This window comes from Primulina tabacum, chromosome 16, assembly GCF_025594145.1.
Source record: "Primulina tabacum isolate GXHZ01 chromosome 16, ASM2559414v2, whole genome shotgun sequence".
In the NCBI taxonomy this organism is placed as follows: domain Eukaryota; kingdom Viridiplantae; phylum Streptophyta; class Magnoliopsida; order Lamiales; family Gesneriaceae; genus Primulina; species Primulina tabacum.
In genome coordinates this window covers 34,024,372-34,079,226 of record NC_134565.1, presented here as the reverse complement: position 1 = coordinate 34,079,226, position 54,855 = coordinate 34,024,372, and the positions used below count along the sequence as shown (strand labels likewise).

Genomic DNA, 54,855 nt, shown 5'->3' with positions numbered 1-54,855 from the left:
ACCCGTGAAACCGTCTCACACAAATTTTTACTTATATTATATAAACAAAAATAAAAATGAAGGAACAAAAAGTTGTGACTTGTCTTTGAAATGATCCACGACTATTAACTTTACTATCAATCATAATCGTCAAATAGCTGGACTGAGTTTTGTACTTAGACAATACAAAAAAATTTAATATTTTCATTTATACAACTGATCGAATGGGCTTTAATAAATAATATTTTATTTTTATGTGTAATATTAATATATTACATAAATAAATAAATATTCATATTATTATGTTAGAAAACTTTTAATACTAAATTTTTTGCTAACAAATTGGAAATTTAATAATACTGTTTATCACGAAAATTGCGGCCGTGTCAGGCACGTGTTCGTGCCAAATTTGTGAAATAATCTGACTTCGTTTACCAAGCGTTGCGAATCTCGATTCGACCGTTAGTTATAATTCCTTCGAAATGGCTCCAAACTAAAACGCATAAACTGGGGAAATAAAGAAATTATACAGGAAATCCATAAACAACATCAAACTTAAATATGTTGTTATGAAATTTGATCAACATTCTTACAAGAAAGTCGGAGGAATACATAAAAATTCAAATACTTGACTACTGGAAATCGAAATAAATGAACATAGAATTGATGAAATTATGCAGAAATTATGATGTAGATTTTTGTGAATTGATTTTGTCGGTCTTTTTTCTGATTACTCCTTCTGCCTTTGTCACACTCCACGGGAAGTTTCAATCGCATTCCACGATTACTCCATGTCTTCCATATTGGGTAATGGATGTAACCGGCCGCAACTTTCTTTCACTGGGCCAACTGCAACTCCGATAGGCTTTATCTCTTGGGCTTCTCTTTTGGGCTTCTCTAAAAAAAATTAATTTTTGGCACAACAATTGCCCCCCTAGCCAATTTGTTTTCATGTATTTGTATTTCTTGGATGTCACGTTTACAGGGGAAACTCTGCCCGGATTTCTGTAAAATAAATCAAGAACAACGGCTAAATAGCCTGTTTTCTTCAATATTATCACAACATGTTATCACCATTGCTCATTATCACCCATACTTTCCAAACACCATCAAAGTATCGAAATATGTAATAAACGTACTCTACACGTCATCAATTCGGCTATCAAGACAACACATTATTCTCTTAAAAACACATCAGCTGCAAAGGATTCCACGAGCAAATTTTCTTTTTATTTATTCACAGATGGTCCATCACTATTTGCAAACAAGTTCAGCGGGGAATGGCTTAAAAGCCTATTCCTCGCATATTACAGAAACTTTCTACGAGTCAATATCTCAACATTAGCCAAAGTGGCTATCCAGCCTACTTTGTACAATACTTCTCATCTATTCCATCTTTATAAAACATCCGTCTCCGGCTGTCGATCTTTAATCTGAGCCGGAACTAAGATTAAATCCTTCATTTGTAACTCTTTCTCCTTGCTACCTTCATACTCCTCCTCAAATATTTTCTTTTCTTTGAATGATTCCTCCACCTTAGATCTGCGCTCAACAGCTTTTTCTCTCAACAAACGTCGTTTTCGGGTCCGAGAAAGCGGTTTTGGGAACTTTGGATGCTCCACCCGTTTCCATACACCATTGGGGATTGCTCTGGGAGGAATAACAAAACGAGATTTTCTTTCATATCTATTATCGGTATCTAGAGGTGGTGGCCTCTGTATTAGCTTATGGAATGACTGTCGGTCACTCCTTCTCTCGCCATTCATTGACCCATGAAATGAAACCTTTCCGAGGTGCTGGTTCTCCGGCCTTTTGGCCATGGATCCCCTACTGTACCTCATATCCTCCCACTATAATACATATCATCTCCACTGTGACAGCGGCCTTTTCCATGAAAAGTTTCTGTCTTGTTCTCCTTTACATCAAACATCATTTTCCGAGGCAGCGTGGCATACCAAATAAAAGCAGTACTAGTCAATGAATTGGGAAACAAACGTAAATTGTAGTTGGAAAAATTATCCAAATTTGCTAATTCCCCACACTGTATTGTAAACCTCGCCATATGTTCCACGTTAGATTGACAGTCTTCCCCCGAGTACAAAGTAAAGTCTGGAATGTGATATCCTCGTGGGTAAGGATTTTCACGATCAACAACATCGGGGTATGGCTTATGAAACTCTGGTCTGTTGATTGGCCTCACTCCCAGGCCATACAACTCTTGAATCACATCACGTACCATCTCAAAATCCAACGCTGGAGTTTGTCTCAAATGGTGAGGAGGATAGATTGCCCCCCGAGTGTTATTCCCCGAACCTGGCGCTGAATATCCACGCATTCCCCCATCAACATACACCCCTGGATGTAAGTTAGGAGACGTCACAGAGAACACGTTACTAGCCATTTGTTTGCTGTTGCTGCAGTTTTGGAATTTCAACCCCAACTCCTCATCCCTTTTGTGCGAAGGAGTGTATCTCCCTCCCCTGGCAGATTCAGGAATTCGTGTTTCCCCCAAGCGGCGATTTTCACCTGCTTGAGAAACTCCTGATCCTTGGCCTTGATCTTTCAGCAACTTGACGTCATTCTCTTGAAGTTTATCACTCTCGGTATAACCACTTCGCCTTTTGCAGACTTTCTCCATTCCTTCATTTCTGCCACAAATTCCATCATGACAGTAGTGAAAGTTTGAGTCATTTCCTTGAGATCGCTGGGGATATTTTTCTCCATGGCCAACATGAAGTTCGGCGAAGACCCATCACCACCAGAAACAGCAATTCCTTCCTTTATAGTCTCTTCCTCGAACTGGTGTACGAGCCTTTCAACCGTTCTTCCTTCTGCATCAGTTTCCTGAAACTCTTCTTGTGAGCGATGACCTTTCCCCAGTGATGGAGGAATTCCTTCACTCTTCTCAGTACGCTTTGGAGGCATTGGGTCCCACCGGGCGTGCCAACTTGTTTATCACAAAAATTGCGAGCGTGCCAGACACGTGTTCGTGCCAAATTTGTGAAATAATCTAACTTCGTTTACCAAGCGTTGCGAATCTCGATTCGACCGTTAGTTATAATTCCTTCGAAATGGCTCCAAACTAAAACGCATAAACTGGGGAAATAAAGAAATTATACAGGAAATCCATAAACAACATCAAACTTAAATGTGTTGTTATGAAATTTGATCAACATTTTTACAAGAAAGTCGGAGGAATACATAAAAATTCAAATACTTGACTACTGGAAATCGAAATAAATGAACATAGAATTGATGAAATTATGCAGAAATTATGCTGTAGATTTTTGTGAATTGATTTTGTCGGTCCTTTTTTCTGATTACTCCTTCTGCCTTTGTCACACTCCACGGGAAGTTTCAACCGCATTCCACGATTACTCCACGTCTTCCATATTGGGTAATGGATGTAACCGGCCGCAACTTTCTTTCACTGGGCCAACTGCAATTCCGATAGGCTTTATCTCTTGGGCTTCTCTAAAAAAAATTAATTTTTGGCACAACAAATACATATTTGATTATCATTAAATAAAAAATATAAAATACGCGAATAGATTTTTGTAATAATCAAAATGTTATATATATATACTTTAATTGTTTGTTCTAATACTTAGAATATGTTTGCACCAGATGTTTTAGAATGTATTTGGGATCCTACACAAAAACAGATGTGTTATAGGACCCAATCTCAGTCTAGAACTCTAGACCCCAAACACTTGTCTGTAGCAAGTATACTTTAATTTATAAGGCTTCCATATAGTTTTTTTTTTTTAGAAAAAAAAAGGGCGAAACCTCATTTAAAATAAAGGAGAAAATGCATATAAGATGAAAATGTTGTATTCAGTAAGATTAATACTGGGGAAAAGATTGCTTGCAAAATATTAATATTCCCTCAGGCAGACAGGCACCTTTGCTTTTTTCTCTCAAATTGGAATCAATCTTTGTGACAAAAGTTTCATTTCATGACTTTATAAACCTCAAATGCTAAAATCCTACAACGTCAAGAAAAGATTTTTTTCCACAACAAAATTTTCAAGAATGAACTTGATCAATCCCCTACAGGCACACCACAACCTAGCCTCCGCCCCTCCACCGCCCGGGGCCGCCGCTCACATCCACCACAAGGCATATTTCTATTGGGGAAAAGAATCCGAATTCCTGTTCCAGGGTTGGCCCGATAACAACTCGGGTATGTACGCACTAGCACTTGTATCCACCACAGCCTTGGCCATTCTAATCGAGTTTCTCTCAAATCTCAATTTGGTCAGACCCGGTTCGAGCCGGGTGGCTACGGTTTTCTTCCAGTCCGGCATCCACGCTATTCGGGCCGGTTTCGGGTATCTCGTTATTTTGGCTGTGGTGTCTTATAATGGTGGTGTTTTTATAGCTGCAGTTTTGGGCCATGCAGTCGGGCATGCAATTTTCAGGGGACGATTCGCTAAAAAAGAAATGGCATAGGTCCGATTGATTCGGGTTTTGATGCTAAACTTTGGGCTTGAAGTCTTGAGGCCTGCTTATAAATGTATTTGCAGTTGAAACTTATATAATTTTGCTTTTTACGCATTAATAAAAGCTCCCAGTCCCGAAAACATGCATGCCACGTCCAGTTTTTGGACAATGTGGATAAAATGATGTGGCTTATATGTTTAATTTAAAAGGAGTTAGTGGACCGCACGATATCTATGTTTACGGATTATGGTTTGTCTAAATCAAATATTTTTCATAAATAATGGAACATGGACATCGCCAAGGGCAAAATAGTAAAACAACCTACTCTACAATCGAGGTATTTTATAAGATTTATTTATATGAATCTTTTTATGAACTGCAATTAAAAAAAATTGAACTTTTGTTCTTGAATCCATCTCCTTCATCGAGTTTAGCCTCCTATATTTTAACAAAAATTTATATATTTTTATGTGACAGATAACCTATTTTATATTTTTAAAAAAAGAATAATTTATGAGTGATTTAAATAAAATATCTGTCTCACAAAATTTAAAATTAAAAGTTCATGATGCGCCCGAAATCAAAACATACTCATGACCGATGAATGCATTGACGCTTTTCATGTTAACAAATTAGACATGACCGAATCATGTAAATGACAAGGACGAGATGTTACGTTCAGGTCAAGCAAAGCAACATGCCCTAAACAACTCTTCACCTCCGACAAATCAATCCTTTAAATAAATTCATACCCTATCTAATAAATTTAAACTTGAAATTTTCAAATAAACATAAACCCTCTAAATATATGTTAATAAATCGACTAAAATATGAATTCTAGGAAGTTACAATCTCATAAAAATCAAGGAAGGCACCATACTCGAGTCATGTAAAGATTATAAACATCTTGGAGCGCAAAATGCGTGAGGTGGGGCATTTTTCTTTGAAATTTAACATATAATAAATAATAACCAAACCCATTATTTCTTCCACCTACAGAGCTCATCAAACCCAATACCCTCGCAAATCTTCCCCACACACCCACTCTTCTACTCTACCTCGGTTCATGAAAGGAAAATATATAGATTTAATTATAAATTTAAACAACTTAAAGAAATATAATTCATTAAATAGAAAATCTTGGAATATGTAAAAGAACTTGGGCGAAAGATTTAAAATGACTAAAATTCAAGAAACTCCTTGATTTTTCTAATAGATTTATCCTATCAACGGAAGGCGACACAACGAAGCATGCCCCAAAAGGAAACTAAAGGAGACACAGTGGTCAAAAGACAGCACCAAAGCAAGTGGCAGATCATGCACTTGCTTTTACTCTTCCCCATGTAATCCACCATTATATATCAAATTAGTGATTAAAATACAAATAAATGTGTACTTAAATAAAGTATTAAATTGGCAACCAACACTGAACTTCTCTTTATTGATAATAAGATAAGATATTCAATACAAACCAACTGTAGTTCACACAACTAAATATAAATTAAAAAGAACAGGTTGGGAGCATCAACCAAAAAGAGACCCCAACTCGTTGGTTAAAACCCACCAACTTGGCGGGATTGCAACTATGATACTAACCCGTCTAAACAAGCTTAAAATATAATATAAGACCCTATATGTTCCTATATAATAAATTATTATATAATAAAATAATATATATCATTAAAAATTTCCAAATGGGACCAAAAGACTTAACTGTGATCCAGCACTTTCTTGAACTTCCAAGCCAAACAGAGCGAGTGGGCGTCGTCCCTTTCAAAGTGAAGATTTCATGAAAGATTTATTCTTTCTGAATGCAATATTAGTTATTATTATAACCTACTTAATTCCGATTAATTCTATGATACTACACCTAATCACTTGACACCAAAAAACTTGGTCCTAAACGAACCAAAAGAAATCCTCGACACTTTCCCACCATTAAGCAAAATACCATCTTGAGTTTGTTAATAACTCCACTCCTGGGGAAGCCATACTTCTCGATTCATCACTGGCTGTGGGTAAAAATCTGTCTGTTGAGCCATTCTGATTCGAGACATAGGTTTCAAAGTGGCACCTGCGAGAAATAAGAACTGGTTCAGACATTGACAATCTACTCAGGTTAAATGAAATGGCTAATTACTAATCAAATTTTACCACATTCAGGTTTGATATTTGAAATGCCTCTGAAATGGGCTTGAGGCCGGATGTCAATAGTTTCAAGATTCAAATTCAGGGCATGGACCCCTCTCTCTGCAGCAAAATCCCCAAAAAATCCAGACTATTATCAGCACAAATGAACGGAGAATCAAATCCAACAAATCACAAACATCAATAATTGTGCAAGCAGGAAGTTACCTGGTTTCTTGCGAGTTTCAGGAGGGGTGGTGTCGTATCTTCGGGGCAAAAAGACTCCAGTTCCGGATCTTTCCCTCGTGGCTCCGTTTTCCCCGGAATAAACAGCCCTCATCCCTGAACGTGGTACCAGCGGCGGTTGCTGGTTAGACTGCTGTAAAGTAGGCCAAGCAGCGGCGGATAGCCCGTTTCTTCTTTCCCCCACATTCCTTCCATACTGAAACTGGTTCCCTAGTTTCTCCTGGGCACAAATCCCACTCGTTATCTTCTGAAACGGAACAAAGACATCTCAATTATGAATATTTTGAGATCTATATACAGGGAAAAAATAACAGGTGGAGACAGTTTTTACTAACTTTGGCTGCCTGCATATGCTTCTGGGAGATTTGGACCTGTCTTTTATGATTCGCGTAAATACAAGGCATGGTGCTAGGGTTCTTTTGGGGAACAGCAAAAGGGATTGCTTTGGGTGAATAAAACGATTTCTTCTCTTGGCTCGCCCGCATCCTCGCAACCTCCCCGGCAGCAGCGTACAGCAAATCCCACCCGGCGGGGTATTTAACTTCCGTCGGCGAAGGAACCTGAGAAACGCATTTGGGGTTTCCTCGACTGTAACCTGGTTTACACCCGCATAGAGTTGACTGCGGTGAGCCATATAAATTCAACCCCTGAAAAGAAAAGAAACCGAATGACTTAAAAATTTCTTCATCTTCAAAGATGAAACGTAGGTAAAAGAGAGAAATAATATTTACCTGTTCATGGTACTCAGACGAGATATTGGAGTCTTTAAGAGCACAAAAAGCTATCTTCCGAGTAAGGAAGGCAATGAAGTCATCTTCGTCGCTCTCGGTTTCCGTGGAACCCATGAATGACTCAACGGGCGAACTCAGATCTGAGCTAAATCCCGAAGAACACCAAAACCCACGTGAAAAATCATCACCCGGTTTCGTTCTGAAGCGATCAGCTCTAAAATCAGTCAGCAGTTCATCGTCAGTCAGGAACCCCGAAGGCAGCCAGAACTCCCCGTCAACCAACTCTTTCTCCATAGCAACTGAGAAAAGATACACAGCAAAAGAATCTCTTTCTTCTTCAAGAAAGGGAATACCAGACACAGAAACTATGTATGGCGGGAACAGAAATGGGAAGGAAATAATGGGAATCTTGCTGCTGTTCCTTGAATCACTTCGTAGCGCCACTAAAATGGTGGCTAAAATCTCAGGGCCCAAGCGGAGAGCGAGAGAGTGGCGGATGTGGGGGAATGAGAAGTTGAAGAAGAGTGGGTTTTATAGTGTACAATAGACAACACACTGGAAACATTGGGTTTCCGCAGAAACCCTAGGGATTTCGTATAACAAGCGCGTCGTTTGGAGGTGAGCAACACGCCCAAACCGTGGAGTAGTGTGCAACTCTTCGGGGAAAAAAAAAGAAGACTGTAAAGAGCTGTAGCCAGGTAAGAAGGCGAGTGGGGTCCGAAAGCTGACAATGGTCACTCGCTTCCCTGTGAGGCAGTGTACGGCTCAGTCTTAATTTACTTCACCTATTTTATTTGACCTTATATTTTATTATTAGAGTTTAATTAATTAATTTTTTATAAAAAAAATTTAAGACGCATCACACTTTGCGTAAATCAATTTAATTGTAAAAGTTTATTTTTATTGATCTAATACGTACATGTGTCTACAGCTACCCATTGATTTATTAGCACATATGGTATTAAATATTTATTACATTTAAATATATATATATTTAATTAACTATATAGATAGATATATCATCAAAAATATATATTAGATTTTAAAAAATATATAAGTTTTAATAGAAGTCAAATATCGAACCAAATTCGATGAAACTTGATGAAGATCGTATATATATATCATTGAAATCAAACAAGAAGTTAAATAACTCATTTACTGAACTATAATACGATATTCACTCGAACGTGCATTGTTGTGAAATTTATGCATCTGGTAATAAATTATATAAAAAATTTCCTTAATTTGCATGGATTAAACCGATATAATCGAATGAAGCCGTCCGGAGAACGTGTTGGCGCTTTTTACTGATGGGAGGATAGTGGAAGAAGCACAAAGTATAATTCTATACTCGCACGTCCCGAAATTACGCTTTCCTTTAAACAATAGCAATTAGTGGGAAATCGCAAGTTCAGATCTGGGTCCAACTTTTAATTATGTGCTAGAACTCAAGGTTTATTATCTAATCTAATTCAAACAAGGGTACGAAGAATTAAATTAAACGACAAAAACAAATTGAGTAGGAATCGAAGCTGGCCCAATCAGATCCATCGTCTGCTTTAGGTTTTCTCATGTTTATCATAGCCTATTAATTACTGAAAACTACTCAATTGATACATGTTTATTCTAAATTGAAACTGAAATCAATTCAAATGATATATAATTATCGAAACTGATACATGAAATCATAAAGTAGGCCGACTAGTTCCGATTCTCCGGCTATTTCTAGATCGACGTGAAAAAATATACTTCTCTGTTCTCCTAATCGTTGCAATCGATTATATCGTTAAATCATATAAATATTTTAAAATCAATGTAAATACCAAGATGGTAGGCCATTAGATGAGATGACAAATTGAGGTGTGAGATATAGTTAGAGAAATCTAAAGTGTTGGAAATATTCCAATCAAAAGGAATCCAACCATGCGGGATTTTAGTCATTGTTGTCTCATTACATGTTTAAAGTTATTTCCCCCATATTTTCTTGGACAATTCACTCTTTTTCTCTACTACTGGATGAATTTTATTCTTACAGTAGATCTCTGGTAAGAAAGTCTCACAAATATTTATCTGTGAGACGGGTCACCTCTACCGATATTCAGAATAAAAAGTAATACTCTTAGCATAAAAAGTAATATTTTTTCATGGATGACCCAAATAACATATATGTCTCACAAAATACGACAGCTGAGATTGTCTCGTACAATTGCCTTATTCTTGTTATATTAAAAAATAAACAATCAACGTATTTTCAATTTAATATCTCCGTGATATATCACCGTCTCACATTTATTTTGTATAATATAATATAATTATAATATATTAAACTTGAATATTTAAGGTAACTAGTTAATGCCTTCGAGAGTGAAGTGAATTTTTATTCCAGCTTACGTGGCATCAGTTTGGCACCTGCAAATCCCGCAGTTCACCTTCTCTCTATATCTGGTAAAACGCTTTTCCGTCTCTTTGAATTTTAGACCGTGAACTTTAACGGCTCCGTCGTTTTCAATGCCGGCGCTATCTTGCCCATCGTTTCTCGCGGACGCCAACTATCTGTTAATTGGATTTCACGAATTTATTACGTCGGATTTAATAAATATTATGGTTGAAATTTTAAGGAATCATAAATTTTGATTTAATTTAAAAATAATGAAAATTTATTAGATACAACTGAACGTCATATCACAGCTTTTAAAAAATTTCTGCATTCACCAAAGTATTTCACTTATTTTTACAAAATAAACCACAATCCTGTTCAAAAACATGTGAAATTATGCGAATTGTACATCTAATGGATGAGTGACACTTCATCGGTGCTCACATAAGTGTGCACGATAGGTGTGCAGCATATCAAAACTATATATATATATATATATATATATATATATATTGCAAGGTGAAAACAAATTTGGTAATAGAAGAAGAAAAACAATTGTACTCAATAATTGCCATCCGGTTCCATAATGATAACTAATTATTGTTACCTGTCTGAGACAAAGTATTTTCAACCTTTTTTGTTTAGTGTCGATCTAAAATAATATTATTAAGCAAAAATTTGTGTGAAACGATCACACGATATTTGGGTCATATATAAAGATTTGTGATATCGTTTTTACAAGAAACATAATCTACAATTAAAGGGGCAAATCATCCCCAAATCAGATAATTATTAATATTTTATTATATTTAAAATTAACACATCAAAGGGTAAAATTTGAGCTCGATTTGACTCGAGCTGAAAATAATATATTTTCCGGTCTTGAGTCAGCATACAAACTTTGATCTCGAATTGGGGTGCTATTTTAACAAGTGTTATTGATTTTCTATATAAAAAATGAATATATAATATAGGAACTAATACTTGTTTCCAATCAAAATATAGAATAATGAGATTTCATTTGTTTCTAACAGTTATTAATAATTGAATCATTTAATCAAGAATGATTTATGACATTTAAATGTTTGTGTAAATTTGGATGATCGATTTTGTGAGTGATATATTTGAAAAAACTTATGTTATACACATAATTTAAATCGAGATATTTACATATACATTTTATTCAAGGTCGGATATCAAAATAATTATGTTACACATATATGTAATTGAAATCATTAAATTTTTTTTAGAAATATTATTTTATAGTTTCAAGGCATTTAATCAACTTTGACTTGACTGCCTTCGACATGCATATGTTTTTATCGACAACGTCGACTCTAATATTTTGATATATTTTGATATAATTTTTGATGGGAAAACGTCGTATTTCTTATTTTGACATATGAATCACTCGTTAGTTTATTGAAATTTTTGATCTAAAATATTTTACATAAACTATCCTGAAATTTTTTTACACAATATTATTTGTAACTATGTTGTGGAGATCATTCCAGAAATTAATCACGTATACGAATTAAACCCGACGCGTTAATTTTTAACCCCTATACTGTATATTTTCCTTCAAAATATACAGTTCTCCACATGCTCAAGGTTTAAAATAAGCCCACATAACTGGCGCATGATTAAGTATTCATAATCAAGCTTTGACAAATATAATCAAATTAATATCAATTGAAATATTGATATTTTTTTCCCTAACTCAGAACGTTGAAATGACTATCGTAAAAATTTATCGTCCATTGTCTAGCTAGTGCACACTATATAATAACATATTCGGCTTGATTGACGGATTCTTTATTTTAGTGAACTACTAGATCTTTCGATAAAAACGTAGATAAAGTCTATCTTTTTCCTAGCGGTTCTCAATCAGTGTCATAAAAAAAATATATATAACATCACATATAAAAATACATAACCAAACTAATGTTGTGGGGATTGTTGTCGTTAAATTTCATAAAGCCATGATAGAAATAATGTCCTGTGAGTTGAAACGAAACCTAAATGCATCTTTTAAAGCAACGAAGAACGTGGTAGTTGTATCTGCCATGTATGGATACTAGGTGTGCTATTGAATGAATTATACAGTTATAGTTGATTAATAAATGCACCAGGTGTTGTATGTAGCCCAATGGGGATTGTGATATCAATGGTCATATTGCGATGTGGTATAAATCTGCAAAATGCTTTTTGTCTTGTGTCTGCTGAAACTACTTCCACCTTGATCCTTTGACCACTAGGGTTCTTTGAGGGTTTAGCTGTCTTAGCTGATTTACTTGTAATGTAGAGGGTGAGTCTATATTAGATCAGAAGAACTACTATCGGTTTTTGTTTTGTACAAGATGATCGGACCATCGTTTTACTTGAAAACAAAAAATATAGTGTTCGTCGATACATTTATTATTTTACAACGAGATGATTGACCGATCGTTTTATACCAATACACCGGAAGGTAGCATAGACTCACCCTAATGTAGAAACCTGTCAGCGAAGCGGTTCTTCTGCATGTTGATCCGTTAAGAAACTTCTTTTGAAAAACTTAGGTGAGCACCGGAAATATGTGTAATCATAGTAATTGGATGTGGTGGACCTTACATGGAGAGTTAGCATAGAATTTTCCATGAGCACGGACATTGCCGACGCCCCATACCGATATTTCATCTAGAAACTGAAGTAAAATTCTAATTTGAAGTAGTTTTTCATGATAATAGCCCATCTCAAAACCATTACAAGTATGATATATCTGTTTGAAGCCAGGATATTGTACAAGAGAATGAGAGATCAAAAGAGAACATTTTACCAGAAAAAAATGAAAAATCAAGGACTAGAATACATTCTCAACTCTCCAAATCTGGTATACAAAATTGATAAAATTATCCCTCCCACTGATCAAAACCATCCGCGCCTTGTTTCTTGTCTCATATAAATTCTTGCATCTTTCCTAAGATTCCAGCCTATTTTTATATAGCATACATAAACATTCTATTAGAGCTCTATCAGTATACGTGCCTTTGAAGAATTATTGTCACTGTTATCACCATTATCCTTCTCTCCACCAAATAAACGAATGCACTTTGAGACATTCCTTACCAAACATTTTAAACATTTGATTCAGTCAATGTATGATGGATCCCCCGATGACAAACAATCGTCTCTTCCAAAATACAGACTTTTCAAAACTACTGGTCTGTGGAAACATTCTCAGAGCTTAAAAATCCCATCTTTATTTTGCATTTCGGGTACATTAGGCAATCAGAACCCAATGATTTAGCTAAAGCAAGTTGAAGAAGACTCGGCAAGTAAAATAGTTTAATATTTAAAAAGTTTAAATAAAACTATTGCTTTGTTTGTCGAGATGATACGATTTTCAGCAGCTGGATTGAAGAGGTGTGCTTTCTTTGTCGCGTTTCTTTTAAAACTCTTGCCTTTTTTTCACACACAGATTGGATTAAAAAAGAAACACTTGGGAAGAGTTGGTTTTCAAAACGTCTTTATCAAGTAGTTATTTTTTTAGATGATTTTATTAATGTATGTTTGTGAAACGGATCGATCCGCTCTACACCTCGTATTCTCGGAGAATAAAGAAGTGTTTTTACAGAAATAAGAGATAAGGTGGACTCAACTGTCTGTTTATTAAAAAATATCTACTGGTGTAATATAATACAATTAAGTTTGAATAAATACTCACGAGTTTAAATTTAGCTAAAAAAAATATCAAATATGTTCGATTTTTAAATACGAATCAAATGTTTTTGTGACACAAATGATTTTATTTTATTCATATTCTAAATTATCGACACCAGTTGAAATTTGATGTCCTGTTTAATGTTTATTTTATATTATTATATTTACAGATTAAATGTTATTTTCACACACAACACTCCACCTTATCTTTGGCTTCGCAAACCATTCTTCCTTGCGCTTCTCAGCCTGGTGAATCGCTGATTATCGAAGGGGGTGATATAATCGTATGTATCTCCTTTCGCTCCTCAATCTCTTTATTTTTTTTCTCTCCTCGATGTCTTGGAAGTTGATGTGAATGAGAATGAATGGGCGATTGCTGCATTCACAGGTATCTATCGGGCGTGGTGGGATTCAAGGCATTACATCCGCACACTTCCGACTTTGGCAGTTTCTGGTGTGTTCCCGGTGGTTATAGTAATCTCTGTTGGTCTCGAAAAGTTTCTCCATAAACCTGGAACGGTTTGCAACTTACCTTGTTTTTGTTTCTATTTTTTCATTTGATTAATGTTTTTCAGTATGTAATTTTTTTGGGTTTGCCGAATCTTTTCGTTGTTTTGTTTGGAGACATGAATGTTTGGTTACCTCATTTTCTGTTCAAAGTTAAATTACAGTTTTTCCTCGGTTTTTTAGGTGTTTATTTTATCATCTTGGTTTTTCAATGGAATATGACTACACGGTATCATCGATTCTTTGTATTCGTGCACCAGTTTTGGACTCTCGCTATAAATTTTGAGATGAAAGTAGCCCAAAAGACCCGACCCATGTAACTTTTTCTTTGGGAATGGCCCTTTCTGTTAGTTTTCAAGTTATTATCTTTAGCATTGTGTCAAAGAATCCATATTTTTGTGATTCAAATATAATAAATCTTGTTGCAACATCATTCAAAGAACTTTCTTTATTTTCTGGATTTTTTTGTATGTTTTGTGTAATATGTAGCTCGACTTTGGAGTTAGCAAGAGATACGGCTCTCGCTCTACTTTGTCCAGACGCAGTTAGTTTTTGACCATTAGTCTGATATTGGCTCGAATTTTTGTGGGTTTCATATTTCAAGACATATAATCAGTTGGTGAACATTTATTTTTCTACTAAGATTTGCTTTGGATCCACCCTGTTATATCCTCCCACTTATGGATTTGTTGTAATTTTATTTTTAAAAAATTGTTGTTCTGTGTTGTTACATAACTCTGGTTCAAATATACTCAAATTAAGGTTCAAATAACTTGAATTTGCCTCATTTTTAGATATTGTTCGATTATGTTTATACCAAGTTTTGAACAACTCGAACTGAACTCGATCTTGAGCTAAAATAGTTGTATTTTCAAACTTTAAATCAAATTTGAATATCACATATTTTTGGAGGTTGAACTTAATAACAATATTTTTATATTATTCGGTTCATTACACTTTGAGTATGTTTATATGAATGTGTGTAGTTTTTTTCCTTATTTTTTTTAACTAATTGTGTATTTGGATGTTGAAAGGCATGAGTTTAAAAGAAACGTGACAAACCAAGCACACCTTTCTAATCCGATCTCACCCTACACTACTGAAAGTAGTATATCTCTGTAAAAGCTTGATAAAGACATGGCAATGGCTCCAATTGCAGCTTCAGTGGCTCAATTTCCCTCTTCGTTTGCGTCTTCCTTCTCTTCAAGTAAGCTATTTTCCCATCCTCTCTCTCTCTCTCTCTCTCTCTCTCTCTCTCTCTCTTGTGTTGGCTTGATATGTTTTCCGTAGAAGGATTTTTTGGGGTGATTGTATCCGTTCTGCTAAGCCTGGATGCTGATTCTGTTTGAGATTATGCAAACAAACTATTTGACTATGAGGGTTCTTCATAAACTTGCTTTAGCTAAATACTTGGCTTTTGATTGCCTAATGTACCCTTAATGTAATATAAAGATTGAATTTTTTTAGCTGCGAGAGTGTTTCCATGGACAGCTATTTTTAGAATTTATATTATATGTGCGGCAATTAGTCGTGGAAAATGGGAAATTAATTGAAATTGTGTAAATTGTTAAACTTTGGTACCAGAATTCCTTTTAACTCTGGCGCATCAGTTGAAAAGTCTGTATTTTGCAAGAGACACTTTTTGCTATTAGGAAAATGTTTCTTTTAGGTTGCTTTTGGATCAAACGATTTGCATTCTCAGAAGAGCATCTGTAGCTGTGACGTCAAATGATTGAGTTTAGGTGGCTATGGGATCCATATTGAATGAAACACATGTTTAAAATGTAGTAAATGATTTGAAACATCTAATGGAAAAGGAATCTAAATGCATAAGATGGATTTAAATCTTACGCATCCGAAGTGAAATAATTAATGCTTCTTTTGAATGATTGTGTTTTGCTTTTCGACTATTGGCTTGAGAAAATAAGTTAGCATGGGAGACAGATTCCAAAAAATGCCAAAGAATCAGGTAAATGACGGTTTAGAGTATGTTTTGTTTTTTAAGACATGGCTGCTGCTTATTTATTTATTTATTATACCCAGTAGGATGGGAAAAATGGATCTATATCCCAGCTGTGTTTGTGGGACTTGGGGTTTATGATATTTAGCACTAGTAGTATTATAAATTCAGCAAGGGTCCTAATGGTCTTTAACGCGCAATTTTCTTCAACTTGGGTACCTTATTGGAAGTATGTTGAAGGGATAAATTTTGGGCTTATCGCGTCTTTGATACCGTCAAATATTACAACCGAATAGAATTTAAATTTAAAGAGTAATAGCAGCTTATGAAGCACGAAAGGGGCCACACAGTTTGTATATGTTTAAACGATAGACAAGGAGAGCGAAAGGTGTTATGTAAATGTGCAAAATATATACATTAAGGAAATTATAGCCTATAAACTCAATGTGCGTTTTGTTTTTCTGACATCGACATGGTATTTTCCATTATCTTTTGTTTCAAGGTAAGTTCTATCACAATGCAAGCCATGTTGGAGGACCAAATTTGCCATTAGCCAGAAGCCTAAGTGGAATGGATAAGAAATCTCTCAGAATGCATTCATTATTTGGTGGAAAGAAGGATAATGATGATAACAGTGACAATATTTCGTCCAAGGTACTCGTAGAAAATTCTGTCTTTATATAAATAAGGGCTTGCTTGGTTTGTTTTCAGAATTTATTGGAAAGAGTTTTGTGAGATATCCCGGGGAAATGTTTTGGGTGAATAAATTGTGTGTTTGGTTTGTTTAATGAAATAATAATATTAATGTATGTGTCAAATCACGTTTGAAATTATTTAAAAATTTAAGAATAGTATATTTTGCGTTAGAATATAATATAATAATAGAATATCTTTTGAAATTGACGAAAAATTAAGTTAAAGACAACAATTGTGGAATGAAAACAAAAAATAAGGTAAATGTGATTTTGAAAAAGAAAAGAAAAGTTAAAAATAGTGTTTGTTTTCGTTTTGGGGGGATAATTAGTATTTCCTGAAAACCAAAATCAAGCAAGGTCTAAAGTCTTTGCACAATGACTTATTGTATTATATTTAGTTGAGACCATCCATGAAGAGCCATTCCTTTCGTTGCAAATGAAGGGAAAAATCAGTAAAGACATGTCTTCGGAGGAATTAATTGGGATATTGAAGTCAACTCAAGACTTGGATCAGGCTTTTTTCCTTTTTAAAGCTGTTGCAGAACTTCCTTGTGTTATACACACCACAGAAACATGCAACTATATGCTCGAGCATTTCAGGGTGCATGGAAGGATAACGAATATGGTTGTTGTGTTTGATATGATGCAAAAGCAAATTATTTACAGGAACTCAGATACTTACTTGATCATATTTAAGGGTCTAAGCATAAGAGGAGGCATCAGGCAGGCACCGTTTGGGCTTGAAAGAATGAGAAAAGCAGGGTTCAGAATGAATGCATATTCTTACAATGGATTGATACATTTGCTTCTTCAAGAAGGGTTTTGTAGGGAGGCGTTAATAATTTATAGAAGAATGATATCAGAAGAATTAAAGCCGAGTCTTAAGACTTATTCTGCACTAATGGTAGCCAGTGGTAAGAGAAAGGATACAGAAACAGTCATGGAATTGCTAGAAGAGATGGAGAATTTAGGATTGAGGCCAAATGTTTATACTTTTACCATCTGCATTCGAGTTCTTGGACGAGCTGGAAAAATTGATGAGGCTTATCATATATTAAAGAGGATGGATGACGAGGGATGTGCACCTGATGCTGTCACTTATACTGTTCTTATTGATGCACTTTGTAATGTAGGCAAACTTGACATTGCCAGAGAAGTGTTTAAGAAGATGAGATGCGGCAGCCATAAGCCAGACCGAGTTACTTATATCACTATGTTGGACAAGTTTGGTGACTCTGGAGATTTGGATGCAGTTAGAGAAATTTGGGTCCTGATGGAGGATGACGGTTATAAAGCAGATGTAGTTACTTTTACTGTACTGATTGGTGCGTTATGCAAAGTTGGGAAAGTCAATGAAGCATTTCAAGTAGTAGATGAGATGAAAGAAAAAGTGATATTACCAAATCTTCATACTTACAACACGTTGATTAGTGGGCTTTTGAGATTAAACAGGTTAGATGAAGCATTACAACTATGTGAAAATATGGAATTGTCTGGCATTAAACTAAATGCATATACATACATCCTGTTCATCGACTACTATGGGAAGCTAGGAGAAGCTGATAATGCTATTGAAACTTTTGAGAAAATGAAAGCTCGTGGCATTGCCCCCAGTGTTGTTGCCTGCAATGCATCTCTTTACAGCCTCGCCGAAGTTGGTAGGCTAAGAGAGGCAAAAATGATATTTGATGGAATCAAACATAGTGGACTTGTGCCAGATTCAATCTCCTATAATGTGATGATGAAATGCTATAGCGATTCCGGAAAAATTGATGAAGCTGTTCGATTACTTTCTGAGATGATAGACAGTGGTTGTCAGCCTGATGTGATTATTATCAATTCTTTGATAGACACACTTTACAAGGCTGATCGGTCTAGTGAGGCATGGGAGATGTTTTGCAAAATGAAGGACTTGAAGCTTGTTCCAACAGTTGTGACATACAACACACTGTTGGCTGGATTTGGGAAGGAGGGCAAAGTTCAAGAAAGCTTCAAATTATTTAAGAGCATGATGGACTGTGGATGTCCTCCAAATACGATTACTTTCAACACTTTTTTGGACTGTCTCTGTAAGAATTATGAGGTTGATTTGGCTGTGAAGAAGCTTTATGAAATGACTGAAATGGGTTGTCTCCCGGACCTTTTTACATACAACACGATGATCTATGGGTTAGCAAAGGATAATAGGATTACTGAAGCCTTTTGGTTTTACCATCAGATGAGAAAAACAATGTATCCTGATTATGTAACTCTGTATACTCTCCTCCCAGGTGTTGTAAAAGCTGGCATGGTAGAGAATGCTTTCAAAGTTGCCGAGGATTTTTTTCATCGTAGTAGGAATAATTTGTCGAACAGTTTCTTTTGGGAAAATCTGATGGATGGAATTTTGAACGAAGCCAAGTTAGATCATGCTATTTCTTTCACCGAAAGATTAGTCTCTGCAGGCCTTTGCAAAAATGGCTCAATAATGGTACCTGTTTTTAGAGTTTTGTCCAAGCAAAAGAAATCTCTTGATGCTCATAGGTTATTCGAGAAATTTAAGAAATGTTTTGGGATTCAACCAACTGTGAAAGCATATTATCATTTGATCGAGGGGCTTCTTGATATCCATCTAACACAACTGGCATGGGATGTTTATGAAGAGATGAAGAATTCTGGCTGTGTCGTTGACGTCTCCACCTACAATTTGTTACTCGATTATCTTGGGAAGTCTGGGAAGTTGGGTGCACTTTTCGATTTGTACCATGAGATGCTTCGTAGAGGAATTGAACCTAACACCATAACTTATAACATACTGATTTATGGTCTAGTCAAGTCCAGCAGCTTAGAGAAAGCCATAGATCTATACTATGAACTTATAAGTGGAGGCTTTTCTCCTACTCCTTGTACATATGGTCCTCTTATAGATGGCTTTTTGAAACTCAAGAGACTAGATGAGGCAAAGAATTTGTTCGAAGAGATGATCAAATATGGATGCAAACCTAATTGTGCTATCTACAATATCCTAATAAATGGATTTGGAAAAATAGGTGACATTGAATCTGCTCGTGGTTTTTTTTATAGAATGGTTAGGGAAGGGATTAGACCAGATTTGAAGTCCTACACCATTCTTGTTGACTGCTTTTGCTTGCTTGGAAGAGTCAATGAAGCCATGTACTACTTTGAGGAAATAAAGCTGGCTGGCCTGGATCCAGATTTGTTTTGTTACAATCTTATGATCAATGGCCTTGGTAAATCAGGGAAAAACGAGGAAGCTATGTCTCTTCTTTGTGAGATGAGAAACAAGGGGATGACCCCGAACCTTTATACCTTCAACTCCTTAATAATTAATCTTGGAATTGCTGGGATGATAGAGGAAGCAGGAAATATGTACAAAGAACTCCAAGTTACTGGTCTTAAACCTGACGTGTTTACATACAATGCTCTAATACGAGCATACAGCAAGTCAGGTCACCCTGATCGTGCATATGAAATGTACGAGCAGATGGTGGTTGGGGGATGTAGTCCAAATCCCGGGACGTTTGCTCAGCTTCCAAATCATAGTTAAATTCTTATCTCAAGTTTTAGTTATGATTGACACCAGATAGATACAGGTATCGTTTCCTATTTTAACATCTTCTCATAGCAAGTTTTTTTCATTTTGTATTTCTTTCAGTTAAAAAATTTAGGAGTAAACTCTTTCATCCAAACTTTGCTTTCAGTGAGAAAGGGCCCAGATTCAACCTGGTTTGGAGTAGGAACATACATTTGATGCATACAAAATGGCTAAAAAGTGAAGCATTTTTGCTGTGATTATGTCTCTGGTAACGTGGAGTTCAGGCAAGCCTGACGATGGTGTGCTGACAGAGATTAAGCACATTCATTAAATAATTGTCTTTGTACTTGTATAGATTTTTTATTGTAAAAAATATTCTTGAAATGTCATTATTGCAAACAAAAGAAGTTGGCTTATAGTGCCTTCAACCACAAAAACAGACCCTCACAAATCACACCACTTGCCATATTTATGGGGTTTTATTTTGCTTTATCACATTCAAAGATTAAAGAATAATCTTTCGAATTCTTTTCAAGATTGTGGACTTTTTACATCTCTTTTGTTGGAGTCTCTTGATATTTTTTCCCTGTTTTTTGGTGGTTTTGATGTGTTGAGGAAGATGATGAATAGAGATTCTGTTCGTTTTGACCAATCCCATGGGATTAATGATGAAAAAAGGCCAAATTGAAGTATCAAACACTTGGAGGAGAATTCTTGGAACTTAATAAGGTTGGTTTTTTATTGTTTCGTTTTTCTTGATTGACGCAGAAAGAAAATTTTTGTTACGTAAATTAGTTGCATTTTGGGTTCTTTAAATTTTATTTGAAACATTTATTTTTTCTATAGAAATTAACTTGGTTGAATAACTTGAATCCTTTTGAATACTTGGTGCATTTTGACTACTGGGATTAGTTGTTTGGAACTCCATAAAAGTGGAAATCTAAATCGAACCTACTTACTAGTGGGCTATAGTTTTCTAAATTTGATCCATGTCCTTTGACAATTGTCAAATGTATTTTTTATTACACTTCTTGATAACTCAATTAATACCTATGAGCTAGCAAGATAAAATGATACCCAACTTTAGCTGTTTTTGGGTAATTCTTTCAATATTCAGTATTCCTTTTGTTTATTTGCATCTAATTTTTATCGAGTTTCTTGCGATGAAGTTGTCATTTGCATGTTTTTGGCATATTTTGTTTATATTTCTTATATGTAGGTTTAATGTTGACCATTCAACTTGTCATTTCCTATTGATACAGCTCTAAAAGAAAGTTTATGCTCTATAAAAATTGGCTGGATTCTTTAGAAACTTGCAGAATTTATATATGACAGTAAAACAGGCTCAGATAGTCGTCAAAGTCGAGGCGGTGAAAATGCAAAAGGAACTCGCTGCACATGTGACCATGATTTATATTCTACACTTGTTTCTTGGATTTTCAATTTTGTGTTTCGATGTATTGTATATAGGAATATTCTTTTTCCTACTTTTCGGGGCTGAATTCGATGGTTACTGCGAAGGCTAACTAATGAAGGTTCTTGCTCAGTTTGCTTCGTGAAATCTTTTACGAGCAACCCTTTCTGGGAACCAACAACCAGTACGCATCCAAAGAACCGAGCTGCCATTGAATGTGAAGATGTCACATGTTTTTCAAGTAATGCTTACTGGCTTAATGGGGTAGGGCTCCATTGCCCGTTGTTTATATTGTAAATGGCGACAATCTTCTGTGAAGTATCTTCAACTAATTTAGTTGGGCTAACTAAAGTGGATTACATCGTTTTGGTTAATTGGATATGATTTTCTAGTCGAAATATCTAGAAATTTTAACAGAAACAAATATGTCATATTTTCACGTTGCAAGTTTTATTTTTATTTTTGTCTATGCGATATCGAATTTTTTAATGAGAAAAAAAATGCAATTTTAGTTTTAGCATATTTTGGATTTTATTTATATAATTTGTATTTTTTTGTTTTGATAATTTTTTCATGCGAAGTCACTAAATTTAACTAATATTATTTATTTCGCATTGATGTTCTTTTGCATAACTTATGTGCTAAGAATAAATATATATTAAAATCTATGTAACAAAAAAAGAAAGCAAATTTTTTAGTTCACATTTTAAGATATTGGATATCTTTTTGTTTTAATTTTCTTTCTTTTTTTTGACTTAGTGGATTTTAATGAACATAATATAGACATTCTCGCAACAAGAGTCATGAAGAAGAGTGTCGATGTCGATTAAGCAATATTCAATGAGATTAGTGGTTCTGATGGAAAAAAGATCAAAACAAATATAAATTATTGGATGAAAATCAAAATTTTAAAAATTATATGATTAAAATCCAAAAAATATCAACTTATATGACTAAAATTATAATTTTTCCTTTTGAATGTTAATTAGTTTTTCGATTATTATTATGTCTTCAGTGGTTTCTTAAAACATGATCTCATGGATTTATATTCACGAAACGGGTCGATAATATCCAAATGTGGAATAAAAATACTATTTTTGACATAAAAATAATACTTTTCATGAGATACATAGAAAATTTATTTCATAAAATTGATTTGTAAGACGATTTTATGAGAATTTTTGTGTACTCCTTTCATAGAGTTTAACAATCCACGCATGTATGGTTTCTAAAACTTTCTTTGATGAGAGAATAAAAAAAAAGTTGAACACAAATAGTAGGAACCCAATTTTCAAAGTTAAAGCCGTGGCTTACAAATCTCAGATAGAACCTAATATAAGAATATTGAGGGGTTATAGTAATATAATCTTTACTTTGAATAAAATAAGTTAAAAAAGCAATTTGATGGTTGGATGATCATGAACGAATGAAAAGACATAGGAAGCAGCGTGGAAGCTCTCACTTTATATAATGTATCGTGATCAAATTCCTTTTTCGTGTTTTACTGTTAGATTTTTCACTGCACGTCTTGTATCTAAAGATTAAGTTAAAATTTTACGTATTTTTTTCATGAGACGATCGATTCATTTCATGTATTTTTTCATGAGTCGAGTTAGAATTTGAGATCCGTCTCGGATAATATTTCAAGATTATCTTTATGAGTTATGGTGATATAACTTTGATGATGCGGGCATAAAAACTGTAGTTTCATTGAACATATAATCTTAAAATATAATTTAATCAGCAATATTTAAATTTAAATGGTAGAATTATTTTGGCATCAAACGTGAATATTTGATTGTACGGTACGTCATCATACTTGTACGCAAGGATCACAAACCATACCCGAAACGGGCACAACGTGGGTGACCCGACCCATTTCACCATTCATGATGATGCGACACGCGTAAGCGTTACATCAATGACAGACAGACAGACGAAGAAGGAAGGGAATAAATTCACACTCACTCCTCGAAACAGAATAAAATCTGCTTTCAGCTTCAACACGCAACAGCCTTTGTATTTCTCCTGCTGAAATTGCACATTGGCGTGAATAATCCATCGTTATTGTTTACGTATTTCGGGAAAATATGGTGAAAGACAGGAAAGTTGGGGTGGCGATGGACTTCTCCAAGAGCAGCAAAGCTGCACTGCAGTGGGCCATCGACAATTTAGCTGACAAAGGCGACAATTTCTATATAGTCCATATCAAATCCCAGTCCATCGAAGAGTCGCGCGATCGATTGTGGTTTAAATCCGGTTCTCGTACGAATTTTTCTCGATTCATTTTTTTTAACGATTTTGTTTGCGGATTTACTAGTGTTTTTCATGTGTGGTTTGTGATGCATGATCCAAACACTTTTTGATTGTTTGATAAAACGGGAGGTTATGCCGAAATCTGGATTCAAAGTGGTTTCATGATTTCATATATCTTAAATCAGTCGATATAGATTACAAGTTACAACGATGGAGCACAATTTGTCAAATAATTCCATTTCATTGTTGGCAACGAGAGGGCCTTGATTTTGAAGTTTGAATATTGAATTTGTAGCTCTGATTCCACTATCCGAGTTTCGCGAACCTACGATCATGAAGAAATACGATGTTCCGATCGATATTGAAGTTCTCGACATGCTCGACACTGCAGCCAGGCAGAAAGAGGTTTGTTTTTCTTTTTATTTTCTTCGTCAAATTTTTATTTCATTCTGTGGAATTTTTTAGCCATATTTGTTTGATTAAATCAATGTGTTAATCTATGCGTATAATCACAGTTTCATTTGAATTTTGATTAAGATAAACATTATTACAAAACTGTACTGGGGAGATGCGAGAGAGAAGATTTGCGAAGCTGTTGAAGATTTGAAGCTGGATTCTTTGGTCATGGGAAGCAGGGGACTCACCACCATCCAAAGGTAAATTTTGTTTAACATTAAAATTGCAATTTTTACTAAATGTTGTTCTCCTTGGTCAAATATGAGCTGAAAATATGTTATGAAAAACATAATGTTTATTTTTTAAAACTATAAAAGTGGGAATCACATTAGATCACCACAGGCCAATTTCCCGGATCCACCTGATTCAAGGTCATTTTTTGAGAATAGGTGCAAAGAAATCGATTTGGTTTGTCCATTTTCGACTTGGATGGAGAATATGCTGATTTGTGTTTCAAATTATCTTATTCTATTCAAGCCGGACTTGAATTCAAACATTTCTCATAATTAGTTTTGAACCAAATGAATCATGTTCGAATTTCGAACTATTAATCTTGTTGAACTCGAACTATTATTTTTGAATGATACTTTAATACAAATAAATTTCACAGGATGCAGTGCACAAATTTCCTAGGATACTAAGGGCTTTTTTTTGGGGGTTTTGGACGGAAGAATATAAATAAATATCGAAGGGAATGAAATATGACTTTGGTGTCAGTCATTTTGGAAAACTAAATTGTTACTGTAGGCATAAGATTATGCCAGAAATTGTTAGATAAAACTATTTTTAGATTTAGAATTTTATACTTTGAATTTGGAGATTTTATAATATAATAAAATAAAAGAGTATGTTGTAAAGTAATGAACATTTTAATCAAAACACTTGTTATATGTGATTTCAAGAATTGATTTTGTTTTCTTTATGTTTTCAATGTAACATAGGATAATATTAGGAAGCGTGACTAATTACGTGATGGGAAATGCATCATGCCCTGTTACAATCGTGAAGGATCCAGACTTCCACAAGAACTGAGTCGGTAAATTGTGTCTGAAAAACTAATGTTATTTTCTTTTAATAAATATTTGGTATTTGGGGCATGAAAATACTGTGCGTGAGTTTTTACGAAAGCCTATGGTACACCGTGTTTGTAGCAATATTTAATTAAATTTTGCATCTGGTGGTTTGGATTCTATCAGTTTTAAACCATTTTTTCCCGTCCTAACTTCATTTTACGTTACGTGAGTCACGTAACTAATATATTATAATTATCTTACACATTAATATGTCACAGATTGATTAGATAGAGTCATATATGGATTTATATAATCCTTTCGCCTTGAGTTTTTGAGATTCAGATAGGTTAAAGTCTCAATTTTACCTGATATCATAGCTCAGACACACTATGTCTATAGTTGAACCACTTGTAAACTTCATGCCCCAAATGTTAATTAATGGACGTGCGTAAAGGGTGTGTTAATCGGTCGGATAAAATCCCCGAGAGTTGCATAGATGGACTTAGACAATCTATCTTTCGAACTAGCTTTTGAGATGAATTAGATCTAAATCTCAATTTTTTTAACACATAGGCTTAGAAAAAACAGTCAAACAGTAGCCAAAGCCCCACTTCACTCCTGACAATCTTTGTTTCCTCCCGCTACACAAATAATGAACTTGGATCTTCATTTTGTTGGATTAAATGTGAAGTTTATGGGCTTGAGGTTTATGAGCTTTTTCATATAAGTGAATGGGAATGTAGAAAAGTGGGTTTGTCTCACATTGGAAAAATGAATGGGTATAGATAAGTTTATATTGTGTTACACTTTATGGAGGTATAACAATGATTGGTCAAGAGGCTTTCTCTCGTGTACGTCGGCGCAAGCGGTGCAATTTATGGGCCCGATTTGCAGTGGAAAAAGGCTTGACGTGTGTGCAACCGTACGAGCGCGATCTGAGTGCGTCGAATGTCGGACTAATCAAGGCTAAAATCGCCTAGCTAGTCTATGCCATTTTTTGTTTTTTTTTTTGAGACCTTTCAAATGCCTTGAGACCTTTCGCATGATTTGGCTGTTGGTGCTTCGTGTGCCCAACCTTTGGTGCTTCATCTGCCCATCCTGATCGGGCAGATTGTCCTTGACGAAGCTATAATTGACGTACTCGTCGACCCACTTGCATAATTTTGTACTAATGGACTCAAAACATTTAGGAAGACAAGATCACACGATATTAAATTTTGTGGAGGAGCCATGTAAATCTACAACTGTGCTCTTCCTAAATATGTATATCTATACTCGTGCACTCACTCTTTTAGAAAGATGCTCGTTGTTTTCGCTCATCTTCGTATCTAGAAGATTATAAGTAGTCAAATGTTGGATGGCTGGTTAGATTGATTTACCAAGTTTATATCGTCTCTCTTATAAGTATTTTAGCTTTATGTGTTGGATTTCAACATAGGGTCAGGAGTTATTTCTTTTCTAATTAGCTTGAGTAATTAAGTTCGATGTAATTAAACATATTTTAAGCTAAATATGAAAGCAAATGATCGTTGTGAGGCAAGGTCTCTCGAATTTAGAAATATATAATATATGAATAATCTAGAGTGTTAGACGTGTGTGAGATTGCGTCAAGTTTCGAGAATAACATAAATTTGAAAAGTAAGCAGCGTCATAAAATAACTTTGAATTCACGAACATTTTCATATCACTTAAGGGCTTGTTTGGTTTTAGCGGTATTAAACATTCGGGTTGTTCGCATTTATTTTTATTAATTTTGAGGACATTAGTGCCAAAATCCAGTGAAGATTAGAGACTTAATTTTTTAAAAGATTGAAGTAACTTTTTACCACACACGTTTAAAATCATACAAATTACAGAGACACCGAACTCATATGATGACGGAAACAGCTCTCAAATATAAGAAAAGAGAACATATTATTACCCTTTATTGACACGCCAAGTTTCAAAAAATTGATTTCCACTTAACATTAGCCAAAACCCGAATCTTTTTCCCCACAAATATTTGTTTCCTCCCATTACAAGAAAAACAAACTGGGTCTTCATTTAGCTGCACTGCCCAGAAAGATGGCCTTGAAAACCTGAGTCAATGTATCCTTATCGGGCAGATTTTGCTTAACGAAGCTATAATTGACGAACCCGTCGATCCATTTACATAAATTCGGTAACTTGTCCTTCGTTATGAGCTCAAGTCCCACCACTTCTGAGATTATCACACACCAATAGGCACCACAACTGACCGCAATATCAACAAATCCAATGGTGTCTCCCCCAAAGAATTTCTTGCCCTTCACTTCATCGTCCAGAAATTTCAAAAGCTCAATAGCTTCTTCCTTGGCCTTCTCTCGCTCCTCCCCTGCAGTCCAAGCCTTCATCATTGCAGGAAGACACTGACATAAAGCAAATCAAACTTAATTTCATCAAATGAAGTAAAGATGATTTTAAATCTCATATAACAATGAAGTAAAGATGATTTACGACAAATGATTGATGCTACAAAAAATCACATAGTGATTAATGGCATCACCGGGAACTCAAAATCAACGATGAGATGAAATAATAAAAACTCAAAAGATCGCAATATATCGTACCGTTTCATCGAAGTATTTAGCCCAGAAACGGGCCACAGCTCTGTCATAAGGTTGTTTCGGCAACACTGATGGACCATTTTCCCAAGTTTCCTCAATATATTGAATAATCACCAAAGACTCGGCCATGGCATTGCCATTGTGCAAAAACACCGGAACCTTTTTGTGTACTGGATTGTATTGAAGAAGCAGAGGGGACTTATTGGTCATATCTTCCTGTACATATTCATATTCTATTCCTTTCATTTTGAGTACCATTTCAACTCTCCAGGCCATTGAGCTTCCCCATGCTCCAATCAACTTCACTTCTCCCATTATAGCTTCTTCAATTCTGCTGTGAATATTATGTGTGTGTCCCTGTGAGGAGCTTTACTTACAGATGGGAATGGACTTGGTATAGTCGGAGGAAAAACCCAATAAATTCCACAATCAACCTTAAAATTCCACAAGGTTGATTTTCTTACTAAAGCTGAGGCATGCCATGAGCTCAGCCAAGAGGTTGACTTTGACTCGAACATATTTTTCAATTATTGATAAATGTTTGTTTGATATTGCTTGTAAATAACCTAATCGACTGTTACATTATTGTTTATTACTTTTGAGCCGGGTTTGGTAAAATACGTGTCAAAAAAACCAATTATCATATGGCTAGTTCCACTAAAAATAATATTCGGTTTCAAATTTCAATGTGTAATTTCAGATGAAAACTGAGTTCGATAGAACTTCATTCCATTATTTTTATTTGTTTGGAAATAATTGGCCTGTCTTATTATTATTATTTGAAATCAATTGGCCTGTATTATTTAGGATGCAGAACAAAAATAGTTTCTGATGTGCAACTAGGCAGGCATGCCGATAAGATAGTTGGGGCAAATGGTAACGAGGCACCAAAGTACAATAATTTCTTACTCGAGGACAATAATTTCATACACTCGATTATGAGGCACTCTTTTTCTGGTAGTTTGAGACGATTATGAGGCACTCTTTTTTCGATCAATCTCACATGCACGACGACGGCATACAATTGTCAACAACCGAGATACGAACGAAAATCAATCAAGAATGAAAGTGCACGAGAGATTTACGTGCTTCGGTCGAAATGATCTACATCCATAGTAGATCAACCACCAATATTATTGAACCAACAAGTTTTACAAAGTTTTTGCCAAGAACAGAAAAATTATGCAAAATGATTATCACCCTCTTTTCTCAACCTCTTTTCTCCCTTGCCCTTTGAACCTTGCCGTAGAAGATGAAGAAGAAAGAATGAATCGTGTATTCTTGTGTACCAGCACTTATTCTGTTTTATACTACGCGGTTATCCCAACTTCTTTTACTAGCCTTGGGTCTTTGGCGTTCTTATCAATTGTGGCCATCAACTGAAAAACTTTCACACCGTAAAATATAAAATGATCAAAGAAATAAATATTGTGAGATCAAGACATAATTTGTAAAATCAATAATTAGAACAGTTTGTGTCATGAAGACAGTTCCTTCTGTCTGAGAAAATTATCCTTTTATTTCATCAAACAGTTTTATATATAATCATCAAATAGTCCCCATTTCATAATGACCAATCTACCAAATCTGAAAAAGCTCAATTCAAAGATAAGAAAGAGATGGGACACACCATTCATACAAAGGTTTATTAATTTTTATATATTTTGTCTCCCACAAATTAAATGGCATAGATTTATAATATTCAAATAGAATAATATTCGACTTAAAATTTGTTTCGCGACTCGAGTTCTATTTGGGTTTGGCCCAAAAAGCTTGTGATACTACAGTGTATATAGGGGTGAGCATTCGGTCGACCGAACCGAATTAACCATAACCGAACCAAACCGAAATATTTAGCCATAACCGAACCGACCGAATTAATTTTCATAACCGATGAAAACCGAACCAAATTAAAATTGGTTAATCCGGTCGGTGACCGAATTAACCGCTTAGTTTTTTTAAAAAAATTCTGTGATTTCACTTTATTTATATATGTAATTTTTTCTTAAACACCACAATCAATACAAGTGCATAAAAACATAAAATCACACACATCACAAATGTATAAGTTTTGTTTGAAGACAATTAATACATATTATATCGATTTTAAAATTTAAAATTAAAAAATATATAAAATTGGATAAATAATAAAAATTTATTAAATAATAATATTTATTATACCGGTTAATTCGGTTAACCGATTTCAAAATTTTGAAAACCATAATCGAACCGAATTAAACAATATAATCGAATTTTTTTAATTTGAAAACCGAATTTCCGAAATAACCGAACCGAATTATCGAATTGGCTCGGTTCGGTCTGTTAATTCGGTTTAACCGAAATTTTGTTCACACCTAAGTGTATATTGTATAATTAACTGAGTAAGTCTCATGTGAGACGGTCTCACGAATCTTTATCTGTGATACGGGTCAACCATACCGATATTTACAATAAAAATTAATACTCTTAGCATAAAAAGTAATAATTTTCCATGGTTGACCAGAAATCTGTCTCACAAAATACGACCCGTAAGATCGTCTCACATAAGTTTTTGTCTAACTTTATTTATACGAACTTTTTATTGTTTTTCACGCATATTTATGCGTAATAAGAAATTAGGGTTTGTGTGAACCGACAATCTTTCCTTGTACCAAATTTTCCAATACGGTCAATCTGCTCCGATCCTGATATGCTATAGTTTCTTAATTTCCATCTTGAAGGTTTCTGTTGCATAATCTTGAAATTACTGTGTCAAACTATTCAAATATTTCGTAATAAATGTCCAAAACTAAGAGTGAAACTTAATATTTACAAAAAAAAATCTCACAAAACAATCTCACAAAACTGCAAGATTTAATTCCTTGCATTGTGTCTTAAATGAAAGATGTTATTACCTCTATACATACAATATACTGTTAAAAAGAAAAATTCGTGTGTGTTCAATTTATATAATCCAATAAAAGAGACTTGAAATTATTGCAAAGTCCAAATAATGATAAGGTAAATGTTATATCACATGAATAGAAAGTCTAAAATCCAAAATAGAGTAGGAGTTGGATATAGACTTGACACGACTCTGGTCTCCAACGCAAATCCATGCTATTCTAATAAAAGCATTCGCATTTAATGTAACTAAGGAATAGAAAGGTACCTCGAGTGTAATTGAGTTGGTAGGATACGTGTATACTTAATAAGAAAACTTGTGATTGAATTTTCATTCATCGATCTTCTCAGTTGAGCGTGCTAAACAGACTTGTCCAGTGTAGTTTATCTGATCAACGTTGTTTGCACGTTATTGTGTTGGCACGTGAATTTATCCAGAGTACACCAAAAGATAGCAACTAAGGTTCTGTTGATTTAAAAAAACAAGAATAAAGAGATTTGTTGCAGTTATCATTATTGTCATAATACCACTAAAATCAAGAATTTTCATTAAAAAAAAGAAGTTATAATAAAAATTACAATATTTTGAATGTATAATATATCACATGTGGGATTATATATTATGTCTTTGAGTTCTCAAATAAAATATCTGATTAAAAGTCGATATTTTTTTGTTGGAAGTGAAAATCAATAGAATAGTCAGATTCAAGTCATATAATTTTATATTGACTCTTAGACATAAATTTCTTTCTTATTTCGTGGGATGGGCATCAGCAATCTCATTGATTGAGTCTCATCGGAAGAATGTATAAATGTCATAGTTGACTAGGGAATTGCCCCCTGTCTTCGAGAGTGAGCAGTAAAGCCGATATCTGCTTCTTTTGAATCGAGCAGGGATTTGATTTTGGGCCCTATTAGTCGGGTGGGACAAGTATATTCACATAGTGAGAGAATGTAGTTGAATAATTATCCTTTCAATGACGAACACAAAATCATTTCACGATTTCTATCAGCATTATGCTCATGAAAATCCAATATGTAATAATCTCCTAGTTGATTGCTCGCGCTTATATCATCAATCATGGAATATTTAATTATATAATGAGACAGATTATGATATATTTTAATGTCACTGGCTGCTTCTAGTGAGTGTTGGGGTGTGTGGTAAGAATCATCGTGTTGAGATATTTTAAATCTTGGTCTTTTAAATAGTCAAAATTAGACTGTCTCAAAAGAGACATACTCCGTTATCTTTCAATTCGTATTCGATATATCTCCAAACTAACATAAATTCTGTAAATTACGTTAAACATGTAAATCGTATATAAAAACTCGGTGCGAAAAACTCTTCCGACAAAGTGTTGATACGATAAATCAAACTATTAACTATATGTCAATGGTCACATATTACACCAACTCGTACACATTTTTTGACGAAATAAACCTATTTTAGTATATGGAGGTCATCGTTTTTAAAATTGATATAACTTGGTATATGATATTTTTTTAAATGCTCCATTTGAAAGATCGAAAAAACTAGTGAATTCATATTTTTAAAAAAAAGAATTGTGGTGATAATTTCTAGAAGAGAATGTAGTAGTAGCAGTAATTCTCAAATCAATTTTTTAAATTTAAATTAAATTACCAACCCAAGATTAGGTGATGAGAGCGATGACGAAGAAGGAGACATAGCGTGTGGCTGAAGAATGAGAACCACACGTGTAGCATGCGGCGACCCTCGGTGCTTTTCTCACCAACAATTTGCACCACACATAATATATATTAGTATACGTTTGGGATATTTATATAATATTTTTTTATAATTTATTTTATTTATATTAAATACAAATCAAAATATAATTATAAAAAATAGTAAAATATTACATTATAATTTTGATATAAAAAACAATTGGTAAAAATTTGTGTAAGACGGTCTCACGGATCGTATTTTATGAGACAGATCTCTTAATTGGGTCATCCATGAAAAAATTATTTTTTATGCTAAGAATATTATTTTTTATTGTGAATATCGGTAGGGTTGACTCATCTCACAGATAAAGATTCGTGAGACCGTCTCACAAGAGATCTACTCCAATTTTGATAAATTTGTCCATAATGGAGGGGCAAAAATGAATATACATATTTTGGTGTCCTTGACGGTTCCTATTATGTTTTTTTTAATCAAATTTGTTTATCTTTCTGCTCATCAATGAGTTGATACTCATCTATTGAATATATAATTTTAATATAATATCATTGATAGACACAAAAATTGACACGACTGATGAATAACATAACAAAAACTCTATATATATGTGTATACTATCTATATATCTATAATATTATTATCATATAAATAATCTACCATCCAAATGATGCCATTTTTTGTTTATCAAATTATCTTTATACAAATATATTTTTTTCATAATTGTTATTGCTACTTATTTTCAATATTATCCATCTCAAAATATATCATGTCTCTTACTAATTTCTACCAATTATTATTAAATTAAATATAAATTTAAGATTTAATAAAATAAAATAAATGTACGCTAACATTTTTTCTCAAAATTGTAATTACAACTTATTTTCAATATTACTATTTTCAAATTATATTATGTTCTCTCACTAATTTCTATCCATTATTATTATATTAAGCATTTGATAAAATTTAAAAAAAACCTCATTTAAATTATGTTTATAATTTTATACACACAATGTGTGTGCATAGTTTATTAGTAAGAATAATATTGAAATACGAACTAAATTTCATAATACGAACTAAATTTCATAATTATTATTTTTTAATTTGTTTATATTTTTTATTATAAAATTTGTATAAATTATATTAGCGTATTTCACTTGAAAAATGAATGAATATTTATGTCTTCTGAAACTTAGATGAATTGATAATGATGTTTAAAAATATTATATGTGAATGAATAATGAGATTTGGAAAAATCATGTAACAAGTTGAATTTATTTTTGGTTGTTAAACTTGAAATCTATATATATATTATTTAAAATAAACATGTATTTTTTTTGTTACACAAACCCGGAAAATTAATTATAAATGTTTGATTTTTACAATGATAATTTGGGTATATAAGATATTAATGTAAAATTTGGATATAATTTGGATTGTCTATGTTTTTATGTTATACTCTTCAGTTTTTTATTTAATTAATGGAATCATTTTTGGCAAAAATAATAATAACAATAATAATTTAAGGATGTTAGGATAAGAAGAAAATTATTTAAATGTTGTCACTTGTCCCACCTCCTAACAAGTCGCCAAATCCTTGACAACAAGTCACTATTTTTTTTGGGAACCCGTGTTGTTTGTATTTATAATTTTATTTCTTTTAATAAATATTTTAATTATATATAAGTGTGTGTGTGTATATATATATATAAAATTAAAATCGCTTATTTAAACACTCTAGGTTAAAAATTTGTAGCTTTTCACGTTTACTCTCAAACATATATATTTTGAATTGATAACATATTGAAATAAATTTTTTTTCTCAATATTAAATAAAAAGAAGAGTAATCTGAATATTTTAGTTTATAATTGATCAAACTCGATCTTTTATTCAAGTTCGGTTTGAACAATTTAAACAATATAAAGATAGTTTAGAGCATTTATTGAGTTTGAAGAAGTTAACGAGTTAGTTTTTAACTAGCTTGATGAAGTATTGTATAAAACTTCAACAATTTTTTAAGATGCTACGGTGTTTAACAAAACTGAATAATTTATTCTCAAATACTTAAATTGTCTATAAGATTTTGTTAACTATCCTCATAACAGTTGCGTAAGCAAAAAGAAGTTTATAGAAGTTAAAGTTAATAAATAGAGATGTCGATGGGGCGGAGATGGGGCGGGTTTGGCTAAACCCAAGACCCTCCCCATGAAAAAAACTTTGACCCATTAACGTCCCACCGCGGTTAAATATTCTTCGGACCCACCCCACCTCGAATACGAAACGGGACCGAGTAAACCCGTGAGACCCGAATTTTTTTAAAATAAAAAAGTAAATTTTCTTCTCATATGACTGAATTATGAAACAGACAAGCCTCTAAACACAACATTGTGTAAATTAATTCATGTCTTCGATCACACTTAATAATAATAAACAAAGTATTTTCACGACATAAAGAATTACATAAAAATAGAATTACTAGCTCTCCAAAAAAATCTTGACATCCCCAAAAATAAGTCATAACATAATTTTAACAGATCAATATAAAATCAGCGAGTATGCAATATTTCAGACACAATCTTCGGGATCATTTTTCTCTTCATCAAGAATGGTGAGACAATTTGGTAAACTACTTGAAGAATTAACTACAAAATTAAATAGATAAAGTACATTGAAAAAATAAAACTGTAATTTCAAATTGTAAAAAAAAATGTAATTTAAAAAGAGAAAGTACAGTAAAAAAAATTAAAATGAAAGTACAATAACAACATAAAACTGTGATTTATTTACATTTCACCTCACCCCACAACCATCTTCGCGAGCACATCAATGCCTCCAAAGTCATTGGATTAAGTCTACTAAGATGAGGACCAACTATTCTTCCAGTATTGCTAAAAGCATATTCAAATGCAACATTTGACAAAGGAAAAATTAAGACCGTTATGGTTGAGGTGAGCTACTAAAAAATGAAAATTAATATCCACATATATGGGGTGGGTATGGGGCGGATTTTATAGGACCCATGACCCGCCCCATATCCGGACGGGTCAGAATATTTGGACCCGAGACCCTCCCCATGACCCATTTAGTATGCCCAAACCCACCCTATACACGCGGGTCCATTACGAGTCTGGGTAAAACCCGGACCCATTGACATCCCTATTAATAATCACTTATCTCCGATCAATAATGTCAAAAATTAGACTAAATGAGCTAGCTATGTTGTTGATTAACAAAGAAATTATCCAAAAACTAGATTATACAAATTTGATATATATTTTTTTCTCTAAAATAGCTAGACGATTATTATTTATGTAATTATTTCAAATATTTATTGATTTTTTTATGTAATATATTTTTTTTATGTATACATTTATTATTTGTTGTATTTATTATTTGTTAACTGAATTTTAACATTATTTATAATAACAAAAAATCAATTTTTAAATGTTCACTTCTGGTCCCATTGAACACATATACGACTCCATGCCTGTGTTGCAGCATTATTCATTCAAAATAAGATAATGTTTTTCGCGAGAGCTCATATTTATATATATGATACGAATTAATTTGATCAATAATTATGACGAAATGTAATATTTTTTCATAAGAATAGTTGTATTGAAGATCTGTCTCATAAAATTGATTTTTTTTTTTTGGTTAAAACAACTAATATTGCACTAATATGATTGCTACTATAAAATATATTTCAAATGAATATTAGATTTCCAAATGCTAATGCAGTCGAACTCACGAATCTGTTAAAACTTGATCGAAACCAACAAGAATCACGCTGTATCCTCGTTGGAATTCATTAAAAACGTTAATATGAATAAATTCCCCAAAAATTATCCAGTAAAACAGGAAGATGGGTCCCATGTTGGGCCACGGCTTTTCCACTTGTCATCTTTCACTTAGATTTGAAGGAGCAAAGGAAGTGACTTTCCGAGGATAAAGACGCAGACTAACTGGATCTGCGAGCGGATAAACAAACTGAAAAGGAATCAAGAATTTTATAAAAGGGAGAGAATATGCATATCCCTAATTTTATGAACAATAAATAATAGGTGAAAAAAAACCTAGATCAGGCGAGAGTTCCGTTTTGGCAGGATTTATCTTTTTCTTGCTTTTTTCCGTCTCTTTTCTCCTTTTCTGTATTTATTTATTTAATTTATTCTCTTTCCTATGTATTAAATATACTTTTTTGCGTGTAAATATGCATAAGAGAGAGATCATTCACGTGTTTTGCTCTGTTTCTTTCTCTTTTTTCTCATCTTTATGAATTTTATTTTTGGCCATTTTTTCGCTTTCTGTACAAAAGTTTCTGTTTTATGTGGGAGAGATTTTCGGCGGTTACGTTTCTTGGCGGTGGTTCTTGTCTATATATACCAGCCACCCTTTGAGCCAAATCTCTAATTTCACATATTTTCAAGTTTTTAGGAATTACTTTAGTGATTTCGGAATAGGGTTATTTTAGAGAGAGAATGGAAGGACGCAAGCCATCGAGTTCTTCATTTACTTCTGATCTTTTTGGGGTTAATGATTCTTCTCCTGCTGCTTCATCTACTGCGATTTTTGGCTCGATTTTCACCCCTAATGCTCAGGTATTGGAAATCATTTCTTGGGTTGATTTGTTCTTGATCAAATAATTGAATTTTGTCAATGCCTTTTTCTTTTTTGGCTGCAAGATTTTTTTTTGACTGCATATGTAAATTTTTGATATTTTCGTTCTCTGTTTCTTGTTTCGAAATTTAGTCGGAGGGCTCCAGTATGCTGATAGATGCTTAGAAAGAAGGCGATTTGAATATATTTTGGACTTACAGGATGTAAAATGACGATTGTCATCCGTCGAAAAGCATGTTAAGATCGTGTTAGATGAATTATAAATGGTATAACCTGTTGTTTTAAATGTGAGAAAGTAGATGGAATCGATGGGAAAATCTTACCTTTTTTTGGCTCTGTTGAACGTCAGGCAGTGCTCCTCCCTCGAGTTCTTGCATGTGAGCGAATGGCGCAGCAGGATATTTAATCAGTCAGTGGGAGCAAAATTAGAAGATAAAAGCATTTTCAATTGAAACTGTCTATAGTTGCATACTTGCACTAAATATTCCAAAAGCTCTTCTGTCAACAACTGAAACTGAACCTAAAGCTAGTAACGATGAATTTAGTGTGTCCGAATCCTGGTAACTTAACGATAAAATTTAACAAAGACATTTTTTTATCTATTTTAAATTCATATGTTGGTTTTAGGACACTGGGAGTGAGTCCTTGAATGGATCTCAAGCAGAGAAGAAGCACGATTCTGGAAATCAAGCTTTGATTGCCAAGAACGGGGTTTCGGGTATATTTCAGGAGGGGTTATTTATTTTAATTGTTTACTTATTCTTGAATTGTAGAGATTTATACCCTTTTTTTGGGGGGGTTGGATTAATCTTAGGCTCATTTCAAGAAAAAGATGTTTCAAGTGGTGAAGGACGAAGCCAGAACACGACAAACAAGGAGATGAATCCGTATCATCATGAGCAAAAAGCACATCCATTCCACTATAGCTCATCAATTTACTACGGGGGTCAAGATGTATATTCTCGACCCCCGACTGCTCCAAATCCTTGTTTCACTACTGTAAGTAGCCTTATAGTAAATGTGGGATAAAATCCAAATGTTAACATAAAGATCAGATTACTTTAGTAAAACACGAAGAATTTCTTTTTCTCCCGAGTTTACTTTTGTCTCCGTGAATAGTTTTTTGAGGTTATTTCTTATGAGCTTGTGTGGTTTCTAACATTGTATCAGGGTCAAAGTGTTTACAGGCCCCATTTCGTGAAATCTTATCGATTTTATCAAGTTGGTCTTGGTTACATAGTCTCCAGCGTATATGCCAAGTAGTGTGTTAAAATATTAACAATACTTTTAGTCGAAAGCTCGTGAACTCGGGTTTTGAGAGAAGTAGTTATCGATAGAACTCTTCAACCTTTTTTAAAGTGATTGATACTAAGGGGAATTCACTAATTTGTATGTGTGGGAAGGCTATAATTCTGTTGTCTATCTCGGCTGATTCCACTAAAAGAGATACCTTTTTACCATTCACACACATTGTTACAGTAGTGTTATGTATAGGGAAAGCTATTACAAAGAAATTAACTATATGCTTTAATGTACTTTTGGTTTATGATTAGTTTAATAAAGATGGAGGAGAAGATGAGTCAGGCAGTGCCTCGAGAGGGAACTGGTGGCAGGGTAGGCCAGTTTTTTAAATTCATGTACCATTTGCTGGCGAAATTTTCCATTATTGACTGCTTTTTTGTTTCTTTTGCAGGATCTCTTTATTACTGAGACCCCATCTTCATGGAAAGTGAATAATATACTCATGACGGTATTTATTCTTCACAAATATATTCTTGATACAAAATTTCAAGATTTGGTTATAAGTTTTGTTACAGTGTTTTCCAGGACAATATGGTAAAAGGTAGTTGAAGCAACAGCATCACCCTTTTTTGTAAAAGGGATGGTAGATGCATATATAGTGATAGGTTGCCTGTGGTTATCATGTTCGGGCATGGCAAATATATATATATATATATATATATATATATAGCTAGCGACTGCACCTTTCCTTTCTTCCTAAAATTCGTTGATAATAATGGGCTCGGTGCTTTCCAGCCGATTGGATGTTGAATATATGTTATATTTGGTCAATCTTTGTTCCTGCAAGCTTTTGTTTCATGCTAATTATGTATTGTTGATTGCAAGAAGTGTTCCATGGAAAAGTGTACTGGTTTGAAATATGGACCACTTCTGCTTCTTCAGTGTTTTTTTTATAAGTTTGCTATGTAATGATCGGGATGTTTACAGTAGCTGACCCCCGAATGTTGGTGGGGCGATGAAACTTGGCATATCTTGTGTGTCAAATAGTCGGGGAGGCCATCATGGAGGGAGCCTATTATTTCATTTCAATGGGCATTTCACGAGATAGTCGCAATGAACATCAGTGCTTGTTTTAAATAAAATAATTGGTAAAAAAATGGAAAATATTTAATGAAAAAAAATGGAAAATTTGGGCACAAAATAATAATAACAAAACACGTTCTGACGCAGCCGTTGTGGCCAAGGACCACAAAAATTACAACTTCCTCCATCTTTTATCATCCAATGCTTAATGCAAATTTTGGATTGGCCCGTGTGTTTTAAAATCTTCTTGCGTATCCCGTCATGTCCATTCCTTAGTGTAGACCAAATAAATAACCTTACTTGGGAGCAGCCTATGCAGTTATTCAAACAGGACTTTATTAATCTCCATAGCCAAGGCCCGAACTAATTGGATAGCTTTTGATTCATTCCATCTGCCAACTCACATGAAAGAAGCCCATTGAATTTGTCACACATAAAATTTTGGAAACTAGAGCGGTTTGATTGGCATGAAATTTGAAATCCATATTCATAATCACAGCAGAATAGGTAGGATTGATACAAAATTCTACTCCAAGAATTTCACCAAGTTCAACACATTGTGGGTTTGTTCGACTCTAGCCAATAATTGTGGAGTCGACTCATGTCAGCTTCGTGCAATAATGAGTCGACACGTATCAAAATTTGACACATGTCAACTATTCAATAGTTTTGAGAGAATATCTACGTGGGTACCGTTGAACAAACCTACGATGTGAAGAAAAAAGTGCATGAGATTGGCCCCCAATACGATTTGTCAATATCCGAAATTTCGAAGTCGCTGATGAATAACAGATGATACAAATTAGGAGGTCCCAAAAATGAATGGAAATCCCGTCCCATGGGATTATGACTTCTCAACTTGATGTTCCTCTTATTAATTATTCCAACTTGATATCCCCCGTTTTCTATTATCCTTATGTATTATTCCGCTGAAATTAATTTATCCTTGTGTGGGTTGTGTGTATATATATATATTCCTAAATTGTGTTAGATGCTTTCATATAATATTACATATACATCCATATATATATATATATATACACACACACACTTAAAGTTATACTATGTTTGTTTTTTATATAGATTAACTGGAGATGTAAAATTTACATGCAAACTTCATATTTTATCTTTATTTAATTTATTTTAATAAATAATTACACAATTTTAAAAATTTAATTAATAAAGATATATTATTAAACACAAAAACTCTTGTAAGAAAATCTCACGGATCACAAATATTTATTTGGGTCATTAATTAAAAAATATAATTTTTTTATGTCAAAATTATTATTATTTATTTTAAATATATACAGAGTTGATCGTCTCACGAATAAAGATATCTAAGACTGTCTTACAAAAGAATTACATATTATTAAAATATAAGAAAAAATAATACTAAAAACGAATACTGTATTATATATTCGGTAGAGTAACTTTTAGCTATTGATAAAACAAAGAAAGTCCAATAAAATTTTGAATTCCTCGTCAATTATTCAGAGCAATAACGTGGTTCTTGACAACACTATCTATCGCCAGTTCACCACCACTGACACAGCTCACTGAAACTCGGGTCTTCTTTCTTCTCGTTACAACCTATGACTTCCACGAAGCTTATTCTCCTGCTACTAGTTTTCTTCACCGTCACACGCGCAGCCGATCTTCCAGGAGAGTGGGAACTCCTGGTTGCTGACGCGGGTATCTCCTCCATGCACACTGCCGTCACCCGGTTCAACACAGTCGTCCTCATCGACCGCACGCACATTGGCCCATCACGGGCACCCCTACCCAAAAACATCTGCCGGGTCATCCCGGGTAACCCGCCCCGAAAAGACTGCACCGCACACTCTGTACTCCTAGATTTAAAGACCCTTACGCTCCGCCCTCTGACGATTCTCACCGACACGTGGTGCTCCTCCGGCCAATTTTTACCAGACGGGAGCCTCCTCCAGACAGGCGGTGACTTGGACGGATTCAAGAAAATCAGAAAGTTTGTTCCCTGTGAATCGGGCACAATTTGTGATTGGGAAGAAATGCAGGATACTGAACTGTACCACGGAAGGTGGTATGCCACTAATCAAATTTTACCCGATGGGTCAGTAATTATCATCGGTGGAAGAACTGAGAACAGTGTGGAATATTTCCCACCCAGAAAAGAAATCGGTGCTGTTAACTTCCCATTTCTGGCTGAGGCTGAGGATAATCAAATGGATAATCTCTATCCCTATGTTCATTTACTCCCTACCGGAGAACTCTTCATTTTTGCAAACAATAAAGCTGTGTTGTTTGACCACACAAACCACAGGGTGACGAAAAATTATCCAGTACTCGAGGGTGGTCCGAGAAATTATCCCTCGGCGGGATCTTCGGTAATGCTTGCGTTAACTGGTGATTATTCCTCGGCCACGGTTGTGGTATGTGGCGGAGCAGAATACGGTGCATATCTTCAGAGAATAACGGATAGTCCGGCACTTGGTAGTTGCGGGCGGATCGAGGCCACCGGGTCCGACCCAGAATGGGAAACGGAGAACATGCCGTTTGGTAGAATTATGGGGGATATGGTGACTTTGCCGACTGGTGATGTGATGATTATTAATGGAGCTAAAGCTGGGACCCAAGGGTTTGAGCTAGCTTCCGAACCATGTTTGTACCCGCTTCTTTACAGACCGGATCAACCGAGTGGGCTTCGGTTCATGACTTTGAACCCGTCATCAGTTCCGAGAATGTATCACTCGACGGCGAACTTGTTGCCAGACGGAAGGATTCTGATCGCCGGGAGCAATCCGCATCGTTTCTACAAGTTTGGTACGGAGTTCCCAACGGAACTGAGGATTGAAGCGTTTTCGCCAGAGTATTTGTCTCCGGATAAGGCAAATATCCGGACGGTTTTGGTGGAGGTACCGGAGAGAATTAAATACGGGGAGGTGTTCGAGGTGGTGGCGGCGGTGGCGCTGCCGGTGGTGGGGGTGATGGAGATTAATTTCGCCAGTGCACCTTTTGCAACCCACTCATTTTCCCAGGGGCAGAGGTTGGTGAAGCTGTCGGTGGAGACTCCGATAGTGGAAGGTGCTGGAATGTACAGGATAAAATGTATAGCTCCGCCGAATGGGAGGGTGGCGCCGCCGGGGTATTATATGGCGTTCGCTGTCAACCTAGGGGTACCAAGTGTTGCCAAGTGGGTCCAATTACTCTCTTAATTTTGTAATAATTGTCCTTTAATTTAGTAGGGTTTAAATTAAGTGTTAATAATTAGTTCCCAACAATAAATTTGATTAAAATGAGAGCATAAATTATGGATTCTTTCATGACATCACCACGTGATAAAATGGATGAGCAAAATTTACTCATGCATATATATGACCCTTTTTTTTTAAATTGTATGTGTGATAAGATCTTACCTGTTTAAAAAAAATAAAGACGGTGCACATGTAGATAGGATCTCATTAACCATAAATTATATACATATATTTTACCTCCAAAACACTTTATTTAGCTAATTCAATTCCTATATAAATTTTTTTTATACACTGTACTATGATAATTTTTTTGAGCCCGTTTACATATTATGCTTGTGATGATTACAATTTGATTAAGTGAATACAAAAGAGAGGTAGCTCGAGACTTGAGAATTACTCCTTTTCCAACTTTTGTTGAATGGTTGGTGCCAAATATAATCATTGGAATAAAGAAACGAATTACGAAATGAACTAGTCAAAATTTGAAAATATTATATAACGAGTAGATTACTTTGGGTTATTATAGATTTATAAAAATCAATCAACTGATGATCACATAACGATTAAAAAAAAGAAAAGTAACGAATCCTTTAGCATTTACCAACAGTCAACTTATTCGCACTTCCAAATTTAACAATAATACAACATTATAATTTAATTCATTTTTCATACCACCATGCTAATTTCTGGTGTGGTACCATATTGTCTGTCCAAGAAAAGAATCTCAGCACATGTCGAAAAACATAAAACATCATCAGTGATCGGTCGGTACGTATAATACCAGTTGTAGTCGCTGTAAGAAAGAAAGATGATGTCATGTTCGAATATAAAATCGTCAAAATGTTAATTAAACCATTGGCTTCCTTTAATACTTTGATTTGATATAGGATCTGCAAGACAATAATCCTGCTGACTAATTAGTCTAATAGACAATGGTCCTTTTAATTTGCACAAGGAGAAGAGAGACGTTGTGGAAGTAGCTTTCATGTGCTAATCAGCTATGAATTCAAGCCATGAAAAGTTCAGAAAGGAGTATATTAAAGAAATTTCAAATGCAACAACATTAAGAATACCTTTTATGGAAGGGGGATTCAATGATCAGATTCTTGAAAATCATGCAAAAGCTGCCCTCCAATTTGTCGACTATGTGCTGCGAATCCACCAACTACATATTCCTCACCATGAGCATCCAGGCCAAAGCGTCGAGCAGCGTTAATCGGGTACGAATCCGATAATCCCATACCATTCTGATGAAGGCCGAGAGTTAGAGAAACACCTCCACTACCACCAACATTGTTCGTACCGACGCACAAGAGAGGATTATGTGACAGCTTGTTGAAAGGCAAATTCATTGGCCCCTCGACTCCAGTAGGAGCAGCTTCAGTTAAGTCATTTCGAGTGCGTTTCAATGAGAAATCCCCATTTCTTTGTATTGAGGAGGATGTGTTATCACACTCAATCGAACAACTTGTTGGCAAATGGTCATCCTGTTGTGAAGTCTTTTGGCCCTGACGAGTTTCGAGCATGTGTATCTCCTCCACCATCGGCTTCCAAAGCCTTACTCTTGCATTGATAAACCAGTTCGAGACCTGAAACACAGTAATATGTAGTTCGCATCATAAGGAAACTTAAAGATCGGGAAAGGGAAAGAGAGAGAAAATATGCAAGTTTTTTCACGCAATAGGGGAACGAGAGGGGATTGACTTGGGAAATTGCTTTCTTCCCCCTGAAAGTTTCATGTAGATCTATAAATTGTTAGATATCACATAAATATACATAACGATATATAGTCATGTTTTCCCCTATATTTGTTTAGGTTCGAGTTTCAGCCCCATTCTTATCTTCTAGCTGTAACAATGCTTTCATACACATCGTTACTCGAGATAAATTGCTGGAAAATGCTAGAACTAGCTACAGTACATATCAATAGAAAGTGTGTAGCAAGGGATAATTAAAGGACACGTACCTGATTCCTCGAGAGACCAGTCTGTTTTGCCAACAATAATTTGTCCGTGTCAGTTGGATAACTGCAGAAGTAACAAAAACCAATCATTGTATAAGAGAGTCACTCTATGTATGCACAAGAAAATCGTCACATGAGAACATGATAAAACGTAAAATCGATGTGGTTGTGTGAATTTCTTACGGGTGTAGAAAGTGCTCGAACAACCACGCCCGAAGGACAGTGACAGCTCGTTCAGGAAGCCCACGTTGTGGACGCCAAACTGGTTGATCCACGAATCCGGGACTGTGAAATGGCCTTTGGCAATACGTCCCTTTTCCCATATTTTCAAATCTTTGGGTTTCATCCCTATCATAATTCATTCTGCCTTGTGATTTATTCGCGAAATGCAACTGATCCATTATGGCATTTTTCAAACTTTTGAAATGTTTGGCCATAGCCTTTATAGCCAAACTTGCAAATGGAGCAGCACTGCTTAATCCGGCAACGGATTCAAATGAAGCGAAAACCGCCTGCATTTGCTGGTAATATTGCTTGTACCTTTTATAAACCTAATGAATTTACAAGAAAAAAATATTAAAGTATGTTAATCATAAGATACACCATGTTCTATGAGGAAATTTACCAGTACTTTAGAAAAAAAGAACTTTTTAATGTTAAGTAATCCTGTACTACAAATATGGTAAACACACAGAATCATATTCTCCACTTCTAAAAATTTATAAGATAAGGCACAATAACACCAAAGCTGAATATAATTATCGTGTCTACATTCTTCAGCTTATACTTCACATGTTTTAAAAATGATTTAAATTATTAAATTGGCTCAAACGCTTTTAATTTAATTATTCGATCAATAACTTTACGCAAGATGCAAGCCAATCCTGCTAACATTATCAACAATAGGTAGTCAACTCAAATTTTTTAAACATATATATAGATTCATCTGGTATTGAATTACATTATATCATCATATAAATAATATATTCACAAAAACGTTAATTTTACCCCTACACAAAAATCCTGGGCCAATGCTCTTGGATTTTCATAACATCGCTGTCCTAATCTTTGTGCACATTATCAGATTCCCTCATTCATAATTTTCCCAAACTATACATTATTTCCCTACACATTTCCTATCGTGTAGGAATCTGTGCTGCATATATTTCAGTTTACTAAAGCCCTAGACAATAATTTCTGCAACAAATAATCAAAGCTAAATGCTTATTCCAGCCACTAATTCATACTTGTAGTTGTACACAATGGTGTTTAGTCCCTCGAAAAAGCCTATCTAATCTGTACAAAATGGTGTTTAGGCCCTCGAAAAAGCCTATCTAATCTGATTATATTTAGACACAGCGTCCATGATAACCTAAAAAAACCAGAAGTTCTGACAGAAGGTGAAATTTAAGAGGAAAATAATGTAAAAAAAGATTAAATCAGAACATTAAGCTTTAAAACTAATATATGTATATGTTAAAAAAGGATAAACTTGTATATAAATATATACGAAGAATATTGTCAAGATGCACACCTCATCAAGCATAGAAAGTAATCTTGATTTCTTCCTAGTTTGTTCATTCCCATCACTGCAATTCAGTGAAGAATCGTCATCAACTCCATTTCCGCTAAGGCTTTCCAATGACGGTTCCAACAAAGATGAATCAACTGCAATTTTACCTTCGAAAATCCCCCTACCCACATCACAAAGTTCCTCCAGTAATTGATGCGCAGGCTTCAAGAATCTTGATCCTTTCAACACCGAAGCATAACCAGTAAAGGGACCTAAAGGCACTGAACTTCTGGACAACTGTGTTGAAGAAGAACCGCCATTTCCAGCAACATAATAGCCTCCACTCACCTTGCTGTTACCGAACATTGTAGAGTCATATCTCTGCAGATTCAGCTCCAGTGGGAGATTATTATTATGGTTGGAAGATAACGACAAAGACAGGCTTTGACCACTTGCTGCTGCTGCGCAGTTACTATTGGGCTCACGGGTATACACAACTGCTTCATTTCCATGAAAAGACTGACCAAGAAGTGGTCTATAATTGATGTGTGGGTAGATAAAAGGGCCACCATTGATATCTTGAATAGTGCTAGGGTTTATCTGAACAGACAGCTGCGGATCCGCAAGCAAGTGATTCGTGGAAGGTGAAGAAGACGAAGCAGCCGCTGCTGCCCCACTGATCATATTCATTCCACCCACGTAACCCATCAAATTCATACCCACTTCTTTAGGTCCTGCGCTGGTACCGTTCGTCTCAAGATGGAACCCTTGACGGTGGTGCAGGTTAGCAGCACAGCTGATCAAATCCACTGAGATGAGCGATGGATCGTAGAGAGGGACGCCAAGAGGCGCGCACGCTAAAAGATGGCTATCTACGCACCCTTGTGGGTTTACCCTCAGCTTATCTCTTCTGCTTTGCTGTGGGACATGATAAGGCTCAAATCCTTCAGCCATGAGTTGTAGTACTCTTAAGTACTGTTGCTAGCTAGGAATCTTTCTGTAATAATAATATGGAGTGTTGAAAAGAAAAAAGAAAAGAGATTATTGTAGGAAAAAGATGGAGTTTAAAGAGATGAAAAAGGAAGAGCAACAGTGAAAGAGATGGGTAGAAGCAAAGGCTGTGCGTGTTTGTGTGTGTATCTTTAGCTTTATTTATTTATTTATTTTTCTCAAACTGATCAAAATCAAAAGAAATATATATATATAATATTATGTGGGAGAGAGTAATCAGTAATCTCCCTTTCTCTCACTTGATCAATCTATCTATCTATGGCTCTGGTTTATTAGCAGACAAAATCCACACACTTCCGACGTTGAATAGTGAAAGTACTGTATCTTTGTATCCGAGACTCAGTGTGTGAGAGTGGTGGGGAGAGAGTGGTGGGTGTGTATTAATATTATCTGCCTTTTACTGCTCTTCTATTTATTTATTTTTTTAAAATTATACTATGATTTAATTTTAATTCTTTAAAAATGACAAATTCTTAATATTGATCATGGTATAAAAAAATACACATGTATTGTTTCTATTTACTGACTAAAATTAACGTTTAAAATAGTTTATACTGTTTTAGAACCGTCTAACATCAATTTTAACAAACTTTTGTTTATAAAATCAGAACGAATATGAAATAATTGTTATAGTTTTTTTTTTAACAAGTCGGGAAAAAAAGGTATTAGCAAAAAAAATTGTTAACCTCTGGCAATAAGTTTTCTATAAATGATTATACACGTGCATAGTATTTTTTTTTTCCTTCATATCAAATCATTCAACAAGTTGAAAATCTAATAGATTAGGTATGGGGTGCTTAATATATATTTATTTCTATGATAAATATATATTTCAAATGTGCCGATGTTTGGTACGTAATAATATTATTTCCTGTTCGACCAGGGTAGAATGTTGACATTTTTTTAGCTATCATATTCAAAACTATAGTGCAACATTTATTTCATTTCGAGGAAAAAAATAGGTATTTGTGATTATGAAATTCATTTCCAATTACAGTAGTTTACTACTGCATTTATTTTTTTTATTTTTTTCAAACGCAAATATCCAACCAAATTTATTTCACTTTTGGCCATTTTCAATTTAACGTCATCAATAATCGAACACAGAAATTTGGTGGTACGATCTCACGAGTCAATATTGTCAGACAAATTTTTTATATAGATTACTCAAAAATATTATTTTTATTACAAATATATATATTATTGTCACATGTAAAAATATTTGAGATAACCACACAAAAAAACTACGGATAATTTCAACTATTGAAATCGGGTTAATAATTTAATAATATCGCAGATAATTAAATCCTGCAGGTGATATCAAAGAAATGAAAACTCGTCATTCATTTCTATTGATTATTGGTACGGTTTTCATGGATGTGGTCTCGAATTATTAATACGTACTGTGTATGATACGTGCATATATATAAAATATGTTTTGTATAAAATATCTAGATATTACAATAAATTTTTTTTAAAAAAACGATTTTTTTATTAATATTTTGTAAGATGAGTATTTTTAATTTATATTAAAAAGTATATTGTAACATCAAAGTCTGTGATTATAAATCTGTCTGACCATTGAATTAATAAATATGTCTGAAATTATTAAATTAAAATATTGTATTTTTTAATAAAAATTATAACGGAGAATTTAATGACGTGCGATAACTTGTACGTAGAGGTGAGTTTTGGGTTGCCTACGCTTTCTTGTATCCGCCAAACAAATAGTAGCTTTCTAGCGTATCACTTCTTTCGAGGTTCATACTTTTCCATTGATAACTTGAAATGATTGATTGAAAGAAAGAGCTCCTTCCTCCATAAATTTATTTATTTATTTATTCTATTCTTTGGAATTGAGAATTGTATATCCAAATAAATCATAATAATACATTTCTGAAATGTGAATAACATCAATCTAGGGATGTTAAAATCAGACACGATTCATCAAACTGACACGATTCAACTCGAAAAAAAATCAGATTTGAGTTTGGGATTTTCGGGTTCGGGTCAAATCAGATAAAACCCGATAGCTGTCCAGAAAAAAATAATTGGATTGGATTGGGTAGGGTTCGGATCCACCCGAGTTGACCGGAAAATTTTAAATTTTCTTAAAAAATATATAATTAACAAATAGTGTCTATATTTTTATATATTGTATGTACGAAAAAATATTTATTGTATATTTATATCATAAATTTTCATAATTTATTATTTATTTTAAACATTTTTTATATTTTAAATAATTGTTTATTTGATTTAGTAAATATTCTTTATTTTTCTACAATTAGATTTTCAAATTTAAATCATATAAATGAGATAGAATTTATTATTATGTATATAAACTAAAATATTAGTATTTTTTTAAAAATTTTATTTAATTTTCTTTTAAAAAATTTTATAAAAATTCAAAATCAGGTTATACGGGTTTATCGGGCTGATCCAGGTTCATGTTCGGGTTGAGTACTACAACAAAAATGGCTTTTCGCAGCGCGCAAATTCTCTTTCCGCGGCGCACATTGCACGCTGCCAAGTTGAAAACTGTTGAAAGTTCAAGATTATCCGCAGCGAACATGTGCACGCTGTTAATAATATTATCAAAGGCGTGCATATGTACCCCGTTAATACAACCATCCGCAGCGTACAATGTACGCTGTTAATATTTAAAAAAACCTAAATATTAGCCACGATTTTTGACAAAATCGTCGCTAATTGGCAACGGTTTAAACCGAAGACACCGTCGCTAAAATAGCGACGATTTGTTATCTGTCGCTACATTAACGACGGTATTTAAATTTAGCGACGGCAACAAAACCGCCGCTACATTTCGCGATTGTAAAATAACCGTCGCTAAAGTTTACATAAAAATTAAAAAAAAATTATTTTTATAATTTAATAAAATTTAAAAAAACCTACAATACAACTATTAAATATTGGCTGATGATCCTAACTAATACTTAAAAAATTAACCAAAAATTGAAACAAGAAAATGCACCTAAATCGAAATTAAAATCGTATAAGAGAAAAAAAAAATTTAAGTGTTGTGAAATGGTGTGAAGGAAAGTGGAATGAAATTCGGATATTTATAGATAATTTTCGACTATTAGCGACGGATTTTCATCAAACCGTCGCTATTAGCGACAGTTTTTAAATGATTGTCGCTGATTTACGGCTATTAGAGACGATTTACTAAAAATCGTCGCTAAAAGGAACGGTGTTATATTAAACCGTCGTAGATTTTAAATCGGCGACGGTTATCGTATACCGTCTCTAAAGTTAGTAAAAGCGACGATGTTATATTAAACCGTCGTAGATTTTAAATCGGCAACGGTTATCGTATACCGTCTCTAAAGTTAGCGACGATTTTTAAAACCGTCGCAACATTTAAATTAGCGACTGTTTGACCATATCCGTCGCTGATTTAAAAATTGGCATCATCGTGCTTAAACGCCGTGAATATATAGGGTATTAACAGCGCACATTATTGAACGCTGCGGATAGTATATAATATTACTTTCCGCAGCGTGCTTTTCATGCGCGCCGTTAATGTATGAAAAGCACGCTGCGGAAAGTAATATTATTAAATGCGTGCATTAAAAACACGCTGCGGAAAATATATAATATTTACAGCACACATAAATGCACGCTGCGGATATTACTTTCCGCAGCGTGCTTTTAATGCACGCTGTTATTTTTGTCAAGTGCAACAATATTAACAACGCACATATTGATGTACGCCGTTAAAAGTACTATTCGCGGCGTGCTTTTAATGCATGCTGTTGATGATGTGCTGCGGAAAATCATTTTTATTGTAGTGGAGGGTTGAGGGTTGGCTCGGGTTTGGGTTGGGTTCAGGTTGAACAATTTTTTAATAATAATGTTGCTCAACCCGACCTAACCCACCCAATCCACCCGAATTCACACCCTTACATCAATTTTATTATATGATCATACCAATACATGCAAAACATGTATAATAAAGCTGATAATCATCGTAATCTGAATTTATAATTGAATCTTTATTATTTTAATAATTTCAATCGCATAATTCACATGTGCCATGTCTACGATGTGTTTGCCTTTTGGTTGCAATAAAATATCAACATAGTCCAAAAACATGTAACATAAGACGAGCTTCATTCCATTATTTTCTTTTTATTTTTAAATCATTGTCATTTGACGTGACCTAGTACTGGTCCTAATAAATAAGGCTGCGGAATAATTGAAAATTATAATCAAATGTTTTAAATTTATATTACAATCTTAATTTGTATTAAATTAATTTTTAGTACCAGGAAACGCTATTCGATAATGGGATATTCATCATCATTATTATTATTTATTAATAAATGATGATACGATGTAAGATAGATTTTAGTTTTATTATGTCCACGTGCTGTGTCAGTGGTCTACTTTGCTGACACTAAATCTTAGTTACCTTATTTTTAGCCGCTGATTTAATTTAAGTTTTATATTTATTTACACAAAATAATATAATATATGATAAATTTTAAAAATTGTAATATAAAATTAAATGATAAGATGATAATTTCAGTAAAAAATTATAAAATAGCAGGTGCGGTGTTTCGGGCAACTGTCCAAATCCATATACGTTTTGAAATTGTCGTCATGTACACGCCATTTTCTCTGAATCGTACCGTAAAAATATTAATTGACAGTCAGTGAATAATTATTACTGGCGAGTCTAAAAGCAAGACCAGAAGGGGTGTGGGGTTAGCTCTGCGGAGTTTAAAGAGCCTCAGCCTCACTGCTAATCAGAATCTTTTGCTTTTCCTTTCCATAAATCCCCCCCGAATTTAGCGACGTTCGATGCACCCAAGGTTCCATTTTTTATTTTCTTCATTCATAATTATTGCATACATATTTCTTCATACGTACAATAATTTTATTTTTTTTTACGTTTTTAACTATTTTTTTGAACATCTTCTGAAGTATTAATTTACTATAAATAACAGCTACAAATCAAAAAATAACACTAAAAATATCAGCTGCCATGATATAAATGGCCTCCCCTGCAGAGGTGGAGTTGTCAAAATGAATTGAGTCCGTAAGATCATTTCTGTGAAAATCCCGCAATCTTCAAACCCTACGATTTTCTTTTCTGTACACAAGGCGGCATGATATATCGAAGATCCTTATTTTTCAGAAACTTAGACAAGAACTTATTTGGGATATTTATCCAACTCGAAATTTAGTAATTTTTTTACGTATTTTAGATGAGAATATATTAGAGTATTTTTGGAAATATAATATTGAATTAAAGTGATATTAGTATATGCACTTATGCATGATTATAATGATATTAGCAAAATCATTATACAAATCGATTAATCTAATATTATTTTCGTACAAGAAATATCAATTTATCGATTAGAAATATATCTCGCATACATATACATACATATCATATACTTAAAATATTATACACAACATGAGTGTTAAATTTAAAAGTCAGATCAAACGGAATAGAATCGATTATGTCTTGAAAAGTTATTACATATTTCAGTTTGAATGTGTTCTTAAATGATTGTCTTATTTTGACATTACAAAAAATAGAAAATTGAAGGACAATTAATGTTTTGGTGGGATTACAAAATAAGAGGAAATATGAAATATTTGGATTAAGACTTAGAAATCCGTTGAGGCTTTTACAAATCAACTAGTCTAGGCTTTAAAAGTTGTACAACGAAGGACTGCCAAAAATACACCATGGAAGCCAGAAATTCATACTGAGTTTTCAATCTTTAGAAGATCGAAGATGTAATTTTCAATCTGGCTCATTTGTTGGAGAATGTTTTTGAATGTTGTCAAGTGTGATAATTTTTGCGCACTACCTGTTTGTAATATTTGAATAAAGACGAAGACATGTCAACCACCATTTTTGGCATCGACATTGGTATGATAAAAAAAGTTTCAATGTTGCTTGTTGCATCTTATCTATAAATGGATCGTGCCTCGAAACTCTCATACCCCACATAGTGAAGTTTTGAGAGCCCTGATTATAGAAGAAATGCTGGACTTTTCAAGCAGACACTTAATTGTTTATATGATCATTTGATGATTACTTTGTGTGAAGTCTATGATTTCTAAATTACGTGTAACTAGCAGAAGAGTTTTTCTGATCAGATTGTTAGTTGCGTATGTTAGTTAGGAGTTTCAATAGATCATGTATAAGTTATGCTGAAATGAGCTTTTTCAAATTGTTTGTAACTATTAAAATCTTCTAGTGATAATTTTTTGGAAACAGTAAATTGGAAGACGTATAAAGATTAAACCACATTTGAACTTCCATGAACAAATTATTTGCAATCTTCATCTACTTTATCTCATTTATGAAAGTTCAATAGAATTTAGTGAGATAACTCTTGTTGTTGCTAGCCCATTACAAATTTTGAAGAAACTACGGTGTTTTGGAAAATGTATATTGACACCTCTAGAAATATTATCGATCTTAACAAAAATTATATTTATGTTGCATCTTATTATCATCTTTATATTTTATTGATGTAAGATAAATAATCAATATATACAATATTAACCAAGTATTCTATTGAATTTGTTTATTAATTATATCAAGTCGTCCATTGAAACTCGTAACTTGTCTCGCCCCGCTTCAAGACCCGTTGACCGGATATTGTTAGATTATTATTAATATAGTATGGTTTTGATATAACTTTAGTGAATGTATTAAAATTTGGACTTCTTTTATTGTATATTTGTTATAATTAAAATGTTTTAAAAATTTAACGGATTTGCGAGTCCAACCTGGATTTTATTATTGGGTTTTGGTAGGGTGTCTGATCTTTTCTTAGCGAGAGGGGTCATTGGATTGACCATGTACTCATCTCAGACACTTTCAATTATCATCTATGATCAAATAATTAATTATTTATCTACGTAAATCAAATTATTGAAGTAAAATTTTAATAAAATAATTTAAATGTTTTTAAAATTCATATTCATTAATTATTGAAAAAGTACAAAATTGTAATATTCATTTTTTCAATTTTCTCAAATTTGATCAATCAAATCAACTTTGTTACTATTTATTCAATACCATTCAACATTCTAGTACTCAAATATTTTAATAATCATAACACTATTTATTTATACAATTTCATTAACTTAACTAAACCGAATATCACATAAAAATGTGAAATATATAATAAAAGATAAAAATCCATATTTGATGTGTACTCAATAAATTTCAGATTAATATAATAATTTTTAAATCATGTTAATCATAAAATCGTACTTGAAAAATCAAGTGCAACATATACTTCTGAAAAAATATTGATAATTAGAACCAAACTCTTCACTATTGATCGTATATTTACTTATTTTATCGACTCGAACGTGTGATCGATGCTTGAAAATATGTAGCATGGGTGATTGCCGTGAAAGTTGAGTGCCCCACAATTGTGCATGGTACAGTAAAGGTGCGGCCTATGCATAGTTTGCTGCTATTAGGCGTCACAATGATCATATGCTGCCACTTTCCGGCCAGCAACCAAAAACCCCTTTAATACACTACAAAACAAACTCCAATAT

The 54,855-nt window shown here is 34.0% G+C and overlaps 8 protein-coding genes across 15 annotated transcripts; 5 read left to right on the top strand and 3 right to left on the bottom strand.

Annotated features, from left to right (window-relative positions):
* The first annotated feature begins 4,014 nt into the window (after positions 1–4,014).
* LOC142528533 (copper transporter 4-like) lies at positions 4,015–4,434 on the top strand. Its single transcript, XM_075633580.1, has one exon. The coding sequence runs from the start codon at positions 4,015–4,017 to the stop codon at positions 4,432–4,434; it is 420 nt and encodes a 139-aa protein (XP_075489695.1).
* Positions 4,435–5,838: 1,404 nt separating this feature from the next.
* LOC142528822 (uncharacterized) lies at positions 5,839–8,045 on the bottom strand. The gene is made up of 5 exons (XM_075634019.1): positions 7,530–8,045; positions 7,134–7,445; positions 6,781–7,045; positions 6,580–6,675; positions 5,839–6,499 (listed from the first exon to the last, which is right to left on the bottom strand). The coding sequence occupies exons 1-5, from the start codon at positions 7,821–7,823 to the stop codon at positions 6,390–6,392; spliced, it is 1,077 nt and encodes a 358-aa protein (XP_075490134.1). The 5' UTR covers positions 7,824–8,045; the 3' UTR covers positions 5,839–6,389.
* Positions 8,046–13,757: 5,712 nt separating this feature from the next.
* LOC142528886 (uncharacterized) lies at positions 13,758–22,052 on the top strand. 7 transcript variants are annotated; one of them, XR_012815783.1, is made up of 7 exons: positions 13,758–13,892; positions 13,997–14,127; positions 15,150–15,322; positions 16,578–16,729; positions 17,213–20,363; positions 20,472–21,034; positions 21,525–22,052. XR_012815783.1 is itself a non-coding variant. In XM_075634149.1 (7 exons), exons 4-6 carry the CDS (start codon positions 15,253–15,255, stop codon positions 20,315–20,317), a joined length of 3,327 nt encoding a protein of 1,108 aa, XP_075490264.1. In that variant the 5' UTR covers positions 13,758–13,892; positions 13,997–14,127; positions 14,605–14,659; positions 15,150–15,252; the 3' UTR covers positions 20,318–20,363; positions 20,472–22,052. The 7 variants fall into 7 exon arrangements, 3 of the variants coding, with proteins under 3 accessions (XP_075490264.1, XP_075490263.1, XP_075490266.1); XR_012815786.1 differs by having other exon boundaries at positions 21,649–22,051; XR_012815785.1 differs by having other exon boundaries at positions 21,641–22,051.
* Positions 22,053–23,643: 1,591 nt separating this feature from the next.
* LOC142529608 (universal stress protein PHOS32-like) lies at positions 23,644–25,645 on the top strand. Its single transcript, XM_075635181.1, has 4 exons — positions 23,644–23,984; positions 24,271–24,380; positions 24,513–24,631; positions 25,373–25,645. Exons 1-4 carry the CDS (start codon positions 23,810–23,812, stop codon positions 25,461–25,463), a joined length of 495 nt encoding a protein of 164 aa, XP_075491296.1. The 5' UTR covers positions 23,644–23,809; the 3' UTR covers positions 25,464–25,645.
* A 1,696-nt stretch (positions 25,646–27,341) lies between these two features.
* Positions 27,342–28,433, bottom strand: LOC142529607 (putative glutathione S-transferase). Its single transcript, XM_075635180.1, has 2 exons — positions 28,033–28,433; positions 27,342–27,831 (listed from the first exon to the last, which is right to left on the bottom strand). Exons 1-2 carry the CDS (start codon positions 28,342–28,344, stop codon positions 27,484–27,486), a joined length of 660 nt encoding a protein of 219 aa, XP_075491295.1. The 5' UTR covers positions 28,345–28,433; the 3' UTR covers positions 27,342–27,483.
* An 8,150-nt stretch (positions 28,434–36,583) lies between these two features.
* Positions 36,584–39,322, top strand: LOC142529867 (uncharacterized). 2 transcript variants are annotated; one of them, XM_075635550.1, is made up of 6 exons: positions 36,584–37,219; positions 37,866–37,956; positions 38,053–38,237; positions 38,792–38,852; positions 38,932–38,988; positions 39,056–39,322. In XM_075635550.1, the coding sequence occupies exons 1-5, from the start codon at positions 37,100–37,102 to the stop codon at positions 38,946–38,948; spliced, it is 474 nt and encodes a 157-aa protein (XP_075491665.1). In that variant the 5' UTR covers positions 36,584–37,099; the 3' UTR covers positions 38,949–38,988; positions 39,056–39,322. The 2 variants fall into 2 exon arrangements, with proteins under 2 accessions (XP_075491665.1, XP_075491663.1); XM_075635548.1 differs by having other exon boundaries at positions 36,587–37,219; positions 39,066–39,322.
* A 1,688-nt stretch (positions 39,323–41,010) lies between these two features.
* LOC142530040 (aldehyde oxidase GLOX-like) lies at positions 41,011–42,848 on the top strand. The gene has a single exon (XM_075635791.1). The coding sequence runs from the start codon at positions 41,159–41,161 to the stop codon at positions 42,755–42,757; it is 1,599 nt and encodes a 532-aa protein (XP_075491906.1). The 5' UTR covers positions 41,011–41,158; the 3' UTR covers positions 42,758–42,848.
* Positions 42,849–43,887: 1,039 nt separating this feature from the next.
* On the bottom strand, positions 43,888–47,490 carry LOC142529668 (BEL1-like homeodomain protein 9). The gene is made up of 4 exons (XM_075635267.1): positions 46,294–47,490; positions 44,943–45,310; positions 44,763–44,823; positions 43,888–44,385 (listed from the first exon to the last, which is right to left on the bottom strand). The coding sequence occupies exons 1-4, from the start codon at positions 47,224–47,226 to the stop codon at positions 43,888–43,890; spliced, it is 1,860 nt and encodes a 619-aa protein (XP_075491382.1). The 5' UTR covers positions 47,227–47,490.
* Positions 47,491–54,855: the final 7,365 nt, after the last annotated feature.

Excerpts from the sequence above, each read along its gene's own strand:
- LOC142530040 (XM_075635791.1), top strand. The coding sequence starts at position 41,159 with ATGACTTCCACGAAGCTTATTCTCCTGCTACTAGTTTTCTTCACCGTC.
- LOC142529668 (XM_075635267.1), bottom strand. The coding sequence starts at position 47,226 with ATGGCTGAAGGATTTGAGCCTTATCATGTCCCACAGCAAAGCAGAAGA. Across the intron at positions 45,311-46,293 it reads TACTTTCTATGCTTGATGAG|GTTTATAAAAGGTACAAGCA; the intron begins GTGTGCATCTTG and ends TAAATTCATTAG. Across the intron at positions 44,824-44,942 it reads TTCGAGCACTTTCTACACCC|TTATCCAACTGACACGGACA; the intron begins GTAAGAAATTCA and ends TTACTTCTGCAG.
- LOC142528886 (XM_075634148.1), top strand. The coding sequence starts at position 15,253 with ATGGCAATGGCTCCAATTGCAGCTTCAGTGGCTCAATTTCCCTCTTCG. Across the intron at positions 15,323-16,577 it reads TGCGTCTTCCTTCTCTTCAA|GTAAGTTCTATCACAATGCA; the intron begins GTAAGCTATTTT and ends TTTTGTTTCAAG. Across the intron at positions 16,730-17,212 it reads GTGACAATATTTCGTCCAAG|GGAAAAATCAGTAAAGACAT; the intron begins GTACTCGTAGAA and ends TTGCAAATGAAG.
- LOC142528533 (XM_075633580.1), top strand. The coding sequence starts at position 4,015 with ATGAACTTGATCAATCCCCTACAGGCACACCACAACCTAGCCTCCGCC.
- LOC142529608 (XM_075635181.1), top strand. The coding sequence starts at position 23,810 with ATGGTGAAAGACAGGAAAGTTGGGGTGGCGATGGACTTCTCCAAGAGC. Across the intron at positions 23,985-24,270 it reads GTGGTTTAAATCCGGTTCTC|CTCTGATTCCACTATCCGAG; the intron begins GTACGAATTTTT and ends TTGAATTTGTAG. Across the intron at positions 24,632-25,372 it reads GGACTCACCACCATCCAAAG|GATAATATTAGGAAGCGTGA; the intron begins GTAAATTTTGTT and ends AATGTAACATAG.
- LOC142529607 (XM_075635180.1), bottom strand. The coding sequence starts at position 28,344 with ATGGGAGAAGTGAAGTTGATTGGAGCATGGGGAAGCTCAATGGCCTGG. Across the intron at positions 27,832-28,032 it reads CTAAATACTTCGATGAAACG|TGTCTTCCTGCAATGATGAA; the intron begins GTACGATATATT and ends GCTTTATGTCAG.
- LOC142528822 (XM_075634019.1), bottom strand. The coding sequence starts at position 7,823 with ATGGAGAAAGAGTTGGTTGACGGGGAGTTCTGGCTGCCTTCGGGGTTC. Across the intron at positions 7,046-7,133 it reads AGCATATGCAGGCAGCCAAA|AAGATAACGAGTGGGATTTG; the intron begins GTTAGTAAAAAC and ends GTTCCGTTTCAG. Across the intron at positions 6,676-6,780 it reads TGAAACTCGCAAGAAACCAG|AGAGAGGGGTCCATGCCCTG; the intron begins GTAACTTCCTGC and ends ATTTTGCTGCAG.
- LOC142529867 (XM_075635550.1), top strand. The coding sequence starts at position 37,100 with ATGGAAGGACGCAAGCCATCGAGTTCTTCATTTACTTCTGATCTTTTT. Across the intron at positions 37,220-37,865 it reads TTTTCACCCCTAATGCTCAG|GACACTGGGAGTGAGTCCTT; the intron begins GTATTGGAAATC and ends TGTTGGTTTTAG. Across the intron at positions 38,238-38,791 it reads CAAATCCTTGTTTCACTACT|TTTAATAAAGATGGAGGAGA; the intron begins GTAAGTAGCCTT and ends GTTTATGATTAG.